General features: G+C 46.6%; 2 protein-coding genes, 1 non-coding gene and 1 pseudogene across 3 annotated transcripts in view; 1 reads left to right on the forward strand and 3 right to left on the reverse strand.

The window, feature by feature from the left end:
* Il17f (interleukin 17F) overlaps positions 1 to 170 on the reverse strand; it is a 1,134-nt gene extending 964 nt beyond the window's left edge. Inside the window, exon 1 of the mRNA XM_004649721.2 lies at positions 141 to 170. Coding sequence (XP_004649778.2) covers positions 141 to 170 — 30 coding nt within the window. The remainder of the gene's footprint in view (positions 1 to 140) is intronic.
* Positions 171 to 10,335: 10,165 nt separating this feature from the next.
* Positions 10,336 to 11,247, forward strand: LOC101594215 (annotated as a pseudogene).
* A 3,752-nt stretch (positions 11,248 to 14,999) lies between these two features.
* LOC123463173 lies at positions 15,000 to 15,104 on the reverse strand. Its single transcript, XR_006638771.1, has one exon. It is a non-coding gene; the product is annotated as a U6 spliceosomal RNA (small nuclear RNA).
* Positions 15,105 to 31,192: 16,088 nt separating this feature from the next.
* Positions 31,193 to 55,937, reverse strand: Mcm3 (minichromosome maintenance complex component 3). The gene is made up of 17 exons (XM_004649436.2): positions 55,806 to 55,937; positions 53,125 to 53,237; positions 51,982 to 52,190; positions 51,052 to 51,182; positions 48,932 to 49,170; positions 48,375 to 48,483; positions 47,582 to 47,735; positions 47,104 to 47,235; positions 45,560 to 45,768; positions 42,433 to 42,607; positions 41,718 to 41,844; positions 40,366 to 40,516; positions 37,445 to 37,585; positions 35,918 to 36,021; positions 34,453 to 34,538; positions 33,968 to 34,055; positions 31,193 to 31,819 (listed from the first exon to the last, which is right to left on the reverse strand). The coding sequence occupies exons 1-17, from the start codon at positions 55,881 to 55,883 to the stop codon at positions 31,621 to 31,623; spliced, it is 2,445 nt and encodes an 814-aa protein (XP_004649493.2). The 5' UTR covers positions 55,884 to 55,937; the 3' UTR covers positions 31,193 to 31,620.
* Between the last annotated feature and the right edge of the window lie 5,011 nt (positions 55,938 to 60,948).

Below are 60,948 nucleotides of genomic sequence, written 5' to 3' on the forward strand. Positions count from 1 at the left end.
CTGGTGCCACTCGCTGGCATGAGATTCTGCAGCAGGGTCCCTTCAGGCCATCAAGGTTTCTTCAGTCTAGACCTCAGGACATCACTTGGTAATGAGAACAGTCATAACTAAAGACATCAGGGTGCAAAGTGTAAGCTTACCTCATTAGACTGGTGACTGAAGCTCTCCATAGCCGAGGGTAAGCAGGGAGATGGGGACATTAAGGTTGGAATTGGCTTGAAATCATGTCCTGCTTCCTTGCTAAGCCCCACATGTCTCTTTCTCCCAACTAGATGCTTTATAATAAAGCTAATACAGGTGGAATGTTCTGAGGAAAACACTTATAAATGTATCTAACAAAAATAGGTATATAAAGACCAGGTATGGTGGCACATACCTTTAATCCCAGCACTCAGGAGGCAGAGGTAGGAGGATTGCAGTGAGTTTGAGGCCATCCTGAGACTACATAGTGAATTGCAGGTCAGTCTGTGCTAGAGTGAGACCCTACCTCTAAATACAAAAACAACAACAATAAAAAAAAAAAATAGAGGGAATTAACATGGGATTTTTTTTATAAATCATGGAAAATGCTAATAAAAAATTTTTTAAAAATAGATATACTTGGGCTGGAGAAATGGCTCAGAGGTTAAAGGCACTTGCTTGCAAAGTACCACGTAGTTGCTTCCCCAGTACCCACGTGAAGCCAGATACACAAAGCGGCACACACATCTGGAATTTGTTTGCAGAGGCAGCGGGCCCCAGTGTGCCAATTCTCTCTGTACTGTGTGTCTGCCTCTTTGTCTTTTTCTCTCTCAAATAAATATTTAAATAAAATAGAGATTCTTATTTTTATTTTCAACTTTATAGTCCACAAATCTCCACCAAAAAAAAACCCTCCTAGCATTTCCTTTTCTTAGAGCATATTTCCAACTTCTGTCTGTTGAGTCCCCCCTTTTCCATCAAGGTCCCACTTGGTAAGGCATAATTAGAAGTGCATTTATCAACTTCCTTTTATTTTATTTCTGTTTGGGGGAGGGGGTAAGGAACTCACTCTACTTGAGGCTGTCCTGAAACTCACTCTGTAGCCCAGCCTGGCCTTGAACCCACAGCAATCCTCCTACCTCAACCTCCTGAGTGCCTGGACTAAAGGCACACACCACCATGCCAGGCTCTCATTTTTAAATAACATTTGCCATTTTTACTAAAGTAACATTGCTCATGTTCTCTAGAAAGGTAGTATATGCGTTCATGATAGATTTTTACCCATTGTATTGGAACTTCTTGTAAGAGAATACACACAAACTGGTGTGCTGGTTCGTGTTTATAATTCCAGCACCCGTGAGGCTGACGTAGCAGAATCACAGTAAGTTTGAGGCCAGCCTGGGCTACAGAGGAAGTTCCAGGTCAGCCTGGGCTACAATAAGACCCTGCTTCGAAAACAAAGTAAAACAGAGACTATGCATAGCAAGACAGTTCTGTTCCAAGTTTCTGGATGAATAAAAGAATGGGTGAGTGAATGAATGAACAGAGCATTGCAGTTAAGCAATATCGTTAAAGTCGGTGCATTAAGGAAAACATTATGCAAAGCCAGCTGTAGCAATGTTCCAATTATCCATGTTAATTGAAAGAAGCAGGGGTACTGGTGAAGCAAGACACCAGAGAACAGGGGGCCCATTGCTCTCAGCTTTGGAACACGTATATCTTATGTTCACGCTAAAATAGTTTGTCTGGTGTTACAAGAATGCACAAAGCGAGCTCTCTGTGAAGACCTATCTACAAGGCGAGCTCAAACTCTCCACAACTCCCTTTGGTTCCCACTTTTCATGTAGGGAAGGTGGTTTGAAAGACTCCCAGGGGGCCTGAAGGGATAGCTTAGCAGTTAAGGCATTTGCCTGCAAAGCCGAAGGACCCAGGCTCGATTCCCCAGGACACACGTTAACCAGAAGTGCAAGGGGGCGCATGCATCTGGAGTTCATTTGCAGAGGCTGGAGGCCCTGGTGTGCTCATTCTCTCTCTCTCTTTCTGCCCCCCTTCTCTGTCAAACAAATAAACAATTAATTAAACTAATAATGAGGGCTGGAGAGATGGCTTAGCAGTTAAGCGCTTGCCTGTGAAGCCTAAGGACCTTGGTTCGAGGCTCGATTCCCCAGGACCCACGTTAGCCAGATGCACAAGGGGGAGCACACATCTGGAGTTCATTTGCAGTGGCTGGAGGCCCTGGAGTGCCCATTCTCCCCCCCCACCCTCTATCTATCTATCTGCCTCGTTTTCTCTCTGTCTGTTGCTCTCAAATAAATAAATAAAAAGTAACAATTTTTTTTAAAAAAAACTAATAATGAAAGACTCTCAGGGCTAGAGAGATGAGATGACTGAGTGGTTAAAAGCACTTGTCTGTGTATCCTGACCTGCGCTCAATGCATTTGGAGTTAATCTGCAGCGGCAAGAGGCCATAGGCCCATCTGATCCATTCTCATATTCTCTCTCTCTCTCTCTCTCTGCCTCTTTCCCCCTTCCCTCCCTCTCTCATTTTCAATATATATTTAAATTTATTTATTTATTTGGAAGAAAGAGAAAGAGGCAGAGAGAGAGAGAAAGAGAGAGAGAGAATGGACATGCCAGGGCCTCCAGCCACTGCAAATAAACTCCAGTTGCATGTGCCACCTTGGGTATCTGGCTGATGGGGGTCCTGGGGAATCAAACCTGAGTCCTTTGGCTTCACAGGGAAATACCTTAACCACTAAGCCATCTCTCCAGCCCTAAACAATATTTGTTTTAAAAAGGCAGGCATTGTGGAGCGTGCCTTTAATCCCAGCACTCGGGAGGCAGAGGTAGGAGGATCACCGACAGTTTGAGGCCACCTTGAGACTATATAGTGAATTCCAAGTCAGTCTGAACTAGAGTGAGACCCTACCTTGAAAAATGAAACGAAACAAAAAAAATGCTTTAAAAAGTATAAGATTCCTTTTACTTTGCAGATACTGGCAGCAAGAAATGACAGAAGCAAACAACAACAACAAAAAAATCATGATGTCATCTTAGTGTACTGAACAAACTGATAATAAAAGTTGAAAGCAAGATGCAGAATGAGGTCGACTGGCTTTCAGAACATCACTTTCATCTCCACAATCAATCATTCAACAACTAGCTCTTGAAGCTGGCATCCCTTGCCCTCTCACACTTCCTGTTGACTAACCAACAGACTTCTGCAAAGAAACCCAGAGACAGAAATGATTTGGAACTACCCACAGATCTGCTTGGATGCAATGGCTTTAAATTCAGAAACCTTGTCTCTGAATCTTCCAGAAAAGCCAGGAAACCCAGACCCGTGCTTCAGTTCTTGAGTTTAGTACCTGCTGAGAGTCTAGAAACACACTGAGCTTTTATTTATCACCTAGTAGGGAAAGAGTGCCCTACCGACTCCAGATGAGAGTCTTGGAGGTCATAGCAACAGCCCTGACCCAAGGCGTGGTGTCACGTACATCCCAGCACTAAGGAGGCTGCCTGATGCTGGGGCCTTGCCAATCCCAGATTAGTTTTGGCTACGTAGCAAGTTCAAGGCCATCATTAGCTAAATAGGAGGATCCTATCTAAAAAAACAAACAAAAAAAAACCAGTAATATTAAGAATTAATAGTTTTTAAGAGCCGGGTGTGGTGGTCCACCCCTTTAATCCCAGCACTCGGGAGGCAGAGGTAGGAGGATCTCTGAGAGTTCGAGGCCACCCTGAGACTACACAGTGAATTCCAGATCAGCCTGAGCTACAGTGAGATCCTACCTCGAAAAACTAAAAAAAGAAGAAAAAGAAGAAGAATTAATAGTTATTAAATGCTTTTGGTACCTTGATCTCTTGTAGTAAATCATAGTTGCCAAATTAACTAAAAGCTCAGCATGCAAGATTTGCCATGACAAGCAGATTCAGTGATATCAGCTAATCCAGATACTGAGCCCACACCCCACCCCCCAAAACTGCCATAAGGGAACCAGCCATGGTGGTGCACACCTTGGATCCCAGCACCCTGGAGGTTGAGGTAGGAGGCTCGCTGTGAGACTGCATAATGAATTCCAGGACAGCCTGGGCTAGAGTGAGACCCCACCTTGAAAAACCAAAACAACAGCAACAAAAATGCTGTAAGGGGTTGTCATTGTTACTCTGTTCTAAACTAGGGAAATTACAAAACACACAGAGTTGAGTGACTTAGCCTGAGCCCAAGGCCTCTGTCCCTAAGTACTGCACTGGGGTGCAGTGGCGGTCATCCCTAACAGGACAGACAAACCTACAAGTGTAACCACTGCCATGCACCATGAGCCTCCTATGAGATCCGAGGCCTTCCAGGTGTCACAGCGTCTCAGCGAAGGTAGGGGAGTGTCTAAGGCAACAACATGACACGGGATGTCCTAACCCTGCCTGCACGCGCATATTAAATACTTCCCAGCATCTGTCCGGCGAATGTCAGGCAAGATTCCAATTCCGAGGGTAAAATTCTATCACACAACATCCTATTTGCTACTAAGAGGAATTTAAAAAAAAATGGGAAATTTCCCTCTTTCAGGAATATCCAAAAATTCAACACTGGGAGGTTTCTCTTCTTCCATCCAGCGCACTTTTTAGAGTCTTGGGGGAAAAAAAAAAAAAAAACAAAGTGAAGCCGGGTGTGATGGCGCACACCTTTAAATCCCAGAGCTTGGGAGGCACAGGTAGGAGAATCATCATAAGTTCGAGGCCACCCTGAGACTACATAGTGAATTCCAAGTCAGCCTGGGCTAGACTGAGACCCTACCTCAAAAAAAAAAAAAAAAAAAAAAAAATAAAAGTGCATATCTGTGTCCTTGGATAAAAACACATGTGCCCAGCCCTGGAGGACTGGTCTGGTCTAGCACCTGCCCTGAGGTTTACCTAGAGGTAAACTTCAGGACAACATAACTCTGTAGTGAGTGGCCACAGGCGAGACCAGTGACAGCCCTCTGTGACACTGAAGATGGCACACGCTGACCTTCAGGCAAGGAGCTGTGTTTTCCATCCCACAACAACCTTTGTACTTGTTTTTCTTTTTCTCCCCTACGCAATAATCAAAATTAAAGTTGGGATGGAGAGATGGCTTAGCGGTTAAGGTTCGATTCCCCAGTACCCACGTAAGCCAAACGTACAAGGTAGAACATGTGGCTGGAGTTCTTTGGCAGTGGGTGAAGGCCCAGGCACACCCATTCTCTCTCTCAAACTAACTCTCTCTCTCTCTCTTTCTCTCTCATCTGCCTCTCTCTCTCTCTCTCAAGTAAAATTAAAATTAAAGTTAACTTTAGTTTTTAAAGAAGTAATTCAAAGAAGACACTCATGAAACCTAATTCCTTAGAAAACTGCCTCCCTGAAGTCGGAGGCAAGATTGCTCTCACACTGGAACGATCGCGGCCACTCACCTCGGCTGCACCACACACTGTCTTCATGGCTTCTCTCCTCTGGTTGCTGGCGTCGTGCAGGAAGCTGTCTCGGAGTCTGTCTCCTTGGGCATGTCAATGACAGTACCTGTCAGTTTTATAGCAATTGCTGGCCCTGTTTCACTGACCTGCTTACAGTCTTAAAGTTGTGGTTGACCGAGAGTTACTGACGAATACAGACTTTTTTTTCATTCCACTTCCTGAAGGGGAACCAAAGGGGGACCCTAAATGAAGATGACGGAAAGTGGACCCAATCTTCCTTTGATTCTACTCCACCTCCACTCCCGCTTCCCTCAAATTACAGTGAAATTCTTAGTTTACTACAGAGAAGAACCAAGTAACAAATTACTGTCATGATCTTTTGCCTTTTTTCCACAAATTCTCAACACCTTTGTCACGCACTGCATGCTCTGCTTTCTGATCACACAATATGAACCATGACTGAAATGAGAGGTCAGACATCCTTAACAAGATTTGGAATTAAACAAGAGGACTATGGATGGGAATATTAAAAACAAATGAATGGTATCAGTGAAATATTCATAAATTCTATACAGAGGTAGTCTTGTACTTAGTAAATATTCAGACTACATATCAATGGTCATTGACATGCCTATCTCTGATTAGGGATATTTTTTTTTTTTTCCGAGGTAGGGTCTCACTCTAGCCCAGGCTGACCTGGAATTCACTATGTAGCCTCAGGGTAGCCTTAAACTCACTGTGATACTCCTACCTCTGCCTCCTGAGTGCTGGGATTGAAGGCGTGCACCACCAGGCCCAGCCTTCAGGGATCATTTTTTAACCAACCTGAATTGAAGGACAGAAGACTTTAAATGCTGTGATGCATGATGTAGTTGACTTGCAAAATATTCACTTGTCTCAGTCATTAGGCACACACTGTGTAACAGAAATCCTGCCCTATGAGCTGGAGAGATGGCTTAGCAGTTAAGCGCTTGCCTTGTGAAGCCTAAGGACCCCGGTTCAAGGCTTGAATCCCCAGCACCCACATAAACCAGATACACAAGGTGGCATATATGTCTGGAGTTCGTTTGCAGTGGTTGGAAGCCCTGGTGTACCCATTCTTTTTCTATCTATCTGCCTCTTTCTCTGTCATTCTCAAATAAATAAATAAAAATAAACAAAAATTTTTTTAATTAAAAAAACTTCTGCTGTATGAATGTACAGGCATTTCCCCCTCCAAAAAAAAAAAAAGAAAAAAAACAATAACTTACTTTTTTTTTTTAAGGTAAGGTCTCCCTATAGGCCAAACTGACTAGGAATTCATCCTGTAGTCTCAATCTGGCCTTGAACTCACAGAGGTCTTTCTTCCTCCACATCCCAAGTGGCCGAGTGGTGGGATTGTAAGCATGCACCATCACACCTGGCTAACTTACTTTTAAAATATTTTTTTCTTTTACATTTTATTTATTTATTTATTTGAGAGAGACAGAGAAAAAGAAAGAGAATGAGCATGCCAGAGCCTCAAGCCACTGCAAACGAACTCCAGATGCATGTGCCACCTTATGCATCTGGCTTACATGGGTACTAGGGAAATGAGCCTGAGTCTTTCAGCTTCACAGGCATGTGCCTTAACCGCTAAGCCATCTCTCCAGCCCTAACATACTTTGTAAAAGCTCTGTTAAAACCAAGTAATACTGTGCATGCTCCTTTCAAAAGGGATAATATGTTGTATTTTACTAGCTCAAGTCTATCGTCCCCTATTTTTCATGTATTTGAAACGATCTCTATTTTCTTTAACTAAAAGAATAATGAAGCAGTTGACCTTGGGTTGAGAGGAAGGGCGTCCAAAACCGATCAAAATTCAGTGATCATGTGCTTTATTTATATCCACATCACTCCCCTATTCACACCCATACCTGGACACTCAGACTTAGGCCCGTGCATACACATGTATTCACACACTCACATATGCACACACCCTCAGTGTTCGGATCTGAATTAGCTGCTAAGGGATCTTGTGGCAAAGGCTTGGTCTCCAGGCAGCAGAGTTCTGAGCTTTGGGACTGATGGGATCATGATGACCCTGCCCTCATCCATGGAGTCACCCTATTTATGAATGTATAGCTTTATGGGAGTTTTATTTGTTAGCATTCATGTGAATTCTTTAGAATTTTGATCACTGGAGATATCTTAGTAAGCATATAAAATCATGCACCTCAGGATGGAGAGATAGCTCAGCTGTTAAGGCACTTGCCTGCGAAAACTAAGGACCCATGTTCTACTCTCCAGATCCCACATTAGCCAGACACACAAAGGTGAGGCAAGCACAAAGTCACACATGCCCACTAGGTGGCACAAGCATCTGGAGTTGAATTTCAGTGGCAGAGGCCCTGGCATGCCAATTCTCCCAATTCCCTCTCTCTCTCTCCCTCTAAAAATTTTTTAAAAATTAAAAAGAAGGGCTGGAGAGATGGCTTAGTGGTTAAGTGCTTGCCTGTGAAGCCTAAGGACACTGGTTCAAGGCTCAATTCCTCAGGACCCATATTAGCCAGATGCACAAGGGGGCTCATGTGTCTGGAGTTTGTTTGCAGTGGCTGGAGGCCCTGGTGCGCCCATTCTCTCTCTCTCTCTGTCTCTGCCAAGTAAATAAATAAAAATAAACAAAAACTTTTTAAAAAAATTAAAAAGAAAGTGGGTCTCAGCTGGGCGTGGTGGCACACGCCTTTAATCCCAGCACTCAGGAGGCAGAGGTAGGAGGCCACCCTGAGACTACATAGTGGATTCCAGGTCATCCTGGACCAGAGTGAGACCCTATCTCAAAAAACCCAAAAAAAAAAAAAAAGCATTTCTATATATGCGTAGGATTTGTAGCTTAATGGCTCCTAGGAGGTGGAAGAAATGCTGAGAGATGGAGCCAGGCTGGCAGAAATAGGTTTTTAGAAGTATACTCTTGAGGGAGATATATAATTTCCAGGTTCTCTTCTCTTCTCTCTCTCTCTCTCCCCCTCTGCTTACAAATAAATAAAAACAGGGCAGGAGAGATGACATAGTGGTTAAGGCACTTGTCTGAGAAGCCAAAGGACTCAGGCTTGATTCCCCAGGACCCATGGAAGCCAGATGTACAAGGTGCGAATGTGTCTGGAGTTTGTTTGCAGCATCTAAAGTCCCTGGCAAGATCCCTCCAAAACTGAAAAGAAAAAAAAAAAAAAAAAAAAAACTGTTTCTGTCATTGAAGAGGCAAATGCAAGATTGAAAATGTCTTTGAGGGCTGGGGAGATAGCTCTTCCTTGCAAAGCCTGCTAGGCCAGGTCCACTTTCCCAGTACCCACATAACGCCAGATGAACAAAGTGACATATGTGTCTGGTGTTCATTCGCAGTGGCAAGAGGCTCTGATACACCCATCCTCATTCCCTGTCTCTCTCTCTCTCTCTCTCTCTCTGTCTGTTTCTCTCTCTCTCTCTCAACAAATCAAAATATTTTAAAAACATTTTGAGGGAAAAATACCTAGTAATAGCTTTCAACCAAACAAATTTCCAGAGGCCAACAATTGGAATGAAGCATAAAATAAATCCTTTTAAATGAATATAGAAACTCAGACTAAAATGTGTACTAACATCGTTCTAATAAGCTACCACTAAGTTGAGAGAGGAAGGGAGTTGCAGGAACGAAAATGCAAAGAAATACAGATTTTCTGGGTACTGTGCCTCCAGAAAGCTGGACTTATGTCAGAAGTTTACTCAGTTTTTCAGAAAGCTCTCAAAATTAATCATACCACAACCCTAGCAAAAATTTCTTCACCCAAACCATTTCATATGTGGTCAAAGAGATTACTAGGAGTAAAAAAAAAAAAAAAAAAAAAATTAAACGTTTAAATTTTCACAGAGTAGAGGCAGGGACCACAGAGTGAGAGTGAGGATGAAATAAGCCTCTCCCAAAAATGCAGAATGTGATCCCAACAAGGGACGCCCCTCCTACCTGGCTACGGGGGCCCTGCCAGGAGGCATGTAGGAGTTCAGAGCTATAGACCCAAACTCCTGCTGGACAGACTTATGGCTGTCTTCTTCTTCTACCTGCTTACACCTTATGTAACAAACATGCACCGCCTAGAAGGCCAGGCCTTATGTAACAAACGCTCACCACTTAGAAGCCCAGTCCTTATGTAGTGAGTCCTAGATTTGCACTAGATACCGACTAGATGGCACCTAGATGGGGTACTCTGCTTAGGGAAGGAGTGAAGAATTCAGAACCAAGTATTTGACAAAAAGACAGGTGGACAATGGAAAGCACTAGGGAGATAGCTCAGTTGGGGAAGTGTTTGCCTTGAAAGCATGAGGATCTGAGTTCAATTCCCCCCCCACACCCAGCATCCCAGTAAAATAGCAGGCACAGTGGCGTGTACTGGTGTGCAGGATTGAAAATTATTTCAGCCTTGGTAAGGCAGAGACCCTTAGGGTTCACTGACCAAGTAGTCTAGCCTAATTGGTGAGCTCTGTGGCAATGACAAAGCCCTTCTCAAAAGGACATGGACAGCATTCTTGAAGATGACGCTCAAGGTTATCCTCCAGCTTCCATATGCACATTTGCACACGTCAACACGCACACGTACCACATATACACAAGCGTGCACACACACACACGTTTTTCAAAAGGAAATTTAGGGCTGGAGAGATGGCTTAGCAGTTAAGGCACTTGCCTGCAAAGCCTAACCACCTGGGTTTGATTCCCCTGTGCCTATCCATAGCCAGATGCACAAAGTGGTACATGCATCTGGGGCTCATTTGCAGCAGCTAGAGGCCCTGGCGCACACACACCTCTCTCTCTCTCTGTCTCTCTCTCTGTCTCTCTCTCCTTGAAATAAATAAACAATTACATTTTTGAAAGGGAGACCAGTGACTTCTGGTAGAAAGAGAAACGGTCACTAATGTTTCTGCTCACCTGAGCTGAAAAGGCCTTCTTCAACAGGTAATGACAGCATTTGAGCAGATACCTAAATAGGATTGGTATAGTGTTCTGGGAGCAGACCCACCTGCAAGTGTATCAGACCTAAAACACCAGCTATGTACCAAAAAAAAAAAAAAACATATTTATTTATTTATTAGAGAGAGAGAAAGAGTCAAATATAAAGAGGATGTGTGTGTCAGGGCCTCTAGCCACTGCAAATAAACTCCAGAAGCATGCACCACCTTGGGCATCTGGCTTATGTAGGTACTGGGGAATTGAACCTGAGTCCTCAGATTTCTCAGAGAAGCACCTTAACCACTAAGCCATCCCTCCAACCCCCAAACTCATATTAATGGGTCACCCAGATAAGCACAGTGCAGCCACGCCAGCACCAGCCATAGAAGAATGTGCACAGTTCATCAAAATTGATCAGGCACTGAAAATACTAGGGAATGACGAGACAAAAAGAAAGTGTGGGGCCATAGAGTTGGCTTAGTGGTTAGGGCATTTGCCTGTGAAGTCTAAGGACCCATGTTCAACTCTCCATATCCCACGTAAGTCAGACGCACAAAGGTGAGGCAAGCTCAAGGTCGCACATGCCCACTAGGTGGCACAAGCATCTGGAGTTTGACTACAGTGGCTGAGGCCCTGGTGTGCAAATTCTCTCTCTCTCTCTCTCTCTCTCTCTCTCTCTCTCAAATAAAAATTTGAAACAAGAAAGTGTGACTTGCAGTGGCATGAAGATGATCTAGAAATCCAGGACCAGTAGAGGCACAAGTGTATCTGGAAAAAACGTCCTGGAAGGAAGAGCTTCCTTTTTCACCCTGGCAGGCCAGTGTGGTGGGAAGTACAGTTTCCAAAAATAAAGCCAAAGAAGTCAACCTGACTCTCTGTGACACATGCTCACTAATTACAGAGCTCCTCCATGAGAGCTAAAGTTGGGTGCTGGAGACATGGCTCAGCAGTTAAGGTGCTTGCCTGCAAAGCCCAGTGACCCAGGTTTGGTTCCCTAGTACCCACATACAGCCAGACGCAAAGTGGCACATGCATCTGGAGTTCGTTTATAGCAGCTGGAGGCCCTGGCATACCCATTATCTCTGTCTGTATCTCTTCTCTCTATTTCTCTCTGCTTACAAATAAATAAAAATATTTCTAAAAATTGGAAACGAACCAGGCATGGTGGCTCACGCCTTTAATCTCAGCACTCAGGAGGCAGAGGTAGGAGGATTGCCATGAGTTTGAGGCCAGCCTGAGACTGCATAGTGAATTTCAGGTCAACCTGGGCTACAGTGAGACCCTACCTTGAAAAGAAAGCAAAAAAAAAAAAAAAACTGGAACCCTTTAACCTTATCCAGACATGATCAAAAGAGGCCACTCAACCTTCAGGAAAATGAATTTTTTCTTGACAGCTATATAATTGTGAAAGAAAACAGAAAATCATCAAGAAATGACCACCTCAGACTAATAAAAGGAATTAATTCAATTGCCCATATGTGCTTATCATATATAATTACAAAGCACCTTAAAAATTATAAATTATACATAAATTATAGAATTATAACATATTTTAGTAACATTTTAAAAACACACACACACAAAAAAGAAATTTACACTAAGAGCACCCAATTGCTTTCCTCGCTTCCAGGAACATCGAGTGTGACTTGATTTCCTTCTCATTCCCTCACTTGCTCTGGCTGATGAAGTGTGAATCACTTCCAGGCAGAAGAATGTAAGAGCCATCATGTGTCATTCACCATGACTGGCCTTCTCCTGTCCTGGGGTATGGGGACCAAGACATTATGTGTTCCTGTCACATATCTGCATCTAAACTTACTGGCACAGACATTAAAGGACTTTTTTAGCCTTTTCTATTTTTACTTTTTTTTTTTTTTTCCTTCAGGTTTTCTAGGCAGGGTCTCACTTTGGTCCAGGCTGACCTGGAATTCACTCTGTCGTCTCAGGATGACCTTTAACTCATAGCCATCCTCCTACCTCTGCCTCCCGAGTGCTGGGCTTAAAGGCGTGCGCCACCACACCTGGCATATTTTTACTTTTTATATGGACTCAGCTTTCTCATAAAATAGACAGTTAAATAATATTTTCCTCTACTGAGCCAAGCGTGGTGGTGCACACATTTAATCCTAGCAGAAGTAGGAGAATCGCCATGAGTTCAAAGTCACCCTGAGACATCAGAGTGAATTCCAGGTCAGCCTGAGCTAGAATGAGACCCTACCTTGAAAAAAGAATTATCCTCTACTAAATTTAAAGATTATTGGAAATTAGAATTAAATTCAATTCAAAACTTAAATTAAGATTCTCACTATCTTATCCACAAAGCTTTTAGGTGTTATATACTTATCTATCAATATATAAATTATTTTCACTCCATTTTTATCTCCAAATGATCCATTTCTCTGAATTCTATGTATTATTTAGAGTCAGGTGTTTGTTTTGTTTTGTTTTGTTTTGTTTTGTTTTGTTTTTTGAGGAGCTCCACCAACACCAGCAGGATGCTGGGTCTCCTTTTTTTTTTTTTTTTTTTTTTGGTTTTTCGAGGTAGGGTCTCACTCTGGCTCAGGCTGACCTGGAATTCACTATGTAGTCTCAGGGTGGCCTCGAACTCATGGCGATCCTCCTACCTCTGCCTCCCGAGTGCTGGGATTAAAGGTGTGTGCCACCACGCCCAGCTAGAGTCAAGTGTTTTTATGGTTTTTTTTTTTTTGGGGGGGGGGTTCGAGGTAGGGTCTCATTCTGGCCCAGACTGACCTGGAATTCACTATGTAATCTCAGGATGGCCTCAAACTCATGGCGATCCTCCTACCTCTGCCTCACAAATGCTGGGATTAAAGGTGTGTGCCTGACTGTTTTTATGTTTTTAATATTTTATTCATTGATGTATTTTAGAGAGGGAGAGGGAAGAAAAGAGAATGGGCATGATAGGACCTCCAGATACTGCAAACAAACTCCAGACACATGCACCACCTTGTACATCTGGTTTACATGGGTCCTGGGAAATTGAGCCTGAGTCCTTTGGCTTTTCAGGCAAGTGCCATAACCACTGAGCTACCTCTTAAGCCCGAGTCAGGTGGGTTTTTTTTATTTAATTTTTTATTTTTAATATTTTATTTATTAATTTATTTGCAAGCAGAGAGAGAGAGAGAGAATGAGAATAGGTGTGCCAGGGCCCTTAGCCACTGCTAACAAACTCCAGATGCATGTACCACTTTGTACATCTGGCTTTACATGGGTACTGGGGAATCAAACTTGGGTCATTAGACATTGCAGGCAAGTGGCTTAACCACTGAACCATCTCTCCAGCCCAGGTGTCTTTCTTTCTTTCTTTCTTTCTTTCTTTCTTTCTTTTTTTGTTGTTTTTTGTTTTTTGCAAGGTAGGGTCTTGCTCTAGCTCAGGCTAACCTGGAATTCACTATGTAGTCTCAGGGTGGCCTTAAACTCATGGCAATCCTCCTACCTCTGCCTCCCAAGTGCTGGGATTAAAGACATGTGCACCTCCACACCTGGCTCAGGTGTTTTTAAATACAGTGTCAAAACAGCCTCAAAGTATCAAGGCTTTGTTCTCAGCCTTCACATTTCTTGCATCTTTTTGCTTCCTCAAGCAAAATTTTTCCTTTACTGGGGTTATTCAAGTTTATCGTTTAATCCCAAACACAGGAGGCTCCGGGCTCATTCTTTCAATGTGAGAGGCCACCCCTGGGTCTCCTGCTCAGGAAGATAATCGTGGTGAAGTGACACGACGCATCTGTTACTGAGCCCCTGCTGGTCCCACTAACCCCAGGTAGCTCCCCGAACCCCACCAGCTCTACTTTCTCCCACAGGCCCCACCAACCACCCTTAGTCTTTTGTTTTGTTTTGTTTTTGTAGTTCCAATCTCAGGGCTCCGTGAATCTGTTTTTTTTTTTTTTTTTCTTATCTGTTTGAAACAAATAAGCCTACAATGTGTTGTTTATAAGCAACACAAAATCACCATCCATGGCTACTAACACTTTTCTTATAATGCCATCATACCAATAGTATTCTCATATAAGCGCCTAATAAACATAAAAAAAACATAATCATTATTTGTCCAATTTTAACCCTGTGCTGGAGTCTATGCGTGCTGACGCGTGTGGGGTATGAATCGCTTGGGGAGTAGTTAACAAAGAGAAAGTCCTCTTTCCCTTCGCTGGAATCTGCTCCCCACTCCACCTCTTCCTCCGCCTCCTTCTCTCTCTTTCTCTCTCTCCCTCCCCACCCCATCATTCTTGATCCAGTGAAAGAATTGGTCATGACAGGGAGATGAGAAGAAAGATCAGAGCTAAGAAAGAACAGCAAGGACAATGAAGATAGGAAAGTCATTTTCCCAGAGTGCCAAGTAGAAGCCCTAGCAGACCCTCCAAGACTCGGGGACCATTGCAGGAGAGGTGGAAGGAAAAATGAAAGAGCCAAAAGATGGGGAGGAGGGCTTTGCAATACAGTCTTCCAGGCACAAAGTGGCCATTGTATTCTTTTTATTCTTCTTCTTATTATTATTATTATTTTGGTTTTTCGAGGTAGAATTGCACTCTAGCCCAGGCTGACCTGGAATTAACCATGTAGTCTCAGGCTGGTGATCCTCCTACCTCTGCCTCCCGAGTGCTGGGATTGAAGGTGTGCACCCCCACGCCCAGCTCTATTATTATTATTAGTTTTTAACTATGGGACACTTCATGAATTTTCGGGTCTTCCTGACACAGGAGCCGTGCTCTGCTTCTCCATATCGCTCCGATTTTAGTCTGCGTGCTGCTGAAGCGAACAGGGCCATTGTATTCTTGAACTCACAGCTGCTGTCCTTACCTGGTTACCTGCGCAAGACCTACGTCATGTTGTCATGGATGATGAAAAAGAGGCAAAACATAAAATGACATCAAAACAGAAGCAGGGATCCCCTGCCCCAGAGGGTGCATGCGTGGAAAGGTAGCAAGACCCAAGGAGATAAACCACCCCTCAGACTTCAGCCAAGCCACAGCTGGAACCACACAGGAACTGGGGAGATGAGCCGGAGCACAACTTCTATGTTCTTCCTGACAATCAGCGCCAGGGTGAGGGAGACAGACCCTGAGGATACTCAATCCCTACCAAAGCAAGATCCAGAGGCTCCTCAGAGCTCATCACTGAAGTAGACTTGAAGTAGACTAAAAACACACCTACCACAGCTCAGGAGATTGTGTGGAAGAGAGCCACAGGTTGAGACGTCATGTTCAGAGACATTCCCTCCCCCTCAAAAAAACTGACTGCTGATCCCACAACACACAACCCCCATGGGGAATACCTGCAACCTGGCTGAGGAGCATCCCCAGTTCAATGGGGGCAGGAACAATGGAAAAGAGGGTATCAACACATGATGTATCTATATGAAATATGTTGTTAATAATAATAATAATTTTTTAAAAAATAGAACAGGGGCCAGGCGTGGTGGCACATGCCTTTAATCCCAGCACTCAGGAGGCAGAGGTATGAGGATCGCCACAAATTCAAGGCCACTGTGAGACTATAGAGTAAATTCCAAGTCAGCCTGGACTACAGTAAGACCCTACCTCCAAAGACCAAAAAAAAAAAAAGAAGGACTAGTTGGAAAGAAGGATGAGAGAGCATGGACAAAAGAAATTAAAGGATCAGGGCTGGAGAGATGGCTCAGCGGTTAAGCGCTTGCCTGTGAAGCCTAAGGACCCCGGTTCGAGACTCAGTTCCCCAGGTCCCACGTTAGCCAGATGCACAAGGGGGTGCATGCGTCTGGAGTTCGTTTGCAGTGGCTGGAAGCCCTGGCGCGCCCATTCTCTCTCTCTCTCTCTATCTGTCTTTCTCTCTGTGTCTGTCACTCTCAAATAAATAAATAAATAATTTAAAAAAAAAAAAGACATTAAAGGATCAGCCAGACATGGTGGCACATGCCTTTAATCCCAACACTTGGGAGGCAGAGGTAGAAGGATCGCTGTGAGTACGAGGCCACCCTGAGATTACATAGTGAATTCCAGGTCAGCCTGAGCTAGAGACCCTACCTCAAAAACAAACAAAAGAAAAGAAGAAATTAAAGGATCAAAATACATCATATATATATATATATAATTCATTTATATCATATATATATATATATGTATATATATATATGAAATGAAAGTTGTCATAAAGAAATATAATAGACTGGAGAGATGGCTTAGGGGTTAAGGTGCTTGCTTACAAAGCCCAAGGACTCAGGTTCCATTCTCCAGGGCCCAGATAAGCCAGATGCACAAGGTGGCACATGTGTCTGGAGTTCATTGGCAGCAGCTAGTGGCCCTGGTGTACCCATTCTCTCTCCTTCTCTCTCTCTCTCAAAATTAAAATGAATAAAAATAAATAAAAAAGAAATATAATAAAAATTATATAAAATAAAAAAGACCCTGGAGCAGGAAGGTTACCACAGGTTCAGAACCAGTTTACATGACATAGTGAATTACAGCCCACACTGCCTAGAAAGAGACCCTGTCTCAAAGAAACAAATCCTGAGTGGACAGGGGTTTAAATTGCTGGGAAAGGTCCAGACTGAGTGAGGGCTTTCTTGAATCTGAATCAATTTTATGGCCCCGTGGGGGCTTTTGCGTTGAACAAACACACAAGTTATTAAACACTCACTCTGGGCTAGTCATTGCGCTATGTAAAAGCAAGAAAAATGGAAGTGCTATCTGGCTAACGAAGAAAATCACCACAATATTGTTCTTTCATCGACCACATGAAGGCCCCGTCGGCTTTAAGGGAAAAGGTGGTGAAGTTGGTATCAACCAGGATGTGGTAAGGTGGGCATAGCTGCACTTACTGGAAGGAAACAGAATCATTTTCTACGTCCAGAAGTGGATTAGGTCAGCAGCCCAGATGGCACTTCTGCTCTGGAGACAATTTGCCATGGGCCCTTTTGGAAGCACAGAGATTGAGCTTCTTCCCGGGTTAGAGGCATGGGAAACTCATTTCATGTTAAAATAAGGAACTTGAAGAGATGGTTTAGCAATTAAAGTGCTTAATTGCAGAGCCTAATGACCTGTGTTCTATTCCCCAGGATCCACATAAAGCCAGATGCACAAAGTGGCACATGCATCTGGAGTCCATTTGCAGTAGCTAGAAGCCCTGGCACATTCATTCTCTCTCTTCTTTTTAAAATATTTTTTATTTTTATTTAATAGAGAAACAGAGAGAGAGAATGGACACACCTGTAGGGCCTCTAGCCACTGCAAATGAACTCTAGATGCATGTACCACCATGTGCATCTTGCTTACATGGGTACCTGGGGAATTGAACCTGGATCCTTAGGCTTAACAGGCAAGCACCCTAAATGCTAAGCCATCTCTCCATCTCTCTCTCTCTTTTATCTTTCTCTGCTTGCAAATTAATAAAACTTACAAAAAAAAAAAAACAGTTTTAGAGCTGGGCATGGTGGTGCACACCTTTAATCCTAGCACTCGGGAGGCAGAGGTAAGAGTATTGTTGTGAGTTCAAGGTCACCCTGAGACTACATAATGAATTCTAGGTCAGCCTGGGCTAGAGTGAGACCCTACCTCAAAAAAAACTAAAAAGGCTGGAGAGATGGCTTAATGGTTAAGCACTTGCCTGTGAAGTCTAAGGACCCTGGTTCGAGGCTCGATTCCCCAAGACCCACGTTAGCCAGATGCACAAGGGGCGCACGCATCTGGAGTGCATTTGCAGTGGCTGGAGGCCCTGGCGCGCCCATTCTCTCTCTCTTTATCTGCCTCTTTATCTCTCTGTCACTTTCGAATAAATAAAAAAATTTTTTTTTAATTTAAAAAGACAAAAAAAATTTTTTTTTAATATTTTTTAAAAAATAAGCACTTGCATTAGCCCTAGAGAAAAGAGAAACAAGGAAGGGCGTCAGGAGCAAATACCCGGTGGCTACGACCACTCGGAGCTTGTACGTCACAGCCCACTCTTCAATTGTTTCCATGTCTACTTGAATCACTTTGGGATTTCTAAGCCTAAGGTGACACCCCTACATACAAACAGCCTTGTGATGTCCACGCAGAGCGGTTACACAGAGAAAACAACCACCTCAAGAGAGGGGGTGGCAGGGCTGAAGGGATGGCTTAGCGGTTAAGGACCCAGGTTCGATTCCACAGGACCCACGTAAGCCAGATGCACAAGGTGCTGCATGCGTCTGAAGTTCGTTTGCAATGGCCGGAGGCCCTGGTGAGCGCATTCTCTGCCTGCCTGCCTGCCTGCCTGCCTCTCTCTCAAATAAATAAATAAATAAATACCTTAAATAACTTTTAAAAAAAAAGGGGGGTGCACCACAACGCCCAACTATTAAAAAAAAGAGAGAGAGAGAGTGGATATCACAGACTTTTCCAGGACGATCTTGCTGCCCAAGGTTTAGACCCAGGACCACCAACAACCAGCCTGTTACCCGAGACGGCTGGTTACAAAGGTAGGCTCTGCAGTGTACCCCACACTGAACCAGATTGCATTTTCACAAGATACTCAATTTCACAGGAAAGTCTGAGTTGGCCTGCATTGAAGAACATTTGAAAAATGTTGTAATTCATACACACACCCCAAATCGCAACAGGATGCCGGTAGGTTTCCACGTACCCGTAATCTCAGCCCTTGAGAGGCAGAGGCAAGAGGTTCATGAGTTCTAAGCCAGCCTAGGTTACACAGTGAGACCCAAACAAACCAAAAATCACAGAGGGGCCACAGAGTGAATGACTTTGTTTTGAAATCGATGACCAAGTATTTTTGAAAGTCTATTGGAATTAGAAAAGAGAAACCTTAGTTCTCCTCTCTCCCATCTTTATAATGAAGAACCATATCTCTTTATGCATTCTGGAAGGTTCTTTGGCAAGTGTAGGATGAAAAGACTAATAGCAAAGCGAGGTTGTTGCTTGTCCTGGCCGAGGGCCGTCCTGGTGACCACAGCTGCAGCCGAGCACACTTTCACTCCGCAGCAGGCTGATTTCCTGCGCTGAGGGGATGGAATGAGTCAGCACACAGCCCGAATGTGGTGTCTGGGGAAAGCCCGCCTGAGAGTCTGCAGATTTAAGGTCGAACACCGTGGAATGTTCCTGGCTCCCTCCCACCGAAGTTTCTCTTCAGCTTGTTTCTACCAAGGTTATACAGCAACCAGGGATCAGCAACTTTTGCCCCGGTACTTTTCCCTAATTATCATATTAACAAGCAATGAGGTTCTGGAGTGGTGAGGTTGACAAATAATCTTTCAATCACTCTTACTCATAGATTGAATTACCAATTCCTTATGCATTGGTCCCAATCTCATGCAGGCCCTCAACCCAATCTATAAAAGTAAGTCACTTCCCAAACTTTCCAGCTGAATAGAATTCTGTTTTTTTAAAATCATTTTTATTTTATTTATTTGAGAGTGACAGAGAAAGACAGAGGGAGGGAGGGAGACAGAGAGAGGGAGAATGGGCGCGCCAGGGCCTCCAGCCACTTCAAACGAACTCGAGACTCGTGCGCCCCCTTCTGCATCTGGCTAACGTGAGTCCTGTGGAATCGAACCTTGAACCGCAGGTCCTTAGGCTTCACAGGCAAGCACTTAACCACTAAGCCATCTCTCCAGCCCAGAATTCTGTTTTTAGCTCTTCTTCTTCTTCTCCTTCTTCCTCCTCCTCCTCTTCTTTTTCTTCTTCTTCTCCACTTCCTCCTCCTTCCCCTACCCCTCCTCCTTTTTCTTCTTTTCCAGGTAGGGTCTCACTGTAGCCCAGGCTGACCTGGAATTCACTATGTAGTCTCAGGGTGGCCTCGAACTCACGATCCTCCTACCTGTGCCTCCCGAGTGCTGGGATTAAAGGCCTGCGCCACCACACAAAGGTCATCATGCCCTTTGTTTTCAGCTTTTGCCTCACAAAACATTTTGTGTTTCTGATTCATCCCGCTGCCCCTTCAGGCTAGTGTGTGGTTCCTGGAGTAATCACTTCTCTGTTCATCTGAGTTCTCGCCACACTCCCAGCGGGTCCCCAACGTCCATCTCCTACTCACAACCCACCTGTACTTTCCCTCTCTGTCCGTCCGCTCACATTTGATTCAGCAACAGCTAAAGACAGCCAGAGACAACCTGGCCATTGCCCACTTGAATAGCTGTCTGAATGGGCTTTTGGATTTTTAGCTTCCAAGTGCCTTACAGAATCTGCTCTCTGAATCTCAAAGCTTTTGAAGGAGAGACTATAAATTCTGCTTTTTCAGGCTCCCTCCACTCCTGCATCTCTAGCACATTCCCCTTGGGGCCTCAGTTTCCCCAGGTGCACAGGTCTGCTCAATGAAAACTCCTTTAAGTGCTCGGTGACAGGAGGACCCACGCCTCGCCAGAGAAGGGTCATTGTTGATCCAGAGTGGGTCTCAGCAGCGGAGGCCTGGGGACGAGAAAGTCTGGGGCACTGCCCATGTCTGAGCTCCCTCCTCTCTTCTCCTTTACCTCTCTCTTCTCCTCCCACTCCTCTCCTCACACTTCATTCTCCCCTCCTTCCTTTCACCCATTCATCAATTCTCTCTACCTCTTCCTTCTCTTCCTCCTCTCCTCTCCCCTCTCTTTATTCTCACCTCCTTCCTCCTCTCCCATTCTGAATTTCTCTTACCTCTTCCTCCCACTCCCTCTTCTTCCTCTTCCTTCTTTCCCTTCACCCCTCCCACACCCAGCAGAAAGGCACAAGGTATCCAGGATGGCCACAGGCCCTGGCTTCTAGGACAGACTCACAGTGGGAAGATCCTTCCAGAGCACACCTGACTCTAGGTTTCACAGACTCGGGAAGTATAGACAAGTTAAGTCCGGATGGGCCTTCCCCAGGGTTCCCAGCACGTGAGGTCACCAAGATGCCAAAGGTCCCTAGGATTCATACCAGTTCGTACCCATGCAATGGGCCTTCAAGATGACCCCTTGGGTCTCATAGACAGGGATGGAGCTAGCACAATTGGGATGTCATTGCAGTCAGCTCCCCACTGAGACCAAACAGATACACCTGACACTGCGGGGCTTCGATGCAGAGGGTTGGCCTCCTGAAATATGACTGGCACATGTCCACCGGTATGGGCACAGTGCCCTGGGGGAGGGTCCCACGACCTCAAGGCTTGCTAGTGTACTCCTTCGGAAGCTGAGTTGACAGTCAGTCCTCCAGGGAGGTGTTTGTGAAGATACAAGTGGGCACATAAGCCAAGCACTGGTGAGCCCAAGGCCGGGCAAGGGACTCTGGGGGCCCAACCCAGCCCTCAGAGACTCCACTCACATCTGTCTTTGCATGCACCACTTACTGCTCAGGAGGCCGCCAGGGAGAGGCCGGGAGGATGTAGCCACGAGGAGGTGGCTGCCCTCCCAGAGACTTTGGGACAAGGACATTTCCTCTCTGTCTTCACTGTGTGTCCCCACTGCAACACAGCCTCTATCTAGGCCTGGGTTCCCTCCAGTCTGCCGCTGGACTCTAAACTTCAGACAACCAACACACCGAGGGATGGGAAGCTCAGTGGTGGACGTCTGAGAGGCTGTGGCCATGATTCCTCCCTAGGAAAAGCCCCCCTTCCTGGATTAGACAGGGCTCCCCCTGACTCTGCCCTCGCCTGCAGCTCAAGCTCTGGAGGGGCCGCAGCAGCAGAGGCAGAGGCAGAGCGGGCAGCGCAAGCTTTCCAGTCAAAGGGTCTGTGGCACCTGTACGTTGCTCAAGGGAAGAGGTCACTGGAAGGTGGCCAGACACGAGGGCGAGTAACTCGATTTGTGACCCAGTGGCATTTAGGGTAAGCTGATGTCACAGGAGGAGAAGAAATCACACAAGAGGGAAACAGTGAGAGATCGGGGGCGGGGGGAGCCTGGCTTTGTCAGAGGAGCACTCCGGCCTGAAGACCATTTTGGAAATATCTGCAACAGACATAGAAGCCTTTTGCTTTATTAAGATAAGGAAGAGCCAGGTGTAGTGGCACGTGCCTTTAATCCCATCACTCGGGAGGCAGGGGTGGGAGGCAGAGTTCAAGGCCACCCTGAGACTACACAGTGAATTCTAGGTCAGCTGGGGCTACAGTGAAACCCTACCTCAAAACAAACAGGCCAGGCGTGGTGGCGCACGCCTTTAATCCCAGCACTTGGGAGGCAGAGGTAGGAGGATCGCCGTGAGTTCGAGGCCACCCTGAGACTACATAGTGAATTCCAAGTCAGCCTGAGCTAGAGTGAGACCCTACCTCGAAAAAACAAAAAAAAAAAAAAAAAAAAAGAAAAGAAAAAAACCATAATGAAGGGCTGGAGAGATGGCTTAGTGGTTAAGGCATTTGCCTGTAAAGCCTAAGAACCCAGGTTCAATTCCCCAGATCCTATGTAAGCCAGATGCACAGGGTGGCACATGCATCTAGAGTTTGTTTGCAGTGGCTAGAGGCCCTGCCGTGCCCACTCTCTCTCTCTCACTTGCTCACAAATAAATTTAAAAAAAAATTATTTTTTTTGATTTTTCAAGGTAGGGTCTCACTCTAGCTCAGGCTGACCTGGAATTCAATATGTAGTCTCAGGGTGGCCTGGAACTCATGGCAATCCTCCTTCCTCTGCTTCCCGAGTCTGGGATTAAAGGCATGCACCACCATCCCCCGCTAAATAAATATTTTTTATAGAAGATAATGAAGACACAAATTTAAAATACATTCACATGATTTGAATTTCTACCAATACCATTTTATTTCTTCTTCATCTAGTTTCTTGCTAACTTTGATTCCAAACTGACGAGTTACTGACAAAATTATTCAACCTGAGATAATCTAGAGAAGAGAAAAACTTACAGATACAGTGTATTACTTTCAAACGTTTCCCAAAAAGGAGAGGAACTGGTTTGTCACCAATGTTGATAACATCTGGCAATCAGTCACATTCCCGCGGAGTCATGCACTGGAAAGCATTTGAAACGAACCTCTCTCCCAATATGCCTCCAACTTTAGCAGCCTATGTAACCCCAAAACAGAAAAGTAATTATACTCATGGTCAGTCACAGGAGCGTGCATTCCTGTACGTGTGTCTAGAGTGACTAATATGGCCCCCGCTTTATTACTCAGTTCTTTCCTGCTATGTCTATCTATCTCTATGTTCCCCACCAAAATCCAGATTAAGAATGAGAATGTAAAGCACACTTTCACTCCTGCATAACTGTAACTCAGAATGGTGATTCTCAGGTTTTCCAAAGTTGGGTAGAAATGCTGCAAAATGACGGGATTCAATGGGTTTCCCGGGAAGGACAGTTCATCTTGGCAGAAGCTAAGGCTTGAGCGCTGTAGGAAGGAGGGAGGCAAAGCACACAGGGGAATGGATTTGGAAAGGAAGTGTGCCGATCTTTCTGCTTTCCAGGCTCCTGGAGCGGAGGGCAAGGGCTCCGAGCCCCCCAGGACTCACCTTCCTCTGCCAGCATCGGAACAGGGGGAGATCAAAGAAGCGGGTGAGAAGGGAAACCGCCCTGTAGATTAGATGCACCTGCTCATGCAGACACCAGCACTTACTGAATCTGAAGAAAGCACTTGGTAGATGGTGAACATTGGTGCCTTAGCTGCCTTGAAGCTTGCCTCGCTGGGATGCCACGTCTGACAGTGCTCTGTAGAGTGACACAGGCTAACAGAGAGCGGCATTCTCCTCTGATTTGTTTATCATAAAACCTTCATATAAAAAAAATTACATTATTTAGTTGCAAGCAGAGAGAAGTGGGCACACCAGACCCTCTTGCCACTACAAACAAATTCCAGATGCGTATGCCACTTAGTGCACCTGGCTTTATGTGGGTACTGGGGAATCAAACCTGAGCCAGTGGGCTTTGCAAGCAAGCACCTTTAACCTCTCTGAGCCATCTCCCGAGCCCCCAAACGTTCATGTCTTTAAGGCGGGTAAGACTTCAGGATTTGCTCAGTTCCAATCCTTTCAGCGCTGTTAGTCGCTGCTGGAAAAGTCTGGCCACAGGTCTCTCCACTCCCTCTGATGTCTACACATAGGGACTTCTCTCTCCTACTCCTGTTCTTTCTCCCCGCTAGCACTAACAGATCTTTAACAAAATGCCAACAAGGAAATGACACATTTGTAGCCCTCCACAGAGCTAGACAGCTAGCAAAAGCTTCACGCACATGATCTGATTCTTTTGAGATTCCCCTGAAGAGATTCTGTGCAATCTCAACGCTGCAGGTAAGAAGAAAGAGCCGGGCATGGTGGCGCCTTTAAGCCCAGCACTCGGGAGGCAGAGATAGGAGGATCCCTGTGAGTTCAAAAACACCCTGGGACTGCATCGTGAATTTCAGGTACTTGGGAAGCAAAGGTAGGAGGATACCTGTGAATTCAGACATCCTGCGAGCACAGAGTGAATGCCAGGTCAGCTTGGGCTAGAGTGAGAACCTACCGCGAAAATCCGAAAAAAAAAAAAAAAAAGCTAAGAAAAAGAGTGCGCGGAAATTGTCCCAAGTCCCGTAGCTATAAGTAGCAGAGCTAGAATTCAAAGGTCTACTGACTCTGAGCCCAGTAAGGGAAAAAAAAAAAAAATAATAACTGTTCTTGTTGGCAGCCTGGATTATTTATGGTCTCACTCTAGCTCAGGCTGCGCTGGATTTCACTATGTAGTCTCAGGGTAACCTCGAACTCATGGTGATCCTCCCTCCAGCCTGCATAACATTAACACTAAGGTGCCCAGCACATGGTGAAAACATGAGAGGCTGTGATTGCTGATGCTGGGACAAGAGAGAGAGATATGACTTGCTTTTGTCTGAGATGGAGGTAGAACTCCGGGAACAAATCTGTCTGTTCTCTGAAAGTGATTAGAACTGAAACCAGTCTTCTCCCCCACCCTCCCCAAAGGGGGGTCTCACTCTAGCCCAGGCTGACCTGGAACTCACTCTATAGTCCCAGGCTGGCCTCAAACTCACAGCCATCCTCTTGAGTGCTGGTATTAAAGGCGTGCACCACCGCAGCCAGTGGAAACAGTCTTTTTTGGGGACTCTGATCGCTTTCTAGCTACTGAATATTTTTGTTGTGTGTTTTGATTACAATCCCTTTCCCATTACATTATTTTGTCCTTCTTCCCTGTCCCCTTTCCACTGAATCCTTGCAAGGAGTTTTTATTGTTTAATAATTTTTATTTGCCGGGCGTGATGGCTCACGCCTTTAATCCCAGCACTGGGGAGGCAGAGGTAGGAGGATCACCATGAGTTCAAGGCCACCCTGAGACTACAGAGTGAATTCCAGGTCAGCCTGAGCTACAGTGAAACCCTACCTCAAAAAAAAATTATGTATGTATGTGTGTGTCTCTGTGTGTTGCTGCTGCAAACACCAGACAGATGTACTTTTTTTTTTTTTTTACACGTGACTTGACGTGAGTACTGGGGCATCAAACCCCGGGCTGTAGGCCCTGGAAAAAGATGGAGATAAGGACAATATCCAATGTGAGCAAGGATGTGGAACAAAGAACTCCCCTCACCCTCACACGGGGGGTCAGCGGGGATGTTCAGAAGCACACCTGGGTCTTCAGTAATGCTCATAATTGTGGAAGACAATTACACCTCCAGAAAACCATCCTAAGGAACCAGCATGCAGCAGCAAGGCCATCTATCCCAGCATTGTTTATTATCATGAAAACCTGACAGCAAATGTCCAAGCATGTTCCCGTTTCTCGAGTTTACCTATGGTTAGATGATGGGTGTTTTCTGGTGTTTCCCTAACAACGTGATTCTGGTTTTGTTAAAAAAAAAAAAGTATTTGAACTGTTATTTTGTCTGTTTGATTGGATTTAAATTTTTATTTTTGTGTTTTTTACAATTTATTTGTTTGAGAGAGAGAGAGACAGATAGAGAGAATGGGCACACCAGGGCCTCCAGCCACTGCAAACTGGCTTACGTGAGTCCTGGGGAATGGAACCTGTGTCCTTTGGCTTTCCAGGTAAGCACCTTAACCACTAAGCCATCTCTCCAGTCCTGGATTTTTCTTTGCTTTTCTTTTTTTCTAAAGCAGGGTCTCACGCTAGTCCAGGCTGACCTGGAATTCACTCTGTAGTCCCAGGCTGGCCTCAAACTCATGGTGATCCTCCTCCCTGTCTCCCAAATGCTGGGATTAAAGGTGTGTCACCACACTCTGCTAGGATGGCATATTTGATTGTTTTTTTTTGTTTTGTTTTTTGTTTTTGAGGCAGGGTGTCATTTCACTGTAGCCAAGGTTGACCTGAAACTATGTAGCCCAGGCTGGCCTTGAACTCAGGATGGTACTCCTACTTCAGCCTCCTGAGTGCAGGGATTAAAGGTGTGTGCAATCTTGCCTGGCTTCAACTGTTCTTAATTTTTAATTGTTTTGCATAGGGGTGGGGATGGGTGGTTTGAGACAGGGTCACACTATAGCCAAGACTGACCTGGAATTCATTCTACAGCCCCAGGTTGGCCTTGAACTCATGGCGATCCTCCTACCTCAGCCTTCCAGTTCAAGGACTAAAGGCATGCACTATCATACCCGGCTAATTTAAGTTTTCTAACAGGCTCCCAAAGGGCAACTTTCCTAGCAACTATAGTGCCTACCATAGGACAAGCTTTGTGATATGAAAGGGAAGTACCATCAATCATGGCCTCTAAGGCAAATTCCTGAAGTTGCTTTGAGCAGACACCTAGCTATAGAAGAAGGTCTTGTTTAATCACAAAACTCTGGGCCCCTCCAGCAACCCACAGCACTCCTGGCTTTGAAGGAAGCAGCAAGGCACGCTGGTTAGAAAGCAAGAGCTATTTAAGATAGCCCTGAGCATGGACCAACTCCCCCACCTACTGGCTGTGAGACCTCGGGCTGACCACCCCATCTTCAAACCTATTTGCTCTTCTATAAAATGGGGATAATAAAATTCCTATAGGATTATAGGGAAAACTTAAAACTAAGTATTTATATGGTGTTAGTATATTGTTAACCTGCCTACCCTTCACCTTAGGCCTCAGCGGAAGAGGGGGCGGAAAGAATGTCAGAGTTACATGTTGGGTCATGATTTTCAGAGACATTTATCATACTAATAACTGGGGGCTAACTCCACAATGCACGACCCATTTTCAATAACAAGGAGGGTCTAATGGGAGGGGGTAGATCACAGATGAGCCTTAATAATGGTACCAATCTGCCTGTATTTACTGAAAAGAAAACTAATAAATTAAATTAAAAAAAAAAAAGAAGCTGTTTTTGAGAGTCAAAGTTTGGTCTAACTTTTATTATCCATTACACTATGGGACCTGTAATGCTTACCTTTCTTCTATAATCAGCTTTTCAGAACTGTAACTTCAAACTCAAAAGTTTCAAGGATATTTTGTTTCTAAGTTCCTACAGAATTTATTAATCTCAACCTGAAATATCTAATCTGGATGACACATGTGGGCCTATCATAAGGCATCACTCTTAAAACTTACTTTTTTGGGGGGGGGGCAATACTGGGATTGAATCCAGGGCCTCATGTGTAGCAGGCACACACTGTACCACTGAGCTAGATCCTTGACCCTTATAACTGGTTTTAAAGCTTACCAAATGTACAAGTTGTCTCAGGATGATGAATTTTCTGTTATTTTCCTAAATATCCCACAGTGTTTTATCAGTTGTAGTTTATTAAGATCCCAACGTTATGCTTTGTTTCGGGGATACTTTTTCAGGGTGATGATGGCTGTTATTCAAGACAGCCAACTACTTCAGTGACTAGACAAGCAGACACACGGCATGAGCTGACCTTTCTGCGGGAAGGTTAAGTGGTGGTTCTTAAAGGGGAAGAGGCGCACCTGCTGAGACAACTATTATCAAAATGGTAAATCCCAGCAGAGGCCCAATATCCCCCTACAGGCTGTGGGTAAATACGGAGAACTTAATAGTAAAAATATTCAGGGAAACAATTTAGAATCGTAATTCTCCCCCTTGAGGAAATTCTGAAGGGAATGAGGTAGGGTCCCATGCTGCTCACTAAAGAACAAGCTAGAATCCAAGACTCATCACTGACGTGTCAGATGCACAAGCCAAGTAAACTAGCTTTTTACTTCGGCAAATTAAAATGGTCTTAGAATCAATTTGTGCTACCAAAAAAAAAAAAAAAAAAAAAAAAAAAAAAAAAAAATCTTCCTAGGAACAAAATTCATTTAAACATCCTGGATACAACACAAAATGGGGAAGCATAGAATTCACTGCCTTTGAAAGGGAAAGTGTCAGCTTGTCTTGTGAGCACGGACCGCGTCTGCAATCAGTCCAACCGAAAAGATTCGGAAACTCTTGGCTGTGCTCTGTGTTCTTTTCTCTCGTTCTTGTTCCCTAAACAATACATTAGAGCAACCATTTACATAGCCTCTACATAAATTAGGTATTAGCAACGTGGAGATGACTCGCGAGGTATGGCAGGATATAAGGTGCAGAAGAGTATGAACGCCCCACTGTTTTCTGCAAGGGACTTACTGGGGCCTCCTCAGACACTGCAATCTCCACAGACACTGAGCAGTGAGTATTTTAAATAAGGCAATCAAGGACCATTCTGAGTTCCTACAAGTCAAGTTATTTAAAAACAACTAACATTCTCTGGCTAACAGGAAGACAGCCAAAGTGGTCAGCAAGGGAAACCTGGAGTTACCAGAATGATGAGGCACCTGCACACTGCGTCCTCTTCCTCGGGGGTGCAGGACCCCGCCCAAAGAAACTTTGGCCTTTCTGGGACAGACCAGGCTTTCCTTTTTTAAGTTTACTTATTTATTTGAGAGAGAGAGAGAGATAGAGACAGAGGGAGAGAGAGTGAATTGTCACACCAGAGCCTCAGCCATTGCAATCAAAAAACCCAGACGCTTGTGCCACCTAGTGGGCATGTGCGACCCTGTGCGTGTCTTACATTTGTGGGTCTGAGCTTGTGAGGGATCTGGAGTCAGGTCCTTAGGCTTCTCAGGCAAGTGCCTTAACCGCTAAGGCATCTCTCCAGCCCCAGGCTGTTCTTCATCACAGCATTTATCAGCAGTCTCCACCTCCTCTTTAAACCTACAGCCCCTTCTCAATTCCTACAGCTCTGATTGCCTAAGCCCTGGTTTGGTATACAGGCTTTGTTATAATTGTCACGTAATCACACAAACATGTTCCCCCCCTGAACCCCTCAAGTGCCATCCTGGCACCCACTGCTGCCCCCTGCCCAGCTCCTGGCTTGCCGCCAGTGTACAACCAACGTCCTGTCTCCTCTCCCATGTCTCTGGAACCCGTCTCTGGAAATGTCCTCCACGTCCCTTTGAACAGGACTCAGATTTGAGGCTGCGGGAAGAGGGTGCATCCACAGATAAAACAGACTCCTCAGTCACTTTGCCCACCTCCTCCCCCCAAACCCCTTTATCATGAAACACCAAAGCAAAACGTCTACCTTGTGACTTCAGAGTAGAGTACGGGACAAGCCCCAACAGAAACAGAAGAGACCCAACAACCTTCCCGAGAGCAGGCTGGAGTCCTCAGAGCCACAGCCGCCACCAGCAAATAGCTTCCAATCTAAGTGACCCTGGCTCCCCACAAGGTCAGGTGTGTTGTTTGATGGATTTAGGTAACCTTTAAGTTTGTTGGGAGCCAGTGTGCTGGCTCACGCCTTTAATCCCAGCACTAGGAAGGCAGAGGTAGGAGGATTGCTGTGAGTTCAAGGCCACCCTGAGACTACACAGCGAATTCCAGGTCAGCCTGAACTAGAGTGAGACCTTGAAAAACCAAAAGAAAAAAAAAAAAGTTTGTTGGGGGCTGAAGGGATGGCTTAGCAGTTAAGGTGTTTGCCTGCAAAGCCAAAGGACCTAGGTTCGATTCCCCAGGACCCACGTTAGCCAGACACACAAGGTGGCGCATGCGTGTGGAGTTTGTCTGCAGTAGCTGGAGGCCCTGGTACGCCCGGTTTTTTTTTCCTCTCTCTTTCTCTGTCAAATAAATAAATAAAATATTTGAAAAAAAAAAAAGTTGGTTGAGGGCTGGAGAGATGGCTTAGTGGTTAAGCGCTTGCCTGTGAAGCCTAAGGACCCCGGTTCGAGGCTCGATTCCCCAGGTCCCACATTAGCCAGATGCACAAGGGGGCGCATGCGTCTGGAGTCCATTTGCAGAGGCTGGAAGCCCTGGCACGCCCATTCTCTCTCTCCCTCTATCTGTCTTTCTCTCTGTGTCTGTCGCTCTCAAATAAATAAATAAATAAATAAATAAATAAAAAGTTGGTTGGAAGCTACTCAACCCACACAACAGTCAGAGAAAAGTCATGTTCTGGCCCTTCCACAAACTTCTGTGCAAAGAGGCTACAAAACCCAGAAGCTGAACACTGGGTAATTGGGTGGTTCTCTCTAGGGAAGAGTTCTGACATACACTGACTGTGGTTTCTCCAGAAGAGCTGATTCAAAGAAGCTGGGAAGGACGTGGGATCTTCTAGACTCTCACTCACTGGCCTCCTGAGGGTAGCTTTCCCAAATCAGCAGGGCTTGGTTTGCAGCATCAATGACTTTTGACTGACAAATGCTAGTGTTAATGAGGAAGGAAACCACATTTCGACATAAGCCCCAGAATCCACAGCAGGCTGCTGCCACCATGTGGTTACTTGGCACAAATATGAGAGAAACAAACCCTATAGGCAGAGATTTCAAAGAAACAAAATGAAACGTGTATATAAAAGCACAAATATGAATCTCACATGTACAAAATAGTTTATTAAATGTCGTGGATATTTAGGTCAAAAACATGTTAGTCTAATTGCGTTTGAAAAAGCTCTCTAAGCTGTGTGTGGTGGTGCACACTTTTAATCCCAGAACTTGAACTTGGGAGGCAGAGGCAGGAGGATCACCGTGAGTTCAAGGCCACCCTGAGACTACACAGTGAATTCCAGGTCAGCCTGAGCAAGCGTGAGACCCTACCTCAAAAAAAAAAAAAAAAAAAGGTAGATCTTTTTGCAAAGAACCTTCATGATCTGCTTGTAGCCTGTTTCCAACAGTATAGAACGTCTCAAAGCCTTTTCTAGACCAGTGCTTTGGAGAATTAAAAAAAAAAAAAAGTCAAAAAAACACAGGAAGCAAGGATAAACAGAAACCAGAGGTGCCCCAAAACGTAACACAAAAGTCACGTTATTTATAAAAGAAAGTTGGGAAACGGTTTTCCAAGAGTCCCTGTCATCCGCTTAGTCCTCTTTCCTTACCCCATGACAGTTTTCGCTACCCACTCAGAGCTCTCGCCAAGTCCTGAGTGACTTCCCTCACCCAGGTCCCTTGACTTCAGCCATTGAAAGCTACCCGGAATATGAAGGCAGAGGCTGGAGAGAGGGCGGCACTCGGGAGGAGCCTTCTTGGCCCGACATCCAGTTCCGAGAGGAATCCTCAGATGAGGAAGATGATGCCCTCAGACACCATGACCTGGTTGTCGTCCTGCATCCTGCTCAGCGCAGCCCGGATCTCCTCGGCAGAGAAGGGCTCGTCTCTACCCCGACTGACGGACTCGGTGAGGTGCTGCATGCCCACAGACTGCGCGTGAGCCTCCCGGAACACGTCCAACAGGGCCGCCTTGAACGCCTTCAATCTGCCCAACACAGCGAGAGGAAGAGAGTGAGGAGGAGAGGAGAGGCCAGGCATAATGGAGCAGGATTATGTTCCCAGCAGTCGGGAAGCCAGGGAAAGGACTGCCACAAGTTCAAGGCCAGCCTGTATCATCATAGTGAGACCACCTCAAGACAGACACACCCAGGAACAAACACCTACACGATCTCAGGGAAGAGCCACGCAGTTTAAATCCAAGTGTCAAAATACAGTACTGTGTCCCCTTCAAGGCTCACTCTCTCATCCTCTACCCCCACCCAAACCGGCTCTGAAGTCTCCCACATGTCTGCACATCCCCTCCGTAACACTAGGTCTGTGTGTTCTACAGAGCTTCGTGGACACTGAGAAACGGTGGTCAAACCAGAGACCCTTCAGGGAACTTGGAGGTTGTTGGAAACTGACAATGCTACCGCAAGCGCAGCATCCTGGGGGACGATTTACCAACGCCTGTAAGTCTTAAAAGCACATACATATCCGCTGACCAGGAAGCCTGGTTCTTACCATACTTGTATGGGTGTTCAGTGGTAAGTACGAACATTTTACCATATACTGTTTACGCTGGGCCACCTCAAAGTCCTTCTAGAATGTGTTCAGCAAATCTCTACCTCTCCTACTCTGGTGGCGTCCACCTGAGCTGACTTACACGGCTTATTCTGGCGGGCCATAATTGTTGACTTGAATGGTTTTCCCTAAGCGCTTTTCATGGTTTACAAACTTGCTTCCATACATATGTTGTCATGTGTGCTTCAGGGGGAAAAAAAAAATTACAAAGTATTTATTTATTTGAAAGAAAAACAGACAGAGAGCAAGAATAAGTATGGGCATGCCAGTTCCCCTTGTCACTGCAAGCAAACTCCACATGCATGCGCCACTTTGTGCATCTGGCTTTCCACGGATACTGGGGAATCAAAGCTAGGCTGTTAGGCTTTGCAAGCAAGTGCCTTAAACTGCTGAGCCATCACCCCAACCCCAGGGGGGATATATATACGTGTGTGTGTGTGTGTGTGTGTATGTATATGTGTCTATATATATGTATGTATATAGGTTTTTCAAGGTAGGATCTTGCTCTAGCCAAGGTTAACCTGGAATTCACTATGTAGTTTCAGGGTAGCCTCAAACTCATGGCAATCCTCCTACCTTTGCTTCCCAAGTGCTGGGATTAAAGTTGTGCACTACCACGCCCAGCCAGAAAGTCACTCTTAAGGCTGGAGAGATAGCTCAGAGGTTAAGGCGCTTGCCTGCAAACAACCTGGGTTCGATTCCCCAGTACCCATGTAAAAAGTGGTGCATGCATCTGCAGTTTGTTTGCAGTGGCTAGAAGCCCTAGTATGCCCAGTGTCTCTCCTTCTTTTCTCTCTCCCTCTCTCTCCTTGGAAATAAATTAATTTTTTAAAAAGTCACCCTTGGACTGCAGAGATAGCTTAGTGGTTAAGGCTCTTGCCTGCAAAGCCTAAAGACCCATGTTCTCTCCAGATGCCACATTAACCAGATACACAAAGGTGAGGCAAGCGCAAGGTCACACATGCCCACTAGGTGGTGCAAGCATCTGGAGTTCAATTGCAGTGGCTAAGGCCCTGACGCAGCACCAATTCTCTCTCCCCTCTCTTTCACTCTCCCTAAAATAAATAATTTTAAACGTAGTTTTTAAAAAATCACCCTTAATCACCCTTAGCTATGCAGTTTCTTTGGTGTCCAGTAAATACAACTTTCAGAAAAATCTGAAGCTCTAGTTTAAATTCATTTCAAAATCAATGGCCATTATTTACGAATAAAAAAACAAAGTGGGTGTACCCTACAGAGAAGACACAAATCAATCAAGTTTTGCCCTTGGTAAGATAACTCTCTTCCTCCTGACCCCAAAAGGACATAATTCAAATCCTATACACCCCCCCCCCAAAAAAAAGAATTAGTAAACAAAATAAATAGGAAGTTTTGAGCAAAGGTACAAAGGAATTCCTTACACTAGCCTCCATTTTTCCTGTTTGGCTTTATAATCAGAGATGTTTCAAAGGCCATGGAGGTCTAGCTCTGACCTCTGTTACACAGTGTCCAGTTGCACACCTCCCCCTCGGAGCTGGTCCTGGCCCTGGCACCTGCATGACTTCACAAAGCACAGGGCCACTGTACCCACCTGGCCTCGCTCAACTCCACCTTCTGGGACTCCTGGGTCTCCTGAGTCTCCTGGGTCTCTTGCGAGTCTGTTGTCTTTGGAGTGTGCACTTCAGAGCAGAGGTGGGTGCAGGGATGGGAAGACAACAAGGTGAAGCCATTTCCAACGGGGGAGAAGTTGACTTTGCGTTCCCCTCCCCTCACTGAGTCTAGGAACACCCCTACAGTTCCTTAGAGGCCAGGCAGTACAAACAACAAGTCAGAGAAATCCCTACTGGGGAACAGAGGGACTGACTCAGGCTAGAGACCCTCAGTTCCTTATTGGGGATGTTTACATCAGGAAGCAGACCACAAAGCGAGGCCTATTTTCCCCCAAGTTGGGCCACAGCCTTGGATACAGGGTCTGATGCAAGCAGTCAAACAGAGAGAAAGATGTGTCAAAAGCAACTGAAAAGGCCAGGAGGCAAAGGAACACCTCCCCAACCCCCCCGGGGAAGGCTCACTCACCTTGAGGCATCTCCTGCTCAGCATTGCTGAAGTCATAGGGGTCATATGAGTCCCCGTCCTGGGTACCTGACTGATGAGTCTTCCTCCTGAAACAACCACAGCACTTAAGAAACTGAAAGGTGCCGGGCGTGGTGGAGCACGCCTTTAGTCCCAGCACTTGGGATCGCCATGAGTTTGAGGCCACCCTGAGACTACATAGTGAATTCCAGGTCAGCCTGAGCTAGAGTGAGAGACTCTACCTTGAAAAACCAAAAGAAAGAAAGAAAAAAAAAAAAAGATGAGCTGGAGAGATGGCTTATTGGTTAAGGTGCTTGCCTGCAAAGCCCAAGGACCCATGTTCAACTCCCTAGGACCCACATAAGCCAGGCACACAAGGTGGTGCAAGCATGCAAGGTCACACATGTGCACAAGGTGGCGCACGCACATGCGTCTAGGGTGTCTTGCTCTCTCGTATGTGCACATTAAAAAAGGTACAGTTGCCGGGCGTGGTGGCACACGCCTTTAATCCCAGCACTTGGGAGGCAGAGGTAGGAGGATCGCTGTGAGTTCGAGGCCACCCTGAGACTCCATAATGAATTCCAGGTCAGTCTGGGCTAGAGTGAGACCTGACCTCGAAAAAAACCAAAAAAAAAAAAAAAAAAAGAAAGAAACAACAGCTTTAGGGAATCCCATCTTGGTCCGCTGGCCATAGAGAAAAGAAGACAGAACCACCTATAACCGAAGTGAACAGCCTTGGCTCACACTACAGACCACTCTCCAGGCTCAAACGCAAACAGGCCCTGCTCTCCAAAGTGTCCACCTCATCCTTTGTTTTTTTTTTCAAATTAAAAACCTAACCAAGGCTGGAGAGATGGCTTGGCAGTTAGGGCGCATGCCTGTGAAGCCTGGGGACCCAGGTGCAATTCTCCAGGACCCATGTAAGCCAGATACACATGGTGGCGCCTGAGTCTGGAGTTTGGCTGCAGTGGCTAGAAGCCCTGGCACACCCATTCTCACTCTCTCTCTCTCTCTAATAAATAAAATATAAAATCTTGCTGGGTGTGATAGTGTAGGCCTTTAATCCCAGCACTCAGGAGGCAGAGGTAGGAGGATCACCATGAGTTCAAGGCTACCTTGAGACTACATAGTGAATTCCAGGTCTGCCTGGGCTAGAGTGAGACCCTACCTCGAAAAACCAAAAAAATAAAATCTTAAAAAACAAAAATGAATAACAACAATAATGATAATAAAAAACCCCAAACCATATACTCATCAGCCTCAAGAGTTTTGCAACAACATATTCAAAGGCTTCAAGAGCAGGTTTGGCCCACGGCATCAACCTGAACACGAGAGGTTTCTTTCCCTCCCTGGTGCTCTCGCTACCTCTTCTGCAGGCCGTGAAGCCGGAAGAGCCTGATGCCAACAAGCAGGGCTCCCCCGGCCCCGGCCGCAGCCTTTCCATCCCGCTCATGCCGCCCCACCTCACCTCTTCCTCTTCTGCTCCTGGTCCTCCTGGCTTTTCTCCTCTTCATCCTCTGTCTCTGATTCATCCTCACTTTGCTTCTTCCGCTTCTTCTCCTTCTCCAGAACCTAGAACCAAGGCAGGTGCGATTAGCCTGCAGAGGTCACGCACATCAGGAAATGAAGCATGAACCCGAGAGTCCTTTCTGCAGCATCAGCAGCCACAGCTTCCAAATTTCTTTCTTTAAATATGTTTTATCTGCTTATTTGAGAGAGAAAGAGGGAGAGAGAGAGAGAGAGAGAGAGAGAATGGGCATGCAAGGGCCTCCAGCCACTGCACACGAACTCCAGATGCGTGCGCCGCCTTGTGCATCTGGCTAACGTGGAGTCCTGGGGAGTCAAACCAGTATCCTTTGGCTTGGCAGGCAAGCGCCTTAACCACTAAGCCATCTCCCCAGCCCAGCTTCCATATTTCTAGGGGCTCACCTAGCCTCTGTGGTCCCCAAGTCTCAGGGTCATGAGTAGGGGGAAGCTGGAAACCATCTCTTAACAATGCTGGAAGATGCTCTAATGGTAATTCATTTCTCTTTCTTTCTGTCTTTTTTTGGGGGAAGGAGTGGGGGAGGATTCAAGGCAGAGCCTTGCTCTAGCCCAGGCTGACCTGGAATTCTTTAAGTCTCAGGCTGGTCTCAAAGTCACAGCAATCCTCCTACTGCCTCCTGAGTGCTGGGATTAAAAGTATGCATCACTCGTCCACCCCAGCTATTTTTCTTTTTTGCCGTGTTTGGTGATGCACACCTTTAATCCCAGTACTCAGGAGGCAGAGGTAGGAGGATCACCATCAGTTCGAGGCCACCCTGAGAGTACATAATGAGTTCCAGGTCAGCCTGGGCCAGAGTTAAGACCCTACCTCACTCAATAAACCAAAAAAAAAGAGAAGAAAAAAATATGTATTTTTTTTATTGGGCTGGAGAGATGGCTTTCTGGTTAAGCACTTGCCTGTGAAGTTCCTAAGGACCCCAATCTGAGGCTTGATTCCCCAGTGGCCACGTAAGCCAGATGCACAAGGGGCGCATGCCTCTGGAGTTCATTTGCAGTGGCTGGAGGCCCTGGCATGCCCATTCATTCTCTTCCTCTCCCTCTCCCTCTCTCTCTCTCTCTCTCTCTCTCTCTCTCTTTCTCAAATAAGTAAGATTTTTTTAAAGGTTAAAAAAAAATATTTTCTATGTATTTATTTGAGAGAGAGAGTGTGTATGGTTGCAACACAGCCACTTGCTGATGCAAACAAACTCTAGACCCATGTACCACTTTGTGCATCTGTCTTTTACATGGGTACTAAGGAATCAAACCTGAGCCTTTGCAAACAGGCACCTTTAACCACTAAGCCATCTCTCCAGCCGGCAATTCATTTCTTTATAAACCAGGTGTTTAATTAACTGGAACACAACTCCCCACCTAGCAAGGCGAACAAAACACAGAGTGTGGCAGACCCACAGCTAGATCCCCAAGGGCTACAACTCCCCAGCTGGAGGGAGGGGGAGTCCAACCTCACCTTCTTGAAGTAAGCGTACTGTACCAGCTCCACAGCGTCCTGGGCATCCTGCAGATCCACAGTCTTGCTCATGCGGACCTTCGCATGGGCCGTGGACAACCGAATCAGAGTTTCCAGTGTCCGCGCTGTAACTGGAGATGTCTGTAGAAGAAAACATGAGGTTATGACGTACCTCGACATCCTTAGACATGGACACGATTCCCACCGCACAGAAAGGGAAACTTACACTACCAAAAATGCTCGAGGTGCCCAACAATCATTCAGAGCTGTTTTTCTAGAGGGGTGTGACTAAAATTCAGAAAGATGAAATGTATGTGGTGTTCAGGGAGAGAGGAAAGGGATGAAAAGAAAATTAGTCACAGCTATAAAGAGAAAAGCCCCTTTTCTCTGGCGAGATGGCTTAGCAGTTAAGGCACTTGCCTGTGAAGCCTATGGACCCATTTGACCCTCCAGGTCCCACATAAGCCAGATGCCAAGGTGATACATGTGCACAAGGTCTCACAAGGTGCACACGAGGTGGAAAATGCATCTAAAGTTCAATTACAGTAGTTGGAGGCCCTGGTTCCAACTCAGTCTCTCTCACAAAAAAAAAAAAAAAAAAAAAAAAGCCAGTCTGTTGGGCTTACCTCAAAACAGAAAAAAGATAAAAAAAGTTACTAAGTACAATAGTGAAGGGAGAAAAATAATCATTTACTGCAGGCCTACAATGCATTGGAGTATTTCATATTCATTTGATAAAATTTACCCTCTTGGGCCGGGCGTGATGGCACATGCCTTTAATCCCAGCACTCAGGAGGCGGAGGCAGAGGTAGGAGACTCGCCATGAGTTCAAAGCCGCCCTGAGACTTCACAGTGAATTCCAGGTCAGCCTGAGCTAGAGACCCTACCTCCAAAAAAAAAAAAAAAAAAAAAAATTTAAATAAATAAATAAATTTACCCCTCTTAATAACTCAAAGGGGGTTAGAGAGATGGTTAAGTGTATAGTGGTTTGAGTCAGATGCCCCCATTAAAATCATGTGTTTTTAATTTACTTGAGAGAGAGAGAGAGAGGGTGGGAGGATGGGCATGCCAGGACGGTCAGCTGCTATAAATGAACCCCAGATTTGTGCGCTCCCGTGCACACTGCACGCTTCCGTCACTGTGCGTCGAGTTTACATGCAAGCTGGAGATTTGACCGTGAGTCTTTAGGCTTCACAGGCAAGCGCCTTAACTGAGCTGTCTCTCTAACCCAAACCACGTGTTTTGAATGTCTGCCCCCCAGCTGGTGCCAACTTAGTACGTGGGACCTTGCTGGGAGAGGCGTATTGTCGGGAGCCGGCTAACGAGTGGTAAGAGCCAGTGCCCCTCACCAGAGCCGGGCTCACTCTCCTGCTGCTGTTTCCGCCTGTTGTGGCAGAGGTGACATCCAGCCTCTGCTTACACCATGCTTTCCCCTGCCATCATGACACTTCCTCTTGAGACTGTCAGCCAACATAAATCCCTTCCTCCCGCCAGCTACTTTATCCCAGCAATGAGAAAGTTAACTACAACAGGCAAGGCATGATAGACAGGGTTTGATACCGACTACACACATTAACGGCAGATGCAGAGTGGTACATTCGTCTGGACTTTGTTTGCAATGGCAGGAGGCCCGGGCATGCCTGTTTCTGTCTCTCTGCTTGCAAATAAGTTATATATAAACTTAAAACAGCTGAAGAGACGGTTAAAAGCACTGACTTATAACGTCTGATGACACGGGTTCAATTCCCCAGTACCCATGTAAAGACAGAAGCACAAAGCGACGCACGCTTCCGAAGTTCATTTGCAGTGGCAAGAGGCTTGTCAATATTCTTACTCTCTCAAATAAATAAACGATTTTTTTAAAAATTAAAAGGTTTTACAGGTGAGGAAAATAGGAGGCAGAGTTTCAAGTAATTTGTCCAACGTCACGCTGAGAGGCGCTGCTTGCACGCCGTGTAAGCCCTCTGAAGTCCAGAGGGGCCACTGTGCGCGACACGCTGACAAGGACTACTGTTCACGAGGGGGGGGGGGGGCGTAGAGTACACTGGGGCACACCAGCTCCTGTTTATTTCCATCCTTTGTTTAGGAAGAGAGGCAAAGTCGGCTCCTTTGCATTTCATCAAATGAGACACTTGCTATATCTCTGGGGTCCTTATTTTATTTCCCCTTGAAAAATGAAGTATTTAAATTTGTGCTAACAGGAAGTCCTTCAGCCCTAGGAAAGCTCACTAGTTAAAAATGCTTCTGAAGGGCTGGAGAGTTGGCTTACCGGTTAAGGTGTTTGCCTGCACAGCCAGGGGATCCTGGTTCAACTCTCCAGGACCCACATTAGCCAGACACACAAAGGGGTACATGCATCTGGATTTTGTTTGCAGTGGCTGGAGGCCCTGGTGTGCCCCTTCTCCCTCCTTCTCGCTCTCAAATAAATAAATAAAATACATAAAATAAAGACGGGCGTGATGGCGCATGCCTTTAATCCCAGCACTCGGGAGGCAGAGGTAGAAGGATCACCATGAGTTCAAGGACACCCTGAGACTACATAGTGAAATTCAGGTCAGCCTGAGCCAGAGTGAGACCCTACCTCAAAAAAACAAAAATAGGGCTGGAGAGATACAAGGCCAAAGGACCCTGGTTCGATTCCCCAGGACCCATGTAATCCAGATGCACAAGGTGGCACATGCGTCTGGAGTTCACTTGCAGTGGCTGGAGGCCCTGGTATGCCCATTCTCTTTCTCTCTATCCGCCTCTCTCTCTCTCTCACAAATAAATAAATAAATGATGTTTAAAAAAATAAAACCAAAAATATAAATTAAATTAAATATATTTTTAAAAAATGCTTCTGAAGCTCCCAGAACACAGGGACTCCTGCCCCAGCCTTGCAACTAAGGGACCCCCGACGTGCCCTCTCCGCCAGCACTCACCCGGGCGGTGTCCGAGCTCATGCTGTCCTGGCTGCGCAGGCGCGAGTACTCTTCTGCAATGTAGGCAGCTGACTCCTGTGTCAGCACGGGCTTGATGATCTTGGCCACGTGGATGTACTTCTTCATGAATGCCGCGCTCACCACCTTCTCCCTGGAGCCACACAGTGACCTCTACTCTGCTGCGGTCCCTTACCACCTCCCTGGGACGGGGACTTTGCCTCTCCACGGGCAAGACAAAGTCAACAGCAGAGAAGAGATGAGGCCTAGAACCCACCCCCCCAACAACCCCCACTTACAAGAAGCACACAACCCCCCGACGTAGTGTTATTTAACTAGAGATGTGATCTGGAAATTAGGCAGCTGAGGAGAGAAGTTTAAGGATTAGCTGCTCCACTTCATAGATGGGAAAACTGTGGATCGGAGAAGCGAAAGTGGACTCAAAGTCAATTTTCTGACTAAAATCTGTGCAATTAAATCAAGCATACCTGATCAAGTCTCCTCTACTCAAATTCACTTGCAAAGCCTTCACTGTTGCCACCCACTGACCAACACCTTAGACTACCACAAGAAAAACTATAGATCCTGGATGAGGAACCTATCATATACCCAACAGTGGCTGAGTGCACTGTAAAAAGCTTTTTCCCTTTTTTCTCTGTCTGTGTGTCTCTCTCTCTCCCTCTCTCTCTCTCTTTTTTTGTTTGATTTTTGGAGGTAGGGTCTCACTCTAGCCCAGGCTGACCTGGAATTCACTATGTAGTCTCAGGGTTGCCTCGCACTCTCTGTGATCCTCGTACCTCTGCCTCCTGAGTGCTGGGACTAAGGGTGTGTGTCACCACACCTGTATCTTTTTACTTTAAAAAAAAAAAAACCAAGAGCTCTCTCTGCAGCCCAAGCTGGCCTGGAACTCACTGCAATCCTCCTGACTCGGCCTTCTGAGAGCTGGTATGCTACCTAACTGGCTGTGTCAAAATTTTCTAGCTGAAGAAAAGATCTGGGGCTGGAGAGATGGCTTAGTGGTTAAGGTGTTTGCCTGTGAAGCCTAAGGAGCCAGGTTCAATTCCCCAGCAGGCACATAAGGCAGCTGTATCTGGAGTTTGTTTAGTGATGAGAGGCCCTGGCATACCCATATTCTCTCTCAAATAAATAAATACTAAAAAAAAAAAAAAAGACCTGCCCCTGAGCTGAATCAACCACATATATATGCAGGTCAGCTGTCTAGGATAAATGGTCTATCTGTGTGGATGCTGAGAAGAAGGAAAAGGCCCACGGGGCTCCCCATAACTCCCCGGCCTGCTGAGCAGTAATGCCCTAAGCTCAGGGGCCCTCAACAGAGGGGACTGACAGATGCTCACTTTTTCTTCTTGGTCCCATGCAGAAGGTTGTCGTGCTTCTCGTAAATCTGGGTGTCCTGCGTGTCATCTTGGCTGAAGTCGGGATCATCTGTGGCCAGGATCTCAACAGCACTACCCAGTGGCATAGCTGGGAAACGCGACATGAAAGAACAGCGATTAAGACAAAGAGCGCTGCTGCCATAAAAAGCCCAGGCAGCCAAGACACCAACACTCACTAAGGACCCAAAAGGAAATAAGACATGTGGAACTGAACTGCTGAGCCCACAGAAGGTGCTCCAAGATACTGTAGAACCCAAAACAGAGGAGACGCTCCTTAACTTCTAGCGAGCAGCAAGGGATGTGACCAGGCAGGAAAGGGCACCTGCAACACTGGTCCCCCCCATCTGCCCCCCCCCTCCACAGAACAGCATACCCCTTGGGGGGGCCCAAGGGAACAGCATCTGTTGGGATCCTTTTCATGACTCACTCTTTTCTTTTTTCTTTTTTAAATATTTTATTTATTTCACAGAGAAAGAGGGAGAGAGAGACACAGAAAGAAAACGGGTGGGACAGGGCCTCTAGCCACTGCAAACGAACTCCAGTGCGCCCCTGGGTGCATCTGGCTAACGTGGGTCCTGGGGAATGGAACCTGGGTCCTTTGGCTTTGCAGACAAATGACTTAACCGCTAAGCCATCCCTCCAGCCCACGAGTCACTCCTTGCTTGCACAGCCTCACCATCGCCATCCTGCTCGCCCGGGGCTCGGTAACGGTGCATCCTCAGGACGTGGTCCGAGATCTCCCGATCCTGCTCAGGATCCATCTGGTCCAACATGATGAAGAGCAGGTCAAAGCGGGACAGCAGCGAGTCCTGGAGCCCGATGTTCTCCATGGGGGTCTTGTACTGATCATACTGGAGAGCACGAGAGACAGGGGAGGAAGCGTCAACACACGAAAGGACAAGGGCGGGTCACTTCCGTGACAGGCAGTGCGAGGCTGGCTCGTACAAAACAAACCAGAGAAGAAGAAACGGACAGGCTGGGGACACAGTGGCACAGTGCTTGCCATGCATGTGTGAGGCCCAGGATTCAACCCCCAGTATCACAAAAAAAAAAGGTTACCAGGCGTGGTGGCACACACCCTTAATCCCTGCACTCGGGAAGCAGAGGTAGGAGGATCGCCATGAGTTCCAGGCCACCCTGAGACTACACAGTGAATTCCAGGTCAACCTGAGCTAGAGTGAGACCCTACTTCGAAAAACAAAACAAAAAAACAAACAAAAAAAGGTGTGGGGAGGGGGAGAATGATGGCGAAAAATAAACTGAAATAGCTTTAAAATAAGCTATTAAAATACACAAGCGTGGGTCAGGCGTAGTGGCACACGTCTTTAATCCCAGCACTCGGGAGGCAGAGGTATGAGGATCACTCTGAGTTCAAGCCACCCTGAGATTACATAGTAAATTTCAGGTCAGCCTCAGCTAGAACAAGACCCTACCTGGGAAAATAAAACAAAAACCACACAAACGTAAGCCTGATGTGTTGGCGCACATCTTTAATCCCAGCACTCAGGAGGCAGAGGGAGGAGGATCGCCACGAGTTCAAGACTACCCTGAGATTCCATAGTAAATTCCAGGTCAGCCTGAGCTAGAGTGAGACCCTATCTCAAAAATAAATAAATAAAAATACACAGATGCAAATTATCTTTCACTTGCAGCATTCCCTAGCTGAAGCTGAGGTGGCCCGAGCGAAAACAGAAGCATACCCCTCACGCAGAACTTCCAGCCGTCAGAGCATGGCAACACCCCCAGCCCTCAACTTCCCATGCAAGCGTCGGCTCTTCTCATTCCCCAAACAGGACCACCTCTGAGAGACGAGGCCCCACCACACCCACCCACTGCTTGTCAAAAGCACAGGGTCAGCCCGTCAACAGCCTAACGAACTAAGAACCCAGGAGTCTGGCACTGAAAAGTAGTGAGTAAACTCTCAATTTAAACGACCAATGGCTAGGCTGGAGAGACGGCTTCGCAGTTAAGGCGCTTCCCTATGAAGCCTAAGGAACAGTGTTCGACTCTCCAGGTCCCACGTAAACCAGCTGCACAAAGGTGACCCAAGCGCAAGGTCGCACATGCCCACTAGGTTGGCGCCCGCCTCTAGACTGCGACTGCAGTGGCTAGAGGCATCAATTTTCCCTCTCATTAAAATAAAAAAAAAACAGGGGGCTGGAGGGATGGCTTAGCGGTTAAGGAGTCAGCCTGCAAAGAAAGCCGAAGGATCCAGGCTCGATTCCCCCAGGACCCACATCAGCCAGATGCACAAGGGGGCACACGGGTCTAGAGTTCAATTGTAATGGCTGGAGGCCCTGGTGTGCCCATGCTCTCTCTCTCTCTACCTCTTTATCTGTCAAATAAATAAATAAATAAAAATAAAGTATTAAATTGTTTTTTAAAAAACCTACCTCAAAAAAACTATAAACAACAAAAGCAAAATTAAAACAACTATAAACAAATAAATAAAATAATAATAACAGTAAATTTTTGTTTCCTGGAATACTCCAAAGCTGTTAGCACGTATCTCTTGGGGAAGGGAGAGGATAGAGAAACAGAAAGATTATGTTAGACCTGTAATGTTTAGGAGCCTCCTACCAGGTGCACCCAACCCTTTCGGTGTGACAGCGAGTTACAGGTGCTTGCCTGAAAAGCCCAACAACTGGGTTCAGTTCCCCAGCGCCTACGCAAAGCCAGATGCGCGAAGTGGTACGTGCATCTGTAATTAGTTTGCAGTGGCAAGAGGCCCTGGTACACTCATTTTTCTCTTTCTCTGCCTCCCACCCCACAAATAAAAAAATACATTAAAAGTTAGTTCTAAATGGAATTTCAAAGGAGAAAGTGTGGAGGGGGAGGACGGAATTAACATGGCATATTTTTTTATAATCATGGAAAATGCTAATAAATTTTAAATTTTTTTGTTCATTATTTATTTATTTATTTGAGAGTGACAGAGAGCGAGAAAGGCAGAGAGAGAGAATGGGTGCACCAGGGCCTCCAGCCACTGCAAGTGAACTCCAGACACATGTACCCTCCTTGTGCATCTGGCTAACGTGAGTCTTGGGGCATCGAGCCTCGAACCGGGGTCCTTAGGCTTCACAGGCAAGCGCTGAACCACTCAGCCATCTCTCCAGCCCCAGTAAGCACTTCTCTTAATGTTCATACCCATATATTAATGCTATTCTCACTTTTGGTTACAGAAACTTCTCTTTTCAGATGGCAGTGACCTTGGGATGACTCAGAAGGCACCATGTTGCTGGGAAGAAGTGACAGAGGAGTGCTCAGCACTGAAATACCTCTATCACACCTTCCAAGGCTCAGGGTCCATTGCAGAAGAGGTGGCAGAAAGAATGTAAGAGCCAAAGGAAGGGTAGGTAGGACTCCTTACAATGTGCTCCTCCAGACACAAAATGGCCTGGATATCTATGACCTCACAGTGCCTGACACTACCTACGTAAGACCATCATAATAGGAGAGAAAGATCATGACATCAAGATGAAAGAGAGACTGATTGAGAGGGGGAGGGGATATGATGGAGAGTGGAGTTTCAAAGAGGCAAATGGGGGGAGGAAGGGAATTACCATGGGATATTGTTTATAATTACGGAAGTTGTCAGCTAAAAAAGCGTGAGATTTAAATAAGGAACTTTCCAGAGGGTTCTGCTAGTAGGAACAGGCATCAGAGCTGTAACACAAGAGGGCTACAAGACTTACTTTGGTTCCTGGCCTGTTGTTATTCCCTTAGAGAAAACTGCTCAGCCGAGCTGCTCTTCAGAACCGAATGAATGCAAGGATAGTGGCTACAGGACTGACTGCACCTACCCTGCCATAGACGGGATTGGCAGCAGCCAGCACACTGCAGCGGGCGTTCAGCCGGGCGTGGATGCCAGCCTTCGCGATGGTCACGCGGCCCTGCTCCATCACCTCGTGGATGGCTGTGCGGTCCATGTCAGACATCTTGTCAAACTCATCGATACAAACCACCCCCCGGTCAGCCAGGACCATGGCCCCTGCTTCCAGGCGGCGCTCCCCTGGGAAGAGAGGAAGGAAAAACATACAGCACGGTCTAGAGGTTACGGAGACGGATGCAGAGAGTCCAGTCTCCCGTCTAGGCACTTTTCAGTGCGGGGCCGTGTGAACCCAGCAAAGTGGCTTTGGCGGTGAGGTTTCACAGAAAACCCTGCTGGGTCACCTTTTCAGCTCCAACCTGAACAGTCTCAGTCTGACCCTTACCCAATGGCCTCTCCTAAGCACCCTTGGCAGAGTCACCTTTGTTACCATCTGTAAGTGACACCAAACTAGGCCTCTTTTCACTGGTCATCAAATTTTTACTCTAGATCATAAGACAGTCCAATTTCCATGTTAATTTCCCTCCTAACTTGCTGACTTTTCCTTATACAATCCCATCAGATCATCTCTTCAAAAACAGTCTTATGGGCTGGGAAGATGCTCAGTGGCTAAAGACCCTTGCTGGCAAAGACTGATGGTCCAGGTTTGATTCCCCAGTGACAAGTAGTACATGCATCTGCGGCTGGTCTGCAGTGTCAGGAGGCCCTGGCATGTCCCTTCCTTCTCTCCCTCCCTCCCTCCCTCCCTCCCTCCCTCCCTCCCTCTTTCTCTCATTCATACACACACACACACACACACACACACATACGTATATCTCCTTGCAAATCAACAAAAATATTTTTCAAAGACCATTCTCAGCAATAGGGATCATCCAAAGACGTAGATAATTCACTCATTACCGCAGAATCTTCCAAGTTTTTCACCATATGACCTCAGCTAACATTACAACAGCATCTTCCAAAAACAAGCCAGAGCCTCGAGCAAGCTTTAAAAAACCTACTCAACAGGCTAGAGTAGAGAGATGGCTTAGCAGTTAAGGCGTTTGCCTGTAAAGCCAAAGGACCCAGGTTCGATCCCCCAGGACACACAGAAGCTACATGCACAAGGTGGCACGTGTGTCTGGAGTTCATTTGCAGCAGCCAGAGGTTGTGGTCCACCCATTCTCTCCCCCTGCTATTCGTCCCTATCTGTCTGTCTGTCTGTCTCTCTGTGTCTCTCAAATAAATAAATAAATAAATAAATAAATAAAAGAGCTGGAGAAGATGGCTTAGTGATTAAGGTGTTTGCCTACAAAGCCAAAGGATCCAGGTTCAATTTCCCCAGGACCCACATAAGCCAGATGCACAAGGTGGCGTGTGCATCTGGAGTTGGTTTGCAGTGGCTGGAGGCCCTGCTGCGCTCATTCTCTCTATCTGCTTCCTTCTCTGTCTCAAATAAATAATTTTAAAAATAAACCATTTAAAAAGAATCTACTCGATTTCATGCTGAGCTTCTGCCAAGGAGCCTTACCCCCTTACCTGTTTCCTGGTCTGTAGTGACAGCGGCTGTCAGACCCACTCCAGAAGAGCCTCGGCCGGTGGTGGGGATGGCCCGGGGTGCGGTGCAAAGTACATACCTCAGCAGCTGGGACTTGGCAACCGACGGGTCTCCTGTGGGACAGGACAACGCTGGTGACGACGTCTGGCAGACTTGCCTCCTCCCCAGCAAACTCTGCTTTGCTAGCCCCGAGTTTTGTACAGACATGTGGGAATGTGTGGCTCAGTATCTCTCCCTTCACCTTTCCCTCCACCCTTCACACACCGGATGCATTTTCAATATTATAAATCAAGAACACGGTCGAGGGATGATTTTCAGAAAGATCTCCCTCAGCCTCTGACCTCCAAAGGGGCTGACGCATGAGCGCATGGCCACGGGACGCACAGTCGTACAAACTGGGTCCTCACAACCCCACTTCGCAAGGCAGGAGAAGAATCCAAACCAATGCCAGCACCGTACCTATCAGGAGGATGTTGATATCCCCACGGATGTGGCTGCCGTTTTCAAGGTCTCGTTCCACCCCTCCTAAGAGCAAGCAGAGGATTGCTTTCTTGACATAGTCATGCCCATGGATGCTAGGGGCCAACGACCTGGCCAGCTGGTCAAAGATATCCTAGAGGAGGAAGAACCAATGGAGTGAGACCCAGTGGGGTTTTGGAGCCGACAGAAAAGACTCGAAGAATCATACAAGTACGCCACTCCTAAACGCAGAGGCTTCCGCTCTAAGATCAATCACCTATCAGACAATTATCAGTGTGGCTAGAGACGTGCTCTAGATTATTCCAAAATTTGCTTACAGGTTTAATCTTCAAGAAAAAAAAAAAAAAAAAGAAACCCACCCATAAGTCTACCGCTTGGGAGGCTGAGGTAGGGGGACCTGGAGTCGAGCCAGCTTGGGCTACCTATACAGTGTTCAAGATCAGCGTACCACCGGGCGTGGTGACACACGCCTTCAATCCCAGCACTTGGGAGGCACAGATAGGAGGATCGCGTGAGTTCAAGGCCAGCCTGAGACTACACAGTGACTTCCAGGTCAGCCTCGACTAGAATAAGACCCTATCTTGAAAAACCAAAGCACTAAAAAAAAAAAAAAAAAAAAAAAAGGATCAGTATACATACCACTGTGGCCTACATGGCTAGGCACTGTCAAAAACTAAAAATAAAAACCAAAAAACACCTTGACCCATCCCTCTGGATCCAGTTCAAAACCATCCCCCACCCTCCGCCTCAAATCTCTAAGGGAGATGCAGACCTTGGAACGGGTTTTACTGAACTTCTTGATCTTGGCTATGTCCTCGGCAGAGAATGAAGGCTGAACATCCTTGCTCATCTGCTTCACGTTACAGGCAATGAGGACAGTCCTGCGGCAGGAGGGAAAGAGGAGGAGTCCTTCTGCTACGTCCCAGTATCAGCAGCCAGTTCCGACGGCAGCAGTAAGCGTTCCTATGCTACGAACACAGACTAGCAAATCGGAGAAGCAAGTCTCTGTCCATGCCCCACAGTGAGAATGGATAATGCCCACTCGTCTATCTTCTCCCCTGCCAACTCAGCTTAAAGTTGTGAGTGAAGAAAACGATGGGAACAAGTGACAGGCTCCCAGGCAGGTCACGAGGCTACATTCCTGTCACCAGTCACTCCTACTTTTAGCATAAAGGTGGCAAGTTTCACCAGCACTACCTGACAGAGCAAAGGTATGGGAGATAACTCCTGTCACTTCGTGCCCTCTGCAATACTGTAAACTGGAGTGCTGTCAGGGACAGAGCTGAGAGCAGCCAGCCAGCACTCCAGAAACTTCCCAGTGGATGTTACCTGAAGGTTCCTGAGGTGTAGCCTCCCTTCTTCCCAGGAAGGCAGCGGTAGGTCCCCACCACCTGGATTCGGTCACCAGGCTTCACTTTATCCACCAAATCATCGTCCAAGATGACGTCCACGGAGCGGGGAAGCTGGCCGGCAGGGGCCTTCTCTGGCATCTCCTGGATGGTGATGGTCTGGTGGTCCTTGTACACAGACAGGCCGTACTCTGTCTCAAGGGGGTTGTTCTCCTCATCCTAGCAAGAGACACACAGGAAAATTCCAGGTCAGCCTGAGCTACAGTGAAACCCTACCTCAAAAAAAAAAAGAAGAAGAAGAAGAGAGAGAGAAAGACAGGAAAACACAGTCACCTAGAAGGAGCAGCAGACTTCATAAAATGTTAGTATCCAGACATTAAACAAAAGGCAGGTTTTTCCTCCAACCTTTCCATCCCTATGCCTGGTCTAGTTCAAAAGGGCTATTCAGGCTGGAGAAATGGCTTAGTGGTTAAGCGCTTGCCTGTGAAGCTTAAGGACCCCAGTTCGAGGCTCGATTCCCCAGGACCCACATAAGCCAAATGCACAAGGTAGCGCATGCATCTGGAGTTCGTTTGCAGTGGCTGGAGTCCCTGGTGCACCCATTTTCTCTCTCTCTCTCTCTCTCTCTGCCTCTTTCTCTCTGTCTGTTGCTCTCAAATAAATAAGAATAAGCAAACAAAAAAAAATTTTGTTAAAAAAGGGCAGTTCACTGTGATGGAGGCAAAGCATCCCTGTTGGGAACCTTGGGTCTCCTACCGCTCATCCTGTGCTGCCAGTCTGAAAGGAGTTCCCACACCCAAGAAATACCCACCAGAAATGCCTACCTAAAGCCACTTTAGCACTACTCCTATTTGGCAGAATGTAGAAAGTATGAACAGAATGGTTCAATAAATGCGGGGCAGTCACACAAATTTAGGACCACACAATAAAAACGCACGACACAGCTCTACGTACGACACAGGTGACTCACGCAACACCGTGCTGCCCAAAAGCAGCTCGACCCTGATGGCCTCAAGGACACCTGGCCCAGTGCCCTTCAGTCTCCAAGGAAAGAAACTTGTCTGCCATAGCCAGCAGACGAGATTCCCTGAGCACCTCCGCAGGAAGAAATGCTACGAAGTAAAGACCTTATCGGAAACAACCGGAGCCGGGCATGGTGGCGCACGCCTTAAATCCCAGTACTCGGGAGGCAGAGGCAGGAGTTCAAGGCCAGCCTGAGACTACATAGTGAATTCAAGGTCAGCCTGGGCTACAGCAAGACCTTAACTCTAAAATAAAGCAAAAAAAAAAAAAAAAAAAAAAAAAAAAAAAAAAAAAAAAAAAAAAAAAAAAAAAAAAAAAGCAACTGGCTTTAACTAGAAAAACATGGGCCTTAGCCCTCCATCAACTCTCAGAGGGACCTGAAGTAAGTCACGTGACCCTCCCCCCTCCTAAATCTTGCTCTTGTTGATTACATGTTTGGTTTCTTGCCAGCTGATAAGACTGGCAACAAGGACTGGCTGCTATCTACATCTGTGCCCTCTAGTGGGGCCTACAGCAGCTTTTATTTTAAAATTTAGTGAGTGGGAAATATTCTTTGACAAACTGACCTTGGACACCAAGTGATCGATGTTCATGATTTGCAAATAGCAGTATTTTCCATTTTACTTTTAAAAGGTACATTATAAAACTTGATGAATACTTTGCTAAAATATATGTAGATGACTTTTTTCCTTCTCTCAGTCATTCCAAATATGTCACATTTTTCTAAGCTAAGTATTTTTTTTTTTTAAGAAAACTAAAATTTCTACACTACATTTTAGCTTGTAGCCAATCTTCCCTTTGGCTCAATCCTTACTTTTCTTTTTGTTTTCGAGGTAGGGTCTCACTCTAGCCCAGGCTGATCTAGAATTCACTCTGCAGTCCCAGGTTGACCATGAACTCAAAATCCTACCTCTGCCTCCCTGGGATTAAAGGCATGCACCACCATGCCCGGCTAATCCTTACTTCTCATTTCCCCTTTTTCTAGCATGAAGATTTCAGTATTATCTAATTACTTAAATGAAAACAGACATCTCTGACTCTACCTCCCCGAGGAGGCCCAACTGATTCATTCCTCACCTTAGTGGGATAAACTGAACTGGATGGAAAAGCCACCAGGGTGGTGAGGTCAGAGTAACGTCGCTCTATGGTCTTCTTGGTTGCAGGGCAGTAGTGGACGCTGCGGACAACTTTGGGATGCACTAGAGAACCTGCGGACGGAAAACGTGTGTATCAGGTCACTCAACCAGACCCTGAGGGGGACAGGGGACAGCAGCAGATGGAAACTCATGCATGTCTAGTAGATGACTTCAAACACTGCACCTCTCCAAGTAGGCTAAATTAGTGCCGTAAGTTATGCATGGTTTCATCTTTATATTTACACACAGAATATTACCACATCCACATAAAATTCTACGGAGCACTGACCCCAGCTAGGGGACAGCAGTAGTTCAGGGTTGCAATGAGGATGCCACGAGTCAGTCAGTCAGTACTGCTCCAGCTCTCCACAGAACTCATCATTGAAAAAACACAGATGGTCTCCCCAGTTGTTTCGTATTCTGTTTAATTAGTGTGTGTGTGTGTGTGTGTGTTTCTGAGCGTGGGGACTGTGTGTGGTGGTGCACACACACAGGTTGGAGGCCGACCTTTGGGTCAGTCCTCTGCCTTTCCTCGTTACTTGAGGCAGAGCTCCTTCAGGCACTGTTCTTCCTTGCCAGAAGCTTCTGGGAAATGTGCCTCTGCCTCATCCTACTGGGATTACAGCAGACCACCACGGCTTCTGGCTTTTTATCAGGAGTCTGGGGATCGAACCTGAGCCCTTGGGCTAGAGCAACGAGTGCTTTATCCACTGAACCATCCCCCAGCCTGGAATTGTAGACCCTGAACTTCTCCAAGCTCCACCATGTAATTTCAGCGCTGCACCTCTGCAGCCACAAGCCACCCAGACCACGCAAGCCTTCTGACTCCACCCCACGTCACTTCCATTGCTTCCCCCTTCAGCGCACTCACACTTGGTGACAATGCCCTCCACACAGACCACGCAGCTGAGGAAGCAGGAAGTAAGAGTCCGGGGAGAGACATGTTTAGAGCCGAAGCTGCCTTCCAGTCCTATGTAGAACTCCTCGTACTGCTTGGCATAGGTAGCATCAATGGAGGCCACAAAGTCTTTTAAGGCCCGCTGAAAGGCAACCAGCTCCTCAAAGGCATTGTTCAGGAGGCTGTAGAGGGGCCAGAGAAGAACCATCACCTTGGGCAGAAGAGCTCTGGACAAGCGACCCGCAAGCAGAAGGAAGCCGTCTTGGGTCACCGTGGTCAAAGAGAGAAAGCCCAGGTCTTCCTTGCCTTGCCACCTTACAAGACTTCGGAAATACATAAGGATTTGTTGACTTCACCTCATCAAAAAAACGTAAAAAAGAGGGCTGGAAAGATGGTTTAGCAGTTAAGGCACTTGCCTGTGAAGCTAAGGAGCCAGGTTCAATTCCCTAGGAGCCATGTAAAGCCAGATGCACAAGGTAGTGCACGTGTCTGGAGTTTGTTTGCAGCTGCTAGAGACCCTGGCACGCCCATTCTCTCTGTCTCTTCCTCTCTCTCAAATAAAATATTTAAAAATGTAAAAATGAGGGGCTGGGGAGAGAGCTGAGCAGCTAAAGGTGCTTGCTTGTAATGTGTTATGTTCCAGGTTCAGCTTCCTAGTACACACGTAAGGCCAGATGCACAAAGTAGTGCATGTGTCAGGTGTTCATTTGCAGTGGCAGGAGGCCCTGGTGCACCCGTTCTCTCTCCCAATCTCCCTCTCTCTTCCAAATGAATAAATATATTTAAAAAATAAAGGACACTCGGGAGACAGAGGTAGGAGGATCACTGTGAGTTCGAGGCCACCCTGAGACTACATAGTGAATTCCAGGTCAGCCTGGACTTGAGAGAGACACTACCTTGGGGGAAAAAAAAAGGGTAAACATGAAACTGAGCAAAACATCAGAAGGAGGGGGTGTGAGAGGAGAACACCCAGCACCTGCTCTTTTTAAGTGAGGCAATGCAGACCTCTAGGCCACACCCCCTGCCATCCACGTCCTTTCCAGTTCAAATCTGCAAAGAGGCAGCTCTCGCTCAGAACCAGGAGACCTCCCACCTGCACAAAGCCCTGCCACTCACCGGTTGGCCCTCTTTTCATTTTTCCTACGCAGATCGTTCACGTTGACGATCAGCCGATATTGGTTGTCACTGATCAGCTCCCGAACTTTGCTCTGGTAAATTCCCTGGTCCTCCTGTGAAACAGCCACCATGTAGCAAAACTCAAGAAGGTTTCAACTCAGCAGGAACTCTCAGCGAGGTCACTGACTGAACGTCTGCGCCGGAGCCCAAGCCCAAGGACGCATTCACCCACCTCCCCCTTTCTTTCACCAGCCTCAGGTTCCAAGTATGCCTTACCAGAAGACTATACGAATTATGAGATCAATATATCACCATAGGGGACAGGGTCCCTTCTGGAAGGTTCTTGGTCTCAGATAAAAGAATTAAAAAAAAAAATCCAGGCGTGGGGGCGCACGCCTTTAATCCCAGCACTCAGGAGGCAGAGGTAGGAGGATCACCATGAGTTCGAGGCTACCCTGAGACTACATAGTGAATTCCGGGTCAGCCTGGGCCAGAGCAAGACCCTATCTCAAAAAAAAAAAAAAAAAAAAAAAGGAAAAGAAAAGAAAGGGAGAGAGAGAACACAGGCAGGGCATGGTAGTACACACCTGTTATACCAACACTCAAGAATTTGAAACAGGAAGATCATGAGTTCAAGACCAGCCAGGGATACACAGTAAGTTCAAGGCCAGTCCGACTCAAAAAAAAAAAAGCAACAAGGCTGGTTAAAGACACCTGCTTGCCAAGCCTGTTGGCCCAGGTTCAATCCCCCAGTACCCACACAAAGCCAGATGCACAAAGTGGCACAGGAGGTCTTGGCATGCCCATTCCTTCTCTTCCTTCCTTTCTCCCTCCCTCCCTCCTTTCCTCCCACATACATACAGAAAGTTAAAAGAAAAGAAGCAAAATAACAACAAGAAAGAAGTAAAAAAGCAAGCAGGCAGATTCAGCAGTGAGAATCTGAAACTACTGGAGGAGGGGATGTCTTCAGAGAGCCTGACAGCGCCCGGAACCTCAGGGCAAGCAGGCTAAGATTTCAGCAGGTATCAGAGGATCTGGAAAGAGATGCAGTTCATGAAGGGCTTTAGGAACACATTATCTTCTTTTTTCTTCTTCTTTTTTTTTTTCCGAGATAGGGTCTCACTCTAGCCCAGGTTGACCTGGAATTCACTATGTAGTCTCAGGGTGGCCTTGAACTCACAGCAACCCTCCTACCTCTGCCTCCTGAGTGCTGGGACTAAAGGCATGCGCCACCACACCTGGCTAGAGACACATATCTTAATAACAGTTACCCCCTTTTCTTCCAGCTTGTCCTTGCCCTTGGATGAGACATAATCCTTTTCACTTTTTAGTGTTAGGGTGGTCTTCCTCAGGTCGTAAAACAGAATTTCCTCCTTATGGTAAAAGATCCAGAGCTAGAGCAATGGCTTAGCAGTTAAGTCTCTTGTCAGCAAACCCAAGTTCAATTCTCCAGTACCCATGTAAAGCCTGATGCACAAGGTGACACACACATCTAAAGTTCCTTTCAAGTGGCTAGAGGTCCTGGCACGCCCATTCTCTCTCTCTCTCAAATGAATAAATAAAAACATTTTCTAAAAAAGATCCAGGCCTTTTTGCACAAGGGAAATACCCACCGCCTACATCAAAAGCTATCAGTGGCCACTGACCATCTCATTTGTAAAGAGGGGTATTGACAATCAGTGATGGCACAGATGTCCACAAACTGGGAGCCAACTTCTGTCTATTTCAGAAAGGACATTACTGACCACCAATCATATCATCTGTGCAGGAAGATGTCAACATACAGATATTCATATGCCTCAAATGTGCCCAGGAAGCAGGTGGTTGCACAAAGACCTGTTCTGCTTAGCATCCCGTACCACATGCTATTATTCCCAGTATTGTCAACAGCCCTTCCATAAGCTGACATTTTAATGGGGAATAAAAATGAGCTCTTAAATCTTAAAGGGCCATAAGCAAAATCCTCACTAACCTTTAACTAAATTAAAAAAGAGAAACAGATATGAATTTGTTCCACTATAGCGCTCATTTCAAAATCATGCTTGTATATCTTAAATACGGACAAAACGTAAATTAAATGTGTCTTTAAAATTCCCATTAAAACTGATTTTCACTTATCACCAAGCTTTCCAAATGTTTACCAGCATTCCAGGGCTTTAAATTTATGGTTGCGCACAAAACCTTCTTTGCATACATACAACAAACTTTTTTTTTTTTTTAATCTCCATTTTCTCTGGTATAAAGTAGGCACTAAATTGGGAAGTCTCTCCCCCACCCCGGCAGGAAGTGGGTCACCCGTCCCTTCCCCCTGAATTAAGAGCAACCAGGTGTGAGGCTGAAGGGTCCTCCTCGAACCACACAACTTTGTTGTCGTGGTTTAACTTATTGACATATGGGTGATAATGAAAAACAATAAATACTGTGATCATAATCCCCTCGTATTACCTTCTTTTGTCCCCCTCCCCCAGCCCCTTCCCACTGAACCCTCTAGCTTGGTCATTGTGTTCACGTTTGGGAAGCCTGTCGCCTTTGGCCCGTCACATGCATTTAGGAGCAAGGTGCAGGGTCTCTAGAACACTCGCCGGTGGCTCATCAGGACAGGCAGGGGTGCAGATGGGAGGCAGTGCGCCCGCCTAGCACGCACAGCGTCATGGGTTCAAGTCTGCCGCCGAGCCCCTCACCTCGTCGTCCAAGAAGTCCAGGTAGTCTCTCTGCGCCTCCCGCAGCTCCACGTCGTCCAGCACCACGGTCCCCGCCATGCCCGCGGCCTCCAAAGCACCCGCTGCAACACCGCGCGCAGGGCCCCGGGTGACTCCGCCCCGGCGCGAAAAACCCTCACAACTTTTCCCGCCAACAAAGCGCACCACAGGGAAGAGGCGGGGATAAGGGACCAGATGCGCAACTTGATTGGCCGAGCCTCCTATGCCGCTTAGCGGAAATCGTCTCCTCCACCCTGACCAATAAGACCGAGCGGTAGACTCTAACCCCCTGTTCATTGGGCAATCGGGAGGCACTGGGGAAGCACTGCATTCTGGGAGTTGTAGTTCCCTTCCTTTTTTTTTTTTTCTTGCTGTAAGCAGTTTCTTTCAAGTTATAATTTCGGTTTGGTACCTGTGTTCAAAATAGACCGGCAGTTGAACTTTGACGGAAAGTGAGTGAAACGTCAGCGAATGAGAATTTGCAATATGAGGAGGTTAAAAGGTAAAACAAATAGTTTTTTTTTTTCTTGCCCTCAACTGCATCCGGGAAGGAAATTGGGTTTTGAGAATCTGCAGAGTGAAAAATAAAATCACAGCATTGTGGAGAAGAGTTCGTTAAGATCAAGACCTATTTGCTCTCTGAATACTGAAATACACTATAAAAATAACAGGCCACCCAGTAAAGTGAAAGAAAAAAAATTTAGGTGTTTACTTTCGCCCCCTAGAGACCACTCTCTGTTATTACACAAAGTTCTGGGCATTTACAACACCATCTTATTGCCTGTCTTCCACTGCATGTGGTTGTTCCTCTTATTAACATACTGACTGTACAAAATAATGGGTTTCATTGTGACATGGTTTTTATTTATTTATAAGAGAGAGGGGCAGATCGAGAATGGGCATGCCAGAACCTTCAGCCACTGCAGACCTGGAATTCAGTATGTAGTCTCAGGCTGATCTTGAACTCACAGGGATCCTCCTACTTCTGCTTCCCCAGTGCTAAAGGCGCATGCCACCATGCCTGGCCTGAACATTGATATTAATTTTAATTAGGATCATAAGATTAGCTTAAGAAACAATAGTTCCTCTTCACTGCCTGTTTGACAGACTAGAGCTAGGCTTTGGAATAAATAAATCTCACTGCATCCTCCTCCCATTGAATGTTTGCCCAAATAGGAGTGGAATTTGGAGAATGCTTACAAGTCACGTTGAGATATGATCTGTAGAAATGATTGTATTGATCACTCACTTAGTTGTGAAATACAATAAAGCATGTTTCCTCTTCCCACAGTGCTCACAGTACTCAGTGGTCCCTCCAAGCATTTCACTGCATTCCTGCAGCTCAGTGGTGGGAATCTTTAGATGAAAAGAATTGAGGACTTCACTCTCCTTCCAGTCCTCCAATATTCCATCATAGTTTTAAATGATTTTATTTTATTTATTTATTTATTTATTTATTTATTTATTTATTTATAAGAGAGAGAGAGAGAGAGGATGGGTGTGCAGGGCCTCTAGCCACTGCAAACAAACTCAGATGCAAGGACCACCATGTGCATCTGGCTTACATGGGACCTTGAGGACTGAACCTGGGTCCTTAGGCTTTGTAGGCCAGCACCTTAACAATCAAGCCACCTCTCCAGCCCCATCACATTTTAGAGGGTAGAAAGGCTGTTGGCAGTCTAATTTTGTATTTCATGTGCTGCAAGGATCAAAATAAAAATCTCTGGGAAGCTCTGAAGTTTAATGTTCACCTTCTCCCCACCCCAGCTGTTCATTGGAATCTTTGATAGCCTCCAAAAAATTATCTCTGATCTGAAACCAAACCCAACAGAAATATTTCCTGTCCTATGTCTACCTAATTAGCCACCTGTTCCTCTCTATGCTAAGTTAGAAGTTCAATATGAGAAAACTGAAGACATTGGCTCAGAGTCTTTGGAGGTTTGCGAATGTGGCTTTTGAAATAACCATTGTTGATTCACCATGATGCCCCATTGCTATCCTAATTATCTGGAAATTCAGAGTACTCCGATGATTTTTTTTTTTTTTAATGAAGTTGAGCATGGTGACATAGATGTGTACTCCCAGCCACTTCACAGGTTGGCTAAACCCAAGAGTTTGAGTTCTTTTGTTTGTCTGTTTGTTTTGCAAGACAGGGTCTCACTCTAGTTCAAGCTGTAGTCCCAGGCTGGCCTTGAACTCATATAATCCCCTGACCTTTGCCTCCTGAGGGCTAGGATTAAAGGTGTGTGCTGCCACACCCAGCCTGGACATGACTTCCTCCTGGCCCTGGAGTGACAGGGCTGCTGTGACTTTCACATTACCACTCTCCATGACCTGATGCCCCAAGTCACAAGTCACTCTCAAGTGAGACAGTCCAGGCCCCGCCAAGGAAAACACTCTCCCACAGCTGGAAGTTCCCAAGTGGTCAGAGACTGCCCTCCCCTTGCAAAGGTGTTTATAACCTTATAGTTGGTGGGCTGTTTCTGGCTCAGGTGAACCAGAGGGACATCTGGTTTGTTAGGGCGAGAGGCTGTCTCAGGAAGAGGCCAGCCCTGACACCAAGTTCCTGGAGGCTGAATTTGACCAACCACAGAGGTCGTGGTCGTTTGTGGAGAAATAGATCTGGGGAACTAGGCAAGAGATAAGAAGTCAGGGCTGAAGAGATGGCTTAGTGGTTAAGGTATTTGCCTGTGAAGCCAGAGGACCCAGGTTCAATTCCCCAGGACCCACATAAGCCAGATGCACAAGGGGCACATGCATCTGGAGTTCGTTTGCAGTGTCTAGAGGCCCTGGCATGCCCATTCTCTCCCTGTCTGTCTCTCTTCTCTCTATCTCCCTCTGCTTGCAAATGAATAAGTAAAATAAAAAGAGATAAGAAGCCAGATCATACTTGACTTCTAGCAAGTGCAAGGTCCTACCTATTTTTACTTTCAGGGGTTCAGTCCCCCTAACTGTACCCCCTCTCACTTCCTCGGAGCAGCGCTCTGCCAGGCCCCAGCGACCCACTGACAGGCTGCAGGCTCAGGGGCAGGAGGACCACGCTGGCATGGGCACTCACTTCCAGCAGGCGGAGAGTGAAAGCTCGTGGTTCTGAGCACTGGGGTCCAGAGACGCGCTCCGAGCAGGCCTAGCCCAGGCCCTGGCCGGCGGGAGGGCGTTCGCCTGGGGCGCAGGGAGCCCAGGGCTGGAGCGGAGGGCGCCTGGGCCGAAGGGATGCTGGGCACCAATGATGGGGGTCTCTCCAGTGCCCACGTGGGCTCTCTCTTCTGTGCGCAGGCTGACCCCCGCAGGGGACTTTTGTCTCCTTTCCAGCTAGTCTTCATGGCACCCCTCCTGGGATTGGGATCCTTCCCTGTCTACAACATGTTCAAGACACGTCCTCGTGTTCTTTAAAACAGTCCCGTGTGTGGGTGGATTTCCCCATCTATGAAGGCACCAAAATGCCTGCTGCCCCTCTGCCTCTGCACTTTTGTGAAAATTCTCATAAGCGACTGCGAACACAGGTCTAAAGCCAGTGGAGGCGAGCAAAGGGACCCAGCAGCGGACCTCAGGGCCCCCCCCGCGCACACCTGTGACTTGCTCCATCCTGTCTGGCCCGCTGGCCTGAGCTTAGATTTGGAGGAAAGCGCCCAGGAGGCTCTGCAGTCTCCCTCACAGAGTCCAGGCAGCCCCACAGTGGTAGGCTATAACTAATTAAAATCACAAGAGAGCCCGGTGTGGTGTTGCATGCCTTTAATCCCAGCATTTGGGAGGCAGAGGTAAAAGGATTGCCATGAGTTCAAGGTCAGTCTGAGCTAGAGCGAGACCCTACCATGGAAAAATAAATAAAGAAAATTAAAAAAAAAACTAAGGAAATAATCAGGGATCACCTGTAGGCAAAGGCTGAAGCCGAGTCCAGATGCTTGCTGTGTTATTGCAGAGCTAAGGTGCTTTTCACTGTCACCACCCATCTCCACCTGCTGTGGCTCCTCACCCACCAGCAGCAGCATCACAGTCAAAATCCAGTTTTTTAAATAAGGGCTGGAGAGATGGCTTAGCGGTTAAGCGCTTGCCTGTGAAGCCTAAGGACCCCGGTTCGAGGCTCGGTTCCCCAGGTCTCACGTTAGCCAGATGCACAAGGGGGCGCACGCGTCTGGAGTTCGTTTGCAGAGGCTGGAAGCCCTGGCGCGCCCATTCTCTCTCTCTCCCTCTATCTGTCTTTCTCTCTGAGTCTGTCGCTCTCAAATAAATAATTTAAAAAAAAAAGTTTATAAATAAGCAGGCAACACAATCAATACCCACTACTTCGGAATCAATAGGTTCCTTGAAGCCACAGGAACATTTCAACATGGTGAAGACTGCAGTGCAGAATATTGGTTGGCTGAAAAGCTAGTTAAGCTTTCAGCTTCGTCATACAGAATTACAAAAAGGCAAAATTGTGTTTTCCCCAGATGACAGTCCGCTGGAGTCAGCAGCACTGGCCGTCTGTGAACAGCGTTTCACAGCACCTAGCAGGTCCGGCGTGACCTGGGCTAATAGCTTCACCTTCGAGTCTTGCGAGGCTCTTCCTGCCAATTCAAGTACCTCCGCGGCCGAGGTGCCCCAGGATGGCTGCGCTTGACACAGGACCACGGCCATTGTCCTAGATTTGCGGCGTCCATGCACGCGGCCCGCGGGACACTGGAAGCCCCTCGCCGTGAGTGGACACCGCTGACCAGCCGGGCAGAGAAGAGGCGGCCAGAGCGCGGCGCGATCCCGCTCCTGCTCCTGGTCACGCTGCCCGATGGCCAATTGCTCATCACCACCGCAGCAGTGAAACGGAAACAGAACAGCTGAGGCAACAGCCTTCAAAGCGGCTCTAGTTCGTAAAATTCCATCTGCCCATCTTCTTTGTTGAAGCTCGAAATTTCAGTGGGCTCCAAGAAGGGATCCATGGCCCACAGCTTTCCCATAACATCTTGGGAGTGGTGTGTCCAGCAAGGCCCCTGGGGCACAGGATGGGCAGCTGGTGACAGGGAAAGGGCTGGAATCGGGAATGTGTGGCGAGGTGATGAGCATCTCGGACTGGTCTGCAAGGGGAGTGAGGCCTGGGAGGCGGGTAACATGGAAATGTCACACCCAGAAGGGGTGTGATGAGGGCTGTGTC

The sequence above is a fragment of the Jaculus jaculus genome, chromosome 8 (assembly GCF_020740685.1).
Source record: "Jaculus jaculus isolate mJacJac1 chromosome 8, mJacJac1.mat.Y.cur, whole genome shotgun sequence".
Taxonomy (NCBI): domain Eukaryota; kingdom Metazoa; phylum Chordata; class Mammalia; order Rodentia; family Dipodidae; genus Jaculus; species Jaculus jaculus.

What these genes read in the sequence shown, in the direction of transcription:
- Mcm3 (XM_004649436.2), bottom strand. Translation starts at nt 55,883, where the DNA reads ATGGCGGGGACCGTGGTGCTGGACGACGTGGAGCTGCGGGAGGCGCAG. An exon ending in TATCAACATCCTCCTGATAG is followed by an intron (nt 47,236 to 47,581) that starts GTACGGTGCTGG and finishes CCTGTCCCACAG; the next exon opens with GAGACCCGTCGGTTGCCAAG. An exon ending in TGAGCAGGAGATGCCTCAAG is followed by an intron (nt 34,056 to 34,452) that starts GTGAGTGAGCCT and finishes TCTGCTCTGAAG; the next exon opens with TGCACACTCCAAAGACAACA.